Source organism: Amblyomma maculatum, chromosome 1 (assembly GCF_055883805.1).
Source record: "Amblyomma maculatum isolate TAMU_Amacu chromosome 1, ASM5588380v1, whole genome shotgun sequence".
In the NCBI taxonomy this organism is placed as follows: domain Eukaryota; kingdom Metazoa; phylum Arthropoda; class Arachnida; order Ixodida; family Ixodidae; genus Amblyomma; species Amblyomma maculatum.
In genome coordinates, this window is record NC_139344.1 from 6,463,785 (window position 1) to 6,524,000 (window position 60,216).

Here is a 60,216-nt window from a genome sequence, read left to right on the forward strand (position 1 = left end):
TTTCTCTTTGTTCTTCAATCGGTGGCAAAGTATTCGACAAAAATAAGAAATAAAATTTACATAGAGATGGATATCCGGGCGTTCACATACGTGCTAGTTTATTAGAACAATGTCAGTAGCAATTTAAGCAGTTTGTTAAAAGACGGTGCGAGCTTTATTGAAGCCTGATACCAATGGGACATAATTATATTGTAGCGCGCATTCTAGAATAATTTAGAAATCCTCCGACTGCGTGCGGGGCGTGAGTAATGGGGCTTTGTCGTGCTCAAAGCGTAATATTTGTCACCAGGCCCACATTCATTACGAACGTAGCGAACCGCAGTCGTCTTGGCGAGTGGTTTCATGCCCGGAATACGCGAAAATCTCAATATGTAAAAGCAGTGTGCGTTCAAAAGCTCGTTGCATTCAACATTAGACAGAAAATACCGTGATATGTATGACACCACATAACAGCCTTGCTTCGTTGCAGGCTCTAGGAGCACTGTTCGTGCTTCTGGCCGCTAGTCATCCTTTACCTGAGGACCCCGAGTCCGAGCCTGTCGCCGAAACATCCCAGGATGACATAGCTCAAGCAGTGAAACAGGTGTCCGGCGACGGCGTAGCTTCGCCCGGCGCATCCGTTGAAGCAGCCGCCGTTGAAACCACAGTGGACGCAGTGCCTGGTGAGGCTGCTGTCGAAGACGCCCGGTCAGCAGAGGGTAAAGCTTTTTATGTTTGTTTTATTTTATGAAAGTGATGATGGTTTTCTGCGCGAAAAGGCTAAATGTATTATTTTCACTTTTATTACATATAGTAACAGAAAATAACCAACATGGCAACCAAAATTGCTATTGGCAAACCGAAAAAATGGCGAAAAAAAAGCACGCTACGCATTATTGTAATAAAAAAAAAAGTAGAAAAAAGTGTTCTTTAAGCGCATATTTAGGTTTCCTAACGTCATTCTGCTTTTTGTTTTTATATCTAACTTTGCTACAGTGTTAATGCATCTACTTATAGTAGAGCACCTATAACTTCGGTTTACTCAGCGAGGCACCCACACTCTTTTTGCAATATATCTGCGTCTTTTTTACTGTGCCATCAAAAGCGAATACAGCCGGCACCGTGACTGAGAGACGATCTCCAGTAAACACCACGTTTCCTCCCAATATCTTCATCAGTTTTTCTAATAACGTGGTAAGCTGTAGCACTACAACTTGTCTTCAGAACTACTCCGGAAGGCGGCCTTCGCAGTGCAAAAGTTGATGTTTCCCCTAGCGGCAATCACAAGTGCGCACTGCTTTCTCGATTTGTCCCAGGAGCGTCGGAAGTGGCTGCGGTAGCCAGCGGCGCTGACGGGCCTCTCGAAGTGCCGCTGGAGGCCGGAGCTGCCGCTGTCCCTCATGTTTCGGGAACCGTGTCAGGGCCACGCTACGAGCATGAGTCGCACCAGCAGGCAGAGCGGAAGGAGGCATTCAACGAGGCGGCCCAGGCAGCCCAACAGGGCAGCCATGCGGCAGAGTCCGGCGAGGCCTTCAAGAAGTCCGAAGGTTTTGAGAACCAAGGCGGGTTCCGCAAGCAGGACGGCTTCTCTGAGAGCAGCAGCAACCGCTACGGGTCCGGGTTCTTCCAGGGAAACGAGGGCCAGCATGAATTCGACCGCGGAGATCAGCAGTCATTTGGCGTCGCTGGCTACGGCGTCCACAAATCGCAGGCCGGCGTAGCCGGAGGCCCGAACTACCTGGAGCTGTTGAAGGTTGGCTTCGTCCCGTGATCAGGTACGAGATATTTAAGCTTGCGCGGAAAAAGAGGGAGCATCGTAATATGGCTCGAACGAGGTTAGCATTCACTCCGGGAGCACATTTCACTATTTTTTCGTGTTGAAGCGAATAACTCCACCCCCTATACCATGCAGTTTTATAACCTGTTCGGCCGGTTTTCTTGCAGACATATTTCCCTCGTTCATTGATCCGCACATTCTTTTCGAATCGGCCATCTTTCATTTCGGAGGAGAAGGCTATACTTTATAATCTACATATAAGCGCTGCTTATGCTACCCATGCATGCAAACGATTCGGTTTACTAGTGTTAGTGCGTGATTGGCAATCTGATGAGATAAATTGTATGCTTACTTAATGCATTCTTTCCGAATGCAGTAGCTAATCTAAACCTTCAGGCACTTAATGTCTAAGATAATGTTGTCCATAGATCTGTTGATCTCAGGACATTGTCTTACATACGATTGCATTCAGCAGCTTCAACACAGGAAGTGTCCAACACATAGAAGGAAAACACTTATCCTCATTTTACTTTGGTTATTTGTCTGTGCATCTCGTGACCCAATAACAGCAACCAGGATGCCTCCAAAAGCAGTGAGCTAAACCAATAGCAATCCAAAATTCTGCTTGTGCATCAGCTAGTCCGGAAAAATCAGCTCTATATTCGATAACGATAAGTCAAGCTCAAAAGAACAAAACTGTACTGAGGGCGTCCTTGAAAGCAGCGTGTAAGTTTATCGGCCAATGTATTTCGTATGAGTTGGAACGACCTTTGGGTGAGCGACGCTTGTGGCGCTTGTGGCACCTCAAGACCGATACGACAGAGCGCTCACTTTTATCTTACTTGTTAGGTTAGCTTACTTGCTAACCTTTATCTTTTTTCTCGTTCCCAAAATTCGAGACTCAAATGATCAGAGCAGAGCCGCTTTGGTATGTTCTTAATGTGAGGAGGGAAAGAAAATGAAAAATAAAATTGAAAAGCACGAAAAGCGCCATCACCTTTAACTCGTCAAAATTATCGTTAAACGCATAAATAAACGCAAAATTGGCCTCTCCTGTTGCTCCTTTAATGTTAATGCTAAAACAGTAACATCGACAGCCGACTAAAATGCCGGAATAGTCTGCATGACCGCCTTCGACGAGTGTAACTATACCCCTCTCTAAAAGTAACTTCTAAGGGTAAATCCAACTGATCGCAGAATCATCGCATCTGGTTTCGTGAACAACCTGTCACCTAAAGAAACAACATGATGCACGGACGAAACACGCAGGAGAAAAGAATGCACGCACCAAAAACACAAGCTTTAACTTGGAGAGAAACGTAAGGTAACACGAAGGTGGGCGATCCCCGAAACACAGAATAGTCAGTGTAAAGATAAAAATGGCTCAAAAAGGAGACGCAGAATTGAAATTAAAAACGATAAAAAGCAATGTCATGTGAAAACGGTAATTTTTTCTATTTCCACAATGGGTGGGTACAGCGTTAAAGCAAAAAGACGCAAGTGGAGAAAAAACAAAGTTAGAAAGGTGATTAGGAAAGATTAAAAACGAGAGCAGAAAGAGCAAATGGAAAGCAGTAAGCATTTGCCGTGACCTTCAGGAATTTCAGCTCGTACTTCGACAAACGCAGGGAAGGTCGGCTTACACATTGTGTATTTGCATTATGGATGTCAAGTGGGGGGTTCCTGTAATATTCTGGACAACGCACCTCGTCCTCTGCCGACAACCATGAAACGATTGTAAATGGGAATACAGTTGTCATCAGTGGTGTAATTCTGCTTTATTTTTATTTCTTTTTTATTTGGGGGAGGGGGAGGGCGGTATTTTTTACAACGCTAAGCGCGGTGCCTGAAAATACTAATATTACTGTGCGTTACGGTCGCACACATCCCCTGTGTTTCTCGAAGAATGGACTGGAATTCTTGAGGGCCAAAACAAATGCTTGGTGTTCTCTGCCGGCTCTTCGTGTTCTCGCTTTTAATAGCTTGAGCTCACCTTTGTTGGCATTGTTTTTACTCGGCCCTCGTCTATTTTTCTTCAACGCTTTCACTCACCCTTTCTCTCTGCGTATTTATTGTTTTCACGTCTTGTTTTCTTCTGACAAAAACCATTCACTCCATCGATGAATTTTACTTTTAGCAACTACTCTGTTTTTTGGTGATCGCGCAGAAACGCCTCCGCTCCACACCTTCATACTACCGCATACACGTTTCGCTCTTAAAACAAGCTTCAATCCTCGGTCAGCGCTTGTAACCGTTTTTTTCTTCCTTTGTATTTCGTCCGCATTTTCTGCGCTGTCTCTTTAGGCCCAAAGCCTTGCTCTTGCGTCCTTTCAATTTTATTTTTAATCTGGTTCATGTGTAGCTTCACTAGCGCTCAGAGCACCCTTTTTATTTTTGTCCAACTAATTTCGTCCAGCTTGGCCAATAAAAATCCTTTCACATGATACCGAAACTGGTCAACAACCTCTCATCGCAAGGCACAAAAGCTGGGGACACGTGAGCCTTCCATTAAGGGTGTAACGTGAAAGCTTCGATGGATCCCTTTCAGCGGCCTGTGGTCCTCTTTGCATGTCACTTCGTAAACACGGACACTGTTGTTTTTTCTTCTTCGTTTTGTGTTTATTTCTATTTCCTTATTTACTGCGAGACACACAAGGCCTCGCATTAACTGAGCCGAACGAATGTGCCCCAGGAGCAGCGTGTCCGACTCACGACCCGCTGGTCATTTGTTTTATTCTCATTTAAAGAAACCATTTCTTTTATTGTACTTTATTTTCTTTACATTCGTACATCTCATAATGGCGTTTGTGTCATATTTCCACCTTTTAATCGCAATTTATTTGATGTTTTAGCCGCTTTCAGTTCTGTGTAACGTCACCAGCCTTTCGACCAATTCAGATTTTACCCGCCGGGGTGGCGCAGTGTTTACGGCGCTCGACCACTGTTCCCAAGGATGAGGGATCGAATCCCGGCCTCGGTGACCGCTTCTCGGTGGAGGCGAAAGGCAAGGCGCCTGTGTGCTGTGCGATGTCAGTGCGCGTTAAAGAACCCCAGGTAGTCTAAATTTGCGGAGTCCTCCACTACGGCATCTCTCATAGCCTGAGTCGCTTTGGGACGTTAAACCCCACAAACCAAACCAAACCAATTCAGATTTTGTCGACAGCCAAAAACTACTGCACCGAGTTATCCGATGCTATCAATTAAAGCCACTGCAATAAATGGAGCTCAGCAAGAAGTGTTTCCATCGGGTTGTTTACACAGTGTCCCGGGGCTGACGCTTCAATATTTCAAGTCGTCAATTTACTACAATGGCTAAAGTTGTAACAATTAGTGTGTAACCATGATCGGGCTCCTAAGTAAAGTTCATCAAAATCCGCACGAATGATAAATAACAAATATTTGCTCAATTATATCTTAATGTGATAAGGCGTTATTAAGAAGTGGCTGGAATAATTGTCACTTATTGATTCTCGATGGCGCCAAAAAATCGCAAAAAGAAGGTAAAGAACAATAAAAATTAAACAAGAATGCTTGTACTTAGCGCTTCTTTCAGCCGTTGATAGTAAAGAAATTTTTGTGTAAGTTAATAACTGTACTAATTAAATATGCATGTTTCTGCAGGTGGTACAAGATCTCCCAGGCAACGAGTGAACTTTCTCTTGTACAGTAAAACGAAGTAATGTCGTTCTATAATCAGATTTGTTTCTTAATAAATTCTCACAGACTTTCCAGTGGTTTTCCTTTTTTTTTTTTTCAGCGTCAACTGCATGCCGCTTATCGAATTTCCGTCAGGTGTAGCTATTGTTAACATCCGGTGCTCATAAACTTTCAGCACTGGACGTGAATCAACGCATCCGAATGTAAGGTTTGGCACATTCCGAAAAGTTTTGCTGAAAAAATTAAAGGGTCATATATTGCAGTGCTAACTCTTCTCTCGTAAGCAAGGTGCAAATTTTCGTATTTAAAAGAATAGTTGTTACTATATTACCCTCCTAACCACGCAGAGCTCCGCCGAAATGCCACGTTCCAATGCTAGCTATCCATTCATTTTCTTTCTTTTTCTTTAAGAACTAGTTAATACGTGGAAGTACTGAATTCAGCTGACAGCTGATCAAAACACAGAACCCCGCGCGTGTTGGTGCAGTGCTTAGGGCGCTCGAATATCGCGCCCAAGGATGCTGGATCGAATCCCGGCCTCGGTGGCCGCTTTTCGATGGAGGAGAAAAGCAAGGCGCCCGTGCGCTGTGCGATGTCAGTGCACGTTAAAGAACCCCAGGTGGTCTAAATTCCCGGAGCCCTCCACTACGCCGTCTCTCATAGCCAGAGTCGCTTTGGGACGTTAAAACCCCACTAATTTATCTATTTATCTATTTATTTACATATACCTTACAGGCCTCCAGAGAGGCATTGTAGTATAACGTAATTAAACCAAACCAAACCAAAGCGCAGAAGAGCTTTACTGCTGAAGCACTGCAAATGGATACATCCGGATGGCCGGGTGCCATCTGGATCCCTGAAGGCCACCGGTGCATGCGTAGAGTCCATCAACGAACTAAATGTACCGCCATCTCCTCTCTCCTCCTCCAGCGCCGCCGCTCCTCCTCTCGCTTTTCGACCATGGCTCCCTCAGCGCGGGTTACAGCTAAACAGACGCTCTCCAGTAAAGGGCTGGCGCTATAGATTTCGTTCGAGGTTTTTCGTACATATTTTTACCCTACTCTGTTCACGTTATATTATGATAGACTGCAGCAACAATAAGAGGCAATGTATTTAAGGCGCTGCACTTGAATTTTTCCGCTTTTAGCTATCAGACGCTGTGCCACGCAGCACGCAACCTCGGCACACGTTCACTTTAAACCACCTCTTCCGCCTGGCTGCCGCTCATCGGCCACCAGCCGAATTGCACAAAAAGGCCTTCAACTAGGCTGCGAAAGCGAATCATCCACCCGCAGTCCCTACTTTGTTTTTGTTTTCTAAAATTGGCGGCTCTGGGAAAGCATTGTGCATGTATTCCTCACAGCCAGTGCTGTGACTTTCAACGTGACCATTTTTAGTTTCCGCACATCAAGCTGCTATTTCAACGTCAGTGAGAACTTTAGCAATGAGACGTCAAAAGCACTAAAAACGTTTTGGGTTGCCCCCCCGTATATGCAGAAAACAACTTTGTCTCTTTGTGTGTTTTGAAGTCGTGCGTTGCGTGTTAGGAATAGTTCATGCAAAGGAAAGATGTCTCTCAACTTAAAATTTTAAGCGAAATGGCCTCGGTGTTTCCAGGACTTGGTGAGGTCTCCCAACCCTGAAACAACTTCTGAAATGAGGCCCACACAAACACATCTTCCCACACATAGGCGCGCGCGCTGATGTGCATTTGCATCAAAGAAAAACTTTACGATTCTAAAAAAAGGGCTGTAACAAAAGACACAATGATACGCTTTTTGCTTGGCATGCTTCAAAAATTTTCATTCAAGCTGTTTGCTGGGGGATCCATCGAAACATCAGCAAGTGCAAGAATTTGAATAACAAATAACCTGGCAAAATAAAGCGAGCTAACTTACTGTCATGTTATCAATATATGCGTAAATCTTTAAAGATTGTACTTTAAAATTTCCAGTGCCTCAATATAAGCGCAAATTGTCACTTTAGAGTTTAAGAGGCCAATGAAGTTAACGAAAATACAGGCTTACATAATGTGTGCATTTTCTTGCAAAATGACAAGGTACACAAGCTACGGGTGATTTTATATGAAATTGAGAGCACATTACACGTCAGATTGCCTCTACAACGGCATAATAAATAAAACAAATTTCCTCCTAGCATTGAATTTTGTCTCAGTGTGCTTCAGCATAAATATGAGAGAAGAATAGCGCAACTTCCGCATCATCTGTTCTCTTGAAGGCCACTTAGTATGTAGTTTGAATCTGCTACCCAGTTCCACTGTATTTATAATGCGCTGTCTGTTTTATAACGCTCGCTGAAGTTTGGGAAGGATTTTATTATAATTTATCTGTCACCTTAAACAACCATGTAGAGTTATTTTGCTATCATCTAACAAAAAATGACATGTCGCCTTTGTCGAGAGCCAAGTTTTTGGTTTCTGGAAGCGCTCTATGCCAATCGTCTTCCTAGCAGTGAAGGACACCTCCTACTCAGGCGTTGGTGGCAAACGCACCAAGAACGGACACTGGATATTTGTAACTTTTTAGGCAGTTTGTCATTTGTTGGTTGCCTTTGTTTTTATCATTTTGCAAGCGACGTGGGAGGAAAATATGACGCCGGAGAGGGTAAGTTTTGCATCTATGCAAATATGTCCCCCTTCAGCGTTGTTTTTTTCTTTTTATTTACTGCTTTTACTACTTTCGCTTCGGTATGAAATCTGTTTGTTAACCTTGCCCAGTTTTTGCCGAAAATCGCAGTGACCTCTGCTATGCACGTTATTCTCGTTCTCTAGTGTAGCTATGTTCAACTTCGCAACATTTCGTTGTCGTTCCATAATGCGTAACCACCTCAGAGTCTTGACAGCGTACCGTTCGGACAATCTGTTGGCTTTAAAAAAAAAATATAGTAACGAACGCACGAACAGGCATATGACAGCTGTTCCACCTGAAAACCACTCTATACGCGCATAGGCTATTCACTGATTTGCGTGTTTCGTCTCCAGTTTGAGCTTTTATTTTCTGCTTGGGGTTTTACTTATGTAGACTGTGACAGTGTCATTTATGACGGCATCGTTCGCAAACCATGCTTTAGATGCTCTATCAGTATTTAATAATGCCGCGACTATAACATTCGCAATTTTTAAGGCACATGAATACTGTTCTTGAGTGCCAATATGCGCCTAAAACATTATTTTTTGTTACTTTATTGATAGAAAATGTTCGAAGATAATTCAACCATGTGTAGAGCAATTATTATGCGATATATATATTTTTTTTCACGAATGAGGATGCTTATTTTCAGAAACTGCATAAATTTAGCAACATCTAGCGTATTTATGTAGAAAATAACAAAGTCAGGAATGATGCCAGTACTACAGTGAAGAGTCACCTTCCTGACAATTGTTCATGAACCCAAATGTCATTACAGTCTCGTCATTTAAACAAGGCCACAAATTTCGCCATCAAATTAGCAGTTTTCAAAAATAACATTTCTTTGGCAATAACAGCTAGGCAGTTCTTCCAGTTGTATTACGTTTTCCTGACCTCGGGAAGCTAAAAAGCTCTGTGGATGAAAAAAAGGATTGCTTTAATAAAATGGCAATCAGGGCCCGCACACTGGCGTCTTAAATTGCAGTCTTTGTGGGCGCTCGTAAAAGAGAATTGATAATGAGAGCACAGAGGGCTACGCAAAAACATCGGAATGGCGTCTACTTGCCCGTAAGGAGTTGAATGCTGGCAGTGCGCCCATGCTGAACTTGTCGACCAGAAGCTCGAGTTGTCTCCAGGCTCCAGATCATGCGGCGGCAAAATTCTTGGTTCACACAAAGACGCTCATTGAGTGGGTGTCGCTATCTCAGATAGTTTTCTTGCTTTTTTATTTTACTCCACTTCGGCTCTCTGCATACCACCACTCGGCCAGGACGCGCCGCTGATTTTTATCGGTACATAACCACGCAGCATCGAATGCCGCGTCGCCAGTACGTGGGTGTTTCGACGAGAAACTGGCTCTGGCAATGGCTCGCGGAAACAGGTATACGTAGGCCACTGAGGTGGCGAACACAGCGTTAAGCGCCCCACACCCTTCGCTGCGATCCAATGTTTAAACTTCAAGGCCGACACACTGCAGGAAGCACAGGGCTCCTTGGTCTTCGAGAAAGGCTACGAGCCTCCAGCCTGGCCGCGTCGTTCAGTAGACGGCATTCTTCCCACAGGCGTCGCGCTGTCTAAACGCGAAAACAACGTTTGCCGCTGTAGCAGCAGCATCCTACACCAACAAGAAAATAAACAAATACACGAAGCACGCAGCAAGCAAACTTCTCCAGTCACGACCGCTTCGAAAAGGAAGCGGCAATTTACGACGACGCGGCCTGCTCGAAAAATCATTGTCGCTCGCGTTCGGGCATCGCTATGTCATTGTTCGTTACCGTACTCACGCTAATTAGCCGCGGTGGCGGCGGCCCGCGGCCCCTTCGAGTAAGCCCCCTTTCGCTGAGACAACAAACGGCCAGAAGGCCCGAACGGTGGGGCTAAGTTGCGTGCAGGATGAGAAAGCCACTGGAAGCTGGACCAAACTAGGCGCCTCAACGGGGCCCTTTCATCCGCAGAAGCAAGATCATGGGTTCATTGTAGTTCTCATTATTCAACGAATCAAGGTAAGGAAAGAGACAAACGAAGCATAAATTTTATGTGTGCTAAAAAGTCTGTTCATCCGAAGCGATACATTTCTAGTTTCAATTCAGCGCCTCCCTCGTTTCAGAATCTTTTTTCAAGGTGAGTAAGTAGGCCCGGTGGTCTGGCTCCCGCAATCGATTTTTTTTTTAACCATACGAGATCACTTCTTGTACGCCTACGCTTACCCTGGCATGCCTATGGGAAATCGAGTGTTCTGCATTGAAGGGATTGTGCGCATAGGCTTATGTATCCTAGCGGTAATAAATCAGTGTCGCGAACAACACACTCCGGAATCTTTAACACCTGCTAAACAAAACCGGTCGTAATAGTTTTTCTAGTCACCCGCTTCTAACGCCCCAAATTCTCGAACTTGAAGTGAGAGAGGGAAGGTCTGGATGCTCGCCTCTCGGTGCTGTAGCGCGCGATCTTCTCACGGCATGCTGCGTCGCAGAAGCAGACATTAACTCTATCACGGAAAAACGGGCCCGCTAGCAGTGCACGTAACTATACAAAAAACGAGGACGTTAGGTGCGTTGGCAGGAAGGTTATCCCCAGGGCTGGGGACAGGCGGGCAATCGGCGCGAGTCGATATCTCTGCATAGTAACGAATGTGGCTGGCAAAGAGGCAAGCGCGACTCGAAGGACACGGACACCGCATAAAAAGCGCCAGCCAAACGCTGATCGGGCCTGTTGTCACTTCGGACGCACCCGCGAAGCTGTACGATTCCGCTCGCGTCAGGACACAAACAACCAAAATGGGCAGCCAGGTAAGAGTTTTCGAACGCTCTCGTGTCTGCCTTTGGAGACGCATACAGAGCGATGCGTGTCCAAAATTTCCCTGATTCAGTAACTTTTACCACTTTTTTAAACTGAACTTAACTTGAGTCTTGAACCTCGCGAATTATCTCAACGGAAGTCATGACCCAGATGTTTCCCTTGATCTGCACTGAGCCCCGTGATGCTTTGTGGACATATGCACTAGGGAAAGAAACAGGTTGGCGCAATACACGGAGCAGCCTCTAAAAAAAAACAAAAAACAAATATATCTACTCTTAGCTTTGTTGCAAAATGAGCAAACTTTAGGAATGAGAACTGCAGGAGGTGAGTGCCTTGACGTTAAACCCCTGCATTAGGGCACTGATTCTAAACTCTTTCGTAAGCTATATTTTAACATTCTGCTAACAAATCTTTATCTAACTGATGGCGAAAGATCCTGCGGCACAAACTGCCGATAGTTTAGCTGTGTGCATGGTAGAAAGGTTTTGTGCATCGACTATAAAAGCTTAAAGCGAAAGTATGCGATCAGAATAGTGAAATATCTGGCGATCAGAAACGCTTCTGCAACTACGAAATTGCACTTGAAATAAAATAACAGATAATTAAAACCTTCAACTATAAAATTGATGACGTTGCGGAGTGAAATGCATGCAATGCAGAAGAGTAAATTGTTGAAAATGAACTTAACGGCAGGAGTTTTGTTCGCAGCCTTTTAGAGCTACCTGAGCCGCAGATGTACCAAAGGCAAGTTTTCATTTATTTCCGCAATTATCATTCAGCTATTGGTATTGTATTAACGTTCGCCTTTTCTTTATTTTTCATTGGACCCAAGACTATTTTACTGGGTTTACTCAGCGTTCTGTCATGACTCATGAGCAAATCAGAAATGGTGAACTCCCTATTAACCATCGCTGACCATTGGATGCGATCAGGTTGATGTTCCATCCAATGGCAATGCAGTACAATGATAATGTGCTAGCTATGCCTGTGTGCTTCAGCTGACCCAGACCGTGGAGACTATAGATGAATTTCACCACTTAAAGAAAAAATGTGTGCGCGTCTGTGGGGGTGGACGTCTGGCGTAGGACTGCTCTTAGGGTGAGAAGAATCGGCTTGTTTTAAAAGGGCACGACAGGCTAACGCTTGTTTTTCAGTGGGGATGTGAGCCAAACTATCTCTTGTCAAGGTATTAAAGAAATTAACGATAGAAGAAGAAGAAAAAACATTGCTTTCTTGTTTGAATATAGCCGGCCTAAATGCCGGAGTAAAAGGGTTCGAAGCGCGCTTTAAAAGCATTGCCGATTCGTGACATCGGCGTGGAGGCGATTGTACAATAGGTGAATAGATTAACCAGAAGGGCTTTTTTTCTTTTTCGCACTCAAGAATTTTATTTATTATGTCTTCTCGGAGCAATGTATCCGGCCTTGTGCGCTCAGTTTGTTAGTAGGAATTGCTGCAAGGCATGCCATGTGTATATGACGACTACAACGTAATTCTTTTCTTCCGATTCAATTCTATTCTTGCTGTTCACCTGTCTGTCTCACTGACTGGAACGACAACGAGGGCACTGGGAAAAAGAAGCGAAAAGGGATCAGAATGAGCTATAGTTCAAATGGTATCATTATATAACCCGTTCCTTTGTATTATTGGCTTAAAAAGCACCGTACAAAGACTCGCAATTGACCTGCAAACATTCCACTGCAGTACGAAAACTTCCTGTTTATGTGCTCTCTCTGCAGTGATGCTTAATGGCTCTTTAATCTTGCTTGCTTGTAAACATCCATCTCTTAACTCAACCAGGGTATGTATGTATATATATATATATATATATATATATATATATATATATATATATATATATATATATATATATATATATATATATATATATATATATATATTTTGCAAATCTCTGGCACAAGCACCTCGACATGCCGGCGAACCAAATGGGGAGTAAACCGAACGACGCTAGTCCACCCGAGCCGATCCCACCGATTATAGCCCGCGGCGTCTCCACAGTGCCTCCGTAACGAGGCGTCAATTTCGTGCAAATCGACACTACTTGACCCTGGAAGCAATTCCTCTCCCGCAGAGTGCAGTAAAGGTAGCGATATGCCACTTCCTCGCCTTGGCAGAGGCTGCAATAACCTGAAAGTTTTCTTCTCTTTTTCTACCAGGACGTTACCTTCGCAAAAATGCTGGGAAAATATGGGAACGTTTCCTTCGATGTACCTCAGTGCAACCTTGAATGTGATTGTTATTTATTTGTTTTTATTGATTTATTTTGATCATACTGCTAGCCTCTTTTAGAGGCTGTTACAGGAATGGGCAAAACTGAACATAGAGATATACAGAACACTAAAAACAGGCACAAGAATTTCATGCTAAATACAAGTCACTTCGGCCGCAAAACAGTACAACATTTATGGTGTCCGTGTGGCAGTCTATTTAAGGAAAGAGTAATGTATACAAAAGAATATGTAATTACCCGATTACACAAGGCAAATATTCAAAAGTAAAAAAATTCACTCAGGAAGATTGTAAGAGAGATATGCACGAGAATCAAAACGCATGATCAGTTTTCAGTTCCTATAGAAATACAAGAAGTGACGGGCTGGTTCTGTATTATTTGATAATGCGTTCCACTCCCGAATTGACTGTGGAAAGAAACGTGTCACAATGAAATCTAATATCTGTTAAATGTTTAGAGTGTTTTGAAAGCGTGTTTCTTGTTGATGAAGGGGACAGGTAATGATCAACGTCCACTTTCAGATCTTGACTCTATAGTTGGTAGAGGAACTTCAGGCGTAAGAAATGGGCTCGGGTACTTAGGGTGGGAAGACAAGCTTTATTAAGGAGGCCCGTAGGAGAGTAACGTCTGCGATACTTGTTATAAATAAATCGAACGGCCCTTCTCTGACACCCTCTAGTTTGGCTATTAGTTGCTTCGTGTGTGGGAACCAGCAAATAATATTATTTATTTATTTATTTATTTATTTATTTATTTATTTATTTATTTATTTATTTATTTATTTATTTATTTATTTATTTATTTATTTATTTATTTATTTATTTATTTATTTATTTATTTATTTATTTATTTATTTATTTATTTATTTATTTATTTATTTATTTATTTATTTATTTATTTATTTATTTATTTATTTATTTATTTATAGGTACTGCGATCTGGTACAGATCATAGCAGGGTGCGAAAACCAAAAAGAAATACAAGCATATAAACGCACTCAAATTCATAAAATTTGCAGGCACTTTTCAAACATTAGTAAAGAACATTAGTATTCAAGTATAGAGCGAACCAAGGATATGTAAGCCAGTAACTTTGTAGCTTGGGAAGCCGGCGGAATTGATCGTTTGAGGGAGAAAAGTGCACTGAGAGATTGTATCTTCGCCATTACTTCTTCTTTTTTTTTTTTTTTTTTTTGCACTGCGCAAGCACTACTACTCGATGTATAACCGGCTCGCCATTCTCTGCATCGAGATACTGACAGGCGCTTTAAGACTCACTGTTTTCTAAGCAGGTATTTGGGTGAGATCAGAATTCTAGGAGTTACACGCGCTCCCCTAGGCCGTGCAGCCACGTTACGTCATGGTTAAAGTAGAACTTTGTATTTGTCTTTCTAGCAACTCGGGCAACATACATGCTCCTCCTCACTAACGTGTCTCTGGTAGATGAAGGCGAGATAACAGCGACAATCTCATTTACATCAGCCATCTATCAAGGTAAACTACGCCAAGCTAGTGCTTTCCAAGTTATACTAGGCTTAGCGACACGTTAAAACTGCCTTTTTTATTTTTTTTTGTCATGCCTTAGGAGTAAACTATTGGCCAAGATAAGCGGGAGAAAAATGGTTCAGCCTTGCGAATTTCTAATAGTATTCCGCGGGAGGCGATCGCAGACTGTTTCAATGCCAAAAGACGAAGAAGATTAGAAAGCTTAGCGAGGGTAAGCGCATGCCCACAATGCCTGCTGCTAATGGTAACATCATGAGGTCTGATTTTGTGGTTAATTGGAAGCAACCTCCGTCGACCATCGGCTGTTATGCATCGGAGCTCCAAGAAACTGCGATTAATTGCACATCTGTGGAAAGCAACCTAGCATACCTAAGATATCACGTGCAATCGAGGACCCTAGGCAATGTATGAATTTAGTTGTAATGGAGTGACCGCTGATTTACGTGCACCCAAACTCAACCATACGGCTACAACGTTACGCTATACCGCTTTCAAAGAAACTTCGTAGTTGAAGAATAGCCCGTCCTGATGCCAGATTTGAACCCGAAACCACCGCCTATACGGGGAGTCGCTCTCGCTCCACCAACCGAGCTAGCACGCAAGGCTAACACATCACGTAGTATTGCGAGAGCGAACTGACCCACACATCAAAACATTACGTCAAACACGCAGCAGATGCAATGCATGAGCTAAGCTATCTGAACTCTGAGGTACCACTTGCTTCCCGGAGATGTCTCGGCACTCAGTCGAACAGCCAAGCCGTAAAAACTGAGATCGTGGTAAGGCCAGCGCACTCCAACAGCCTACGTCACGACTACGGAATGGGTGAAAAAGAGCCAGCAAATGAAGCTGCGAGAGCAGATCTCAGTCCAGTCACGTGGTTTACCCTCACCACTTTTCTTATACGCGTGTGCGCAGCCTAAAGTTTCCAAACCGTAAGGGAAGCACTCACTTGATAACATGAAGGATCAATTCCCTTAACTTTCAAGGGCTTGGTAGCATCTATAAAACTGAAAAGGAAAAATAAATAGCTGTTTTAACCCAATAGTATAAACATTGCTAAATTAATTAATTACCACATTATAAGCACTGGAGCTTATAGGCACGTAGGTATGCAAGCAAGCTGGAGCCTATAAGCGCGCAATATAAACACGTAAGCAATGCTACACGGAGTCTCTGAGACTTCATAACCTTGCTTCTATTGCAGGATGCACGTGAAGTCTGCTTCCCAGGGTATAGGATGAAAAACCTGATATAGGATGAAGTGAAAAAATTACAAAGCTCGTGTGTTCCCAGCGGAGGTGTAAACATCCAATCGGACAAACCGAAGCAAATTTCTTAGCAGCTGTATTTTTATTTCCCTAGACTTTTCGCCAATAGACCATGGAGTTTGACGGGAAGGGCGGTGTACCGAAACAGGAGATGAACTGTGAAAGTATTAGTAATAACTTAACTTTTAGGATTTACATATTAAAAAAAAAAAAAAAAAAAGAAAAGCCATTAAACGCATTTACTACCGCGTTGGTGTCCAGCTCTAGAAATAAAATGCTTGCTGATACGGAACACAGTAAAATGTTAAAAAAGACTTGCAAATGTCGTTTTTCCCCCTCCCTCCCGTTTGTTAAAGTGCGATAGTGCATGGGTAAAGTGAGACGCCCTTCCAAAATTAGAAGCTTACTCATCCTTGGATTAAATTGATACGAACCTTGCTCCACGGACCAGGCACACAATGTTTGTGAGGCGACTGACATGACAAAGGTAGACGCAGGCCGGCATTGTTCTCTCATGACGACACTCTACTGTGCAGGCCCACAGCCAGTCTGTTCTCGTTATCTTTTGCATTTATTTCGTACCCTTGCCTTTCTTCACTATTGTTTTTTCTTTTCCTTGTTAGTATCCAAGCTCTTCCTTTTTCGCCCAGTCCTGTCGAATAGACTTGCGATTTGCTTGGATAGCACGCAAGGTAAAACGAGGTTCTGAACATGATTGTAGGCCAGAGCGATGGCTTCCTTCACTGAGAGAATGGGTCGTACAAACAATAACAGCTTTTTCCCGTGCAAAAGAGGGCAGCGCTCGCGTTTCCAATCAATTTTACGCTGTTCCTGCCTATTATACTCTTCCTTTTTCCTTACTCTTCTGTAATGGGCGCCTCTTGAGAGCTACTAAATGCTTGAGTGCACCGGCCCTACTTGGCGCTCTCCAGAGTTTTTCTCGCATTTTCAGCAATTTGAAGGTAGAGGATTGTTTTTTTTTTTTTTTTTTTTTTTGCATTAGGATTATTCTAAAATGATATAATAAGAAATAAATAACACCATTATGTTTAGATGCATGTCCCCCGAGAACACGTCGGTGTCGCGTTTTGCCTCGCGTGTAGCCTGCTGGTGAACTAAGCCTCGCTTAACGTGACACGCAAGTACAGTTTACCTTACGGGAAAACTTTACAACGAATAAGGTCAATAACGAGATTTAACTAAGCGCACTTTACGCTCCAGCACTCTTTGTCGACTGGGCTACACCGTACTGAATGAAGCGGCGCGCTGAAGATTACGCCTTTTTACGACTTTCTCGTTCGCAAAGACTGATTTCATATTTTTTTTTTTTTTGTAAAAAGCAATCTCTTCAGCCTTAAATTAAGCTTTATCGAGCGCAAGGCGAGTCGTGAAAGATTGATTTTAGTTTATTTCATTTTAACATCATATTATTTAGGCTAATTTATTCTATTCTAGTCTTGAAGTTCGGGGCCCTAAGAACGAAATTCTCGCATTTTGCCATATGTGTCGCTATTTGTTTTGCTCTCCCCTAATACGTGATGAGACTACGACCAGATGCATGCGTGTTTATAAGTCCGCCCTGTTTTTTTTTTTTTTTTGTTTTTTTGTTGTCGTTTTTTTTTAAGCACCTTAAACACGGGGCCGATAAACCAGCAGTTGACCTAAATCTTGGTCGTGATAGTTTCCAATCAGAATGTCCTCACCTGTCTAACGCGGTGTTGTATGCATTTCGCTGCGCCAGCTTATGTGATACATACACAAATATGAATTGCTTTCCGTAAGTCCTTCTCCTCGGCCCCTCTAAAGCATGACCCACAATTTTTAAAGTACTTAACTGATGAAGTGGAGAGGGAGGGGCATGATTGACTCCACGAGAACAAGTGAACGCACAGTGGTGAAAGCTTGCCAGTACTACAGAGGTGCGTTTCTGCAAGCCGCCATGCACAGTCTGCTCTTAGAAATCAAGGGCTGAGGAGTTTCACTGAAGCAGCTTCCTAGCTGAAGAAAACGGTCAAGAATGGTTTCTTGCGGACTCGAAGCAATGACGCCTTTCACTATTTCTTTTTATTTCAGGTGCTCGCTTGGCTTCTGATTGCTGCCTGTGTGGGGCAAGCATTCTCGGGGTACTTGGTTAGCCGTCGCGGTTACGGCGGTGGTGGATACGGCGGTGGCGGATATGGCGGTGGTGGGTACTCCGCCCGGAGCTACTACGGCGGCGGTGGCGGTGGCGGCTACGGTGGTGGCTATGGTGGTGGCGGTGGTTACAGAGCCACTAGTGCCTACAGAGGAGGCGGAGGTGGTTATTACGGAGGTGGACACGGCTCCGGAGGCGGCTACAGGTCCTACGGAGGCAGCTATGGAGGCTACAGCGGTGGCGGTTCCGGAGGTGGCAAGACGTACACGAGCAGCGTGAGCTACGGAGGTGGCAGATACGGAGGTGGCTACGGCGGTGGTTCATATGGCCGCAGTGGGTACGGCGGAGGAGGATATGGCAGTGGCGGCTACGGAGGTGGTGGTTACGGTGGAAGTGGTTACGGGAAAGGCGGCTACGGAGCTGTGAGGTCGTACGGGGGAGGAGGTTACGGTGGCGGCTATGGAGGTGGCTATGGAGGGGGTTACGGCGGCGGATCAAGGGGCTATGGGAAGTCATATTACAAGTGGTAACGAAAACCTACTTTTCTAAACAAGCATAAGTTGTCTGTGTTGTAGCAGTTCCCACGCCAAATGGCCTTTGACCTGAATAGGTGAAAGGCCAAATGGCAACGCAGAGATCATTGTCAGAGTTCACAGGCTTTCGAATGGATTCCACGATCGCTGCGGAGCTCGCACCAACATCGCACAGGTGCATCAACAGTGGCGTGGGAACTTTTGAAACAGATGGTACATCTCGCAATACCATGGTTTAATTATTGATATAAACAGCGCGAACACGAAAACAAGGGACAAGAAACAAGAAAGCCACAGTACATGCGCTGTACTATATCAATAATGAATAAGTACCAACTCGCCCAACATAGTATCTTGGTAAACCATGGTTTAAACCTGGAAACAATGGGAGTCTTGATCGCGTCTGTTTGTTCAGAAATTTTGCAGACGAACTCTGTCGAACTTTGTGCGCACGCATACTACATTTGTGCCTGTTGTTCTGTGTGATCTTGTAATAAATGTCTACGTGCATCTCACATATGTGTGCAAGAATAAAATAAAGAACTAGCCGCACCCCATACGCCTTTGTATCTTGCTGCTATGGACATGATCCTGTCCTTGCTCAGTAAAGTTATTGTCATTTCGCGGGAAGCGTGGCGTCCTGGGCCTGAAGAAGTAGGTAATGTATCTGTGTATCTGTGCTTAGAAGTGTATCTGTGTTTGACACTCAAAAATTTCTCCTTTTCTTTGTTATTTCTTCTTTACACTGATTTTGCCCATCCTGCTTGGACCAAAGAGGTCTGCAGTATCATGTAAATAAATAAAGTAATAAAGCACCATACCTACAGTATAAGTCGTATGAAAACCAGTTTGCATGTTTACTGTGGAGTCAAAGGCCACGCTGTGTTATTATTAAATAGATTGGAATCAGTTATAGAGCTGTTGCAGACGTTTCGAGAAACAAGAAAGCTCCCTCAAAACTCTACTGCAGCAATGCTGGCTTGCAATACCAGCTTGCAAAAAGCTGCCGTACGAATCGTCTAAAAAAAGAACCTTTGCAGGATGGACGCCTGTAGAAAAAAATAATAATTTCATTAGAGTCACGCAAGAAACTTTCATGAAATGTCTGCAAATTAACAGACGTGCATACTCCATCTACTGCTATAGGTACTGAAAGCAAGAGGTAAAAGTATTGAAATAGATTTGTTCCCCAGCACACGCCTCCTTCAACCTCCTGTTGTGAACAGGAGATGGAAAACGACTGGCCTTCGCGGCCGCAAAAGTGTATATCAAAACAAAACCCATGGTAGAGACTGGAATTAACGAACAACTTTCATAATTTGCCTACATAGACATGCATATCAAATAGTTCACTTATTGCATTTGTTCACATTCCTTCCTTTTCATGGAACCCATCAAAATGCTATTTTGTTCAGACAAGCCGCATCGGGACTTATAAGAGGCGCTGGTGGAGCGGAAGGCTGATTTCCCGATAAAGACTGCGCCAGGCGCAATGCAAGAAGGTCTATTTTGCCCCTTTAACTCCATAATCATCGTATGAAGAAATAACCGCACCATCCACCAGCCACTAGACAAGCACGAAGCTGAAGATTACCAACCGAAGGTAAAATCACCAGGGTTAATGAGAAAACTCGTGTTACTGACGTAGGAGCTGATAAAGGGCACTGATAAAAATGCCACCTTGGCATAAGCGCTGTCGTAGCAGCCAATATATACAAAGTTTTAAAAGCGAGAACTTTTACTCCCCTTCGTAGGTTCTTCGCCGTGCGCGCCGTGTGCGCGTGTTTGACGCACCGAGGAGAAGCCACGTGGCAGCTATGATGTCACACAACCGCCGTTAACGGCGGCGGCACCCCCGCCCACACTGAGGTATACCGCGCGCTCGCCTCTGCCTAGTTACGTGACAACTAAGATGTCACTCAGTGCAGCTACGCTGGAGCCGTGGAGCACGATCTGTCTAGATTGCCTCCGCTGCTGCATAAAAGGAAGAGGAAGCGCTGCCTTGGCCCGAGCTAGCGCGCTCGCGCATGGGCTCGGGCAGATGCTTTCATAAGTAGCGTTGGCCAGGCGGCTTATTGCGTTCTTCTTTGATTCCGCCATATCTGTTGGTGCCGAAACCCGGGAAAGTACCAGGGACCTTTAAATACCAGTTTAAATGACGGTTAACTACTCAGCCAGTGCCAACGGATCGCAACTGCTGTCGATAATTTAACGACAGCAGTTGTCATGAATGATCCAGGCGAGACGGCTCGTGAACTGTCTGCGTCTCAGAGGCAGCGAGAATGACAGGTCGAATTCGATCATCCAATAGACGTAGCTCGCCGAGACAGTACCACGCAGAGACGAAGATAGGCGGGTATAGGGTGAAACATGCCGCCGCATTCACTTTGGTTGCTTAGGTTTAGCAGGGTTAAACCTTTGCCTAAATTTTTTCTTTTTTTTTTTAGCCCAGCTCACATTAACGGGAAACTTCATGCAGACGCTGAGCGCGAGCGGCTTCATCATCCTTCAGTTCTGCGCAGAAAAACGCAGGTTGTATCCACGCAACCTGCTTTTTCTCGCAGCGCTAATCACGTGACGTCTTCGCTAACAAACGCCCGACATCACACTACGCATGCTCCCTCGGCGTCCGCGAGCGCGAGATGAGTGCAGCGAGCGCTAAATGGCGGATCAAGCCTCACTACGTAGCGAATATTGTCGAATCCCATTGCCTATACCCTGTAGTTGGGAACAGGAGAAAATAGCTCCCGGGCCCATCGTTCTGCGATAGAAAAGCCGCTTGGTGTGGGAAGCGGCAGGATGATGCTTAGTGCACTGTCCGTGTTCCCACTGGTGAGAGCCTGCCTTTAGCTGAAATGAACGTTCCGTTCTTTTTCTAAGATCGAAATCGGACCTACCTTCTCGCGTACTTACAGCAAAAGCAGCGCAGAACAGACCTGGACTTCCAGGAATGAATGACATTTAAATATTTACTGTCACCACGAAGAGAAACAACAAGCTCGGCACACAAACTCACTGATTCCAGGTGCAAGGAACTCTCCCTGCGTATTAAAACTCCGCTTGTACTGAAGGGCTCCGATAAGGGGCCTTCACTGAAAATTTTAGAGGCAATTAGGAGGACCGCCTGTGTACGAAGGAAAAAGCTCGCTCGTGGAGTAACGCCCAGTTCGAAAACTCCCGCTGCGTAATGTCACGTGGCGTAGTGAGGCGATCAGGACATACAATTGGAGGCACATAAGTCGGTTCGCATCCGTATCGCTAAGTAGACTAATATTACAACACCCGCAACGCTGCATGAAGAACGGTTGCGTTACAATTTTGATACCACTGAAGGGAAACCTGTCGCCATATGGAGGTCAGTTATTGATGCGCTAAGAGTAAATGGCGCATCAGACAGGGTAAGGGGGAATAACAATTGCGCAGGAGTATGTCTTGTTCATGCCGTTGTTCCACCGCCGCTTCGATGGCTCAAGAGCGGCTGGCGTCACAGTTGCTATGGCAGTGACACAAGTGAGGTACTCGAACTGACGACCTTCACTCGGAAAGCCTAAGTCAAATAGTCATGACTGAAGTTCAAGTGCCAAATAAAGGTCAAGGTGAAAAGTCAACATCGACAAGCGTGATTCATGGTCATATAACACATAGTCATTGTCACAAATATCTGCTTTCACGGTGGACAGAGGCGTGGGATCCCCTTTACAATTACCCGCCGTCCCTCTAATGAGGTTTGCGGACACAGTTTAAAGTTAGGCCGGTCAACGAGTGAAGTACGTGTGTCAGTGTGTGACTGAGGAATAAGGTCACAAGAGGCACTCTTGCTGCAAACAAAAAAGATGACATTGTATAATAAACAGAACACACAAAAGCTGCAACGACAAATTGGTGATAAGAGACAACTCGGTAAATTACAGAATAGAATCCCAACAGTGAACAAATGCACTGAAAAAGGAAGGTTGCAATATATTGCAAAACAGATATTCAAAATAGAGTAAGTAGGAGCGAATAGTTAGACACAAAGTTCAGTGAACAAAATATAAAATATAATCAATGTTTAAACAAGACTGAACTCATCAGTTAACAGCCAGTTTGTGGAAAAATGTTCTCTCACAACTATGAAGTTCCGTAATCGGAGAGTCTATACATAGCGACGGCCTATGAGGTAACGAGACGAGCTGATCGTGGGCTCGAAAACCTTGACTTTACCAGAGCGGGTAAATTTATGCGAGAGTGACACCCTAGAGATTGAGTCTCTATAGAGCACACTGGCACCTGGCGCGATGGGACCTGTCTCTTATTCCCTAGGTCGGTTGCACCGCGCCACCTGTTGTTGACGTGGCCGGCCGGGCATTGCCCCGAAGAATCATGTCAGAGCATGATCAGAGAAATGGGGAGATGTTGCGTCTTCTGCTGATAAGAGGTAGCTTGTGACCGTAATACATTGTTAGTGTTGGGGGTGTGTGCTTGGTTTGACCTTGGTTGGGCCTGAAGGTCAGGCGTGCACAACGAGGCGAAACTCTGCATTGTGCGTAGAGCAGTGGATCTTTCGCTCTAAAAACTCCTTATGCTGGAACAATTTTGCCCTTGCGTTAGAAAGGCCAGAATCTAGAATGCCGGTAAGTCAGGTTGTGAGGTTGTGAGTGCTTTTGTACAAGAAGATTCGATTGAAGTTCTTTTTTCCTAACTGGCAAATTAAAAAAACCAATAACTAAGACCGTTATATAGGAGTTAATGACTTGACTGATTAGAAGTAGCTGAAGTCGTTCTTGCATTTGCGGGTCAAGAAAAAATTCTGTTTTCTCTCATGGCCACTGGCAAGACTGCCAGTGTAGTAAAAATTGGGGCAAGGGGACCCCCTTTATAGACAATAGCATTTCTCACTTCCCGAAAATTGGCAATTTCATTGCAGGAGGCACCAGAAAGGGGCAAGCTTCAAGCTTGGCAGTTTTTGCGAGAAACACGTAGCGCGTAACTTCGTGAACCTATATTTTTTAACATTTAGGAGCTGATCCAATGTGTACTGTACATGCTACATTACAAAGTATAAAAAGTGGCACATAGTGGTGTACGCGATCTCAACACTCAGGAGCAACTCTTGTTCACAAAGGCCTTAATTCTGAAGGTGCAAGTAGGACACCATGCCACAACCGGGCCTACCACGGCGACTAAGTGGTTAGCGGCCTCGAATGCTGACTCCAAATACGCGGATCCGATCTTGACCGAGGCGGCCGTTTTTTCGATGGATGCTAAACATAAAGCGTCCATGTACTCTGCGATGTCAATGCCCGTTAAAGAAAGATGCTCAGAATTATTCAGGAGCCGTCCATAAAGCGCGTCATCAAAACCCATGTTGTTTGGGGACGTAAAGCCCAATATACCACACCATATGCCATACAATACCATCTAAAACACAGACCAACTTCAGGGCAAGCCAGCGAACTAAGTACAGCAGAATAAAGACAAAAAAAAGTGCGCACAGTCGGCTGTGAACAAAATGTAAACATCCCGGATCAAGGCTGAAAAAGGACACCTATAAAATAAAAGAAGGAAAGGACTCCTTCTTGTCGTCTTGGAAAAGCCATTAGTCGTATTCGTTCCTATAGATAAGTGCTACAAACTGGTGAAGAGCACTTAGCATTTTTGGGCCAAAACAAAAATATCAATTTCCTTAATATAGGTGCATGCCCAAGACAGTTTGTGAGGATCGGAAGCTTATCTGGTGGTATTCTGCGCAGCAGCAAGCTTGGCCACATTTCCGCTAACATTCAAGGAAAGTCATTTTATTCTACCCATGTGGAAAATTAAGTTTGGCACCACATTCAGGTGTGCTAAGCTATCGACGACGAAGTAAACAGCCTCTCGTTTGCCGATGGCTTATATTCAGAGCGGGCTGAGCCCTACATAAAGCAACAAGGGTAAAGGGCTCTTTTATAAACTTAAACGCAACAAAGATAAAACTGCGCGTATTTCGCATAATCTCAGAAACTCATGCAAAATGGGGTTCATCATCATCAACTAAAAAGGCGCTACAGGATGAAGGAACCTACCATGCATCCCTCTGATTAACAAGATCATGTGCTAGTTGAGGCTAAATTATCCCCACAGATTATATATCACCACCCCGCTTTCTCCCGGCCGGCTCCTCCTACGCCAGCCTTCCTTCGGAATATTCTGTAACCGAAAGATAGCATCGGTTATCCCGCTTTCGCAGTATATTCCTTGGTCACGCCCATTTCTTCTCAATTTCAGTTAGGATACTATTAAAACGCGTTGGTTCCTCTGCCTATTGCGCTCTTTTCCGGTAGTGCTTTGTTTTTCTTTGGAATAGTACACAAGGATTGCGCTAGGATTAACGTTAGTTACAATGAACAAAACAGCTGCAATACCGCTGTTTACTTATGGCTCAGGTGACATGAGCCTGTCTGTACATACATTATACATTGCTTAAGGGTTTTTCTCTCAATCCACACGGCTTTTCATGTTTTGTAATGTGCTGCGTATCAATCTAAAAACACAAGCTACTTTGGTCCGCAGTGATACTATCAAAGGCCGATTCACACGACGGACCGTCGGGCCGCCCAACATGCGTCACGTGACGTCCTACTTGCGGTCTGCGAGGTCCACCACTGGCCCGCCTGGTGAGAAAAGCGGCGCCCCAGACTAGGTTTAGACATTGGTGCGGTCTTTCGCCTTGCTGCTTCAAAAGTTGCGGGCCAGCACCGCGCACACAACTCGCTCTCTCGCCCACACTGCCACTGTCCTTGTAACTCTCGGCCCCGTTGACAGAAACGCACTTAAAAATACCTAAAACTCACAAACTGCCAGAGGCGCGCGTATGTGCAGTGGCTTACTTTCCAAGAAATGCCGAGGGGTTCCCGGGTCCGCGCTTTGTCCGCTAGTTGAGATCGGACACCGGCTGCGGAGCCGAACAGCTTACGAACAAAAGGCGCGCCCGCCACTTTGGCTGCAAGCTGTAAAACGGAGGGGAGGCCCTCGATAAACAAACATGTAAATGAAAAAGGCGCAAGCTCACGTAGGGTATGAGAATGACTGCAAGCAGTCGTCAGTCACCTGTCTATTCTTCAATGATTCTTCGAGAAGGGCACATTAAATTTATATTTTTATGTAAGTGTTAATTTAATGTCTAGTGACTAATAATAATAATGATAATAATAATAATAATAATAATAATAATAATAATAATAATAATAATAATAATAATAATAATAATAATAATAATAATAATAATAATAATAATAATAAAAGAGTGGATTGCACTGATACAACTACGATCTACCGTCCTATTGCTTTCTTTCGTTTTAACTTGTACCATATACAATAGCAAAAGCAGATTTTATTTACTAAAATACAGTCTTCGTGGGGTGACTTCTCGTCAAGCCATTTATCTCTCGTCTCTTCTGCATCCTTGTTCTTTCCATATGCCTCTCTGAAACCTCCTCTCTCGTGCCATCCTCCCCAAGCAATTCCTTGGTTGCTGGATCTTGCGCTTCCCTCTTTTCTACTATGCTAGCTTTTTTTTTTTCCCTAGAAGTCGATATACCCACGTAGGTCTGGAAACCCTTCGAGTTTGCGCAGACTTTCTTCACTTCCCAAACTCGCTCGGAATGGTGGCGGGATCTTGTTTCACCTTCTTTCGAGTCTGCAGCCGTCGTCCAACCCCACTCGTTTGCCGCGCTGCGCTTTACGCCCCCCCCCCCCCCCTCCTTTTTTTCGTGTCGAACGCAAACGCACAGACGCAAACTGTTCGTTACGTGCGCGTTGGTAGCCAAAAGAGTGTACACAACAGGCATTATGAAAGGTGTTTTTCCGGCTATTTTATCGCTGTGGGAAACAATAATTTCGACCTCACAAGCCGACCTCACTCAACCTCAAACTCACGCATGAGGTTGAGGTCTCATTTGCTGACCTCACTCAAAAATATTTCAGGTGTGGCCGACCTCACCTCACTCCGTGAGGTTGAGTCATTTTGAGGTTGAGGTTGACCTCATGAGGTCGAAACCTCATGAGGTAGCCCACCTCTGGTCACTGCATAAGTTTAATTCCAGGTTGTACCTCTCTAGACCTTCTATGTTCTTTGTAAGTGTGAGGTCCGGAGATGTGTGCTTACTGACACTACTTCCTATCCTCGTCGGGCTGCCTGGATTGTTATTCAGTGTGAAGCCTTGCTCCTGAATATCTTCCCATAGTTACCTGCCTTTGGGGCATTGTTTGCTGTAACCCCATGCCTGATGGTGTGTATTGAAGTCATTTAATAATAGTAGCTGTTACCCTCCGCATACATTTTAGCCTTTTTGATTAATGCTCGGAATCTCATCTTTTTCTACGTTAGCGAGCTGTAGATATTGAGTACGAAAGTACTCGGCTCTGTGATGCTCCCGGCTAATACCTCCATGAACAAGTGTTCTATGTCCCTGGATCCTATCTCATGCTCCAGAGCTGCCACATTTCTTTTGACTAGCGCTGTCACCCTCGTTTTGTCTCCTTTGTTACTATGGAAAGCTTGGCATCCTGCCAATTTCGCAGAACCGCCTGTTTCTTGGAGCACTACTGCGAGAGGTTGGTTGGTATTCTAATTGTTTAAGATGCTGATGTAGCACTGGCTCCTTTTTCCTAAAACACCTGCAATTCCGCTGCTAGATTTTATTTTTAATACTCTTCGGTTTGTTCATCTTAAAACTGAAGTATCGCTTCCTCTGCTTTTTGCTGCCATCCTTTGTTGCCTGCCAACTCCACCTTTATTAGACTAAAGTTCTCTGCCTGTTTTTCCATCCCTTCATTTAGCTTCTGAATCTGTGAATTTATCTTGCGTTCATGGGTTTCATAAACTCTGTGAAGTTTGTGATCACACACTCTAGCTTCGTGAAGCCGTTTTCCAATCTTCTGACCCTAGTTTCCAGGTCTTACGAAGACCCCGTGCCATTGCTTTTGCGTTTCACAGGCAGCAGTTGAATAGGTCTTATGTCCTTATCAGTGTTAGCTCCCGCCTCGTTTCCTGCTACAGTTCCTGCTACTGCTGTGGGTTGCTGCGTCTGTGTTTGTGCCTGCGTTCGATTCTGCTGTTTTTCAAGTCTAATAATGGTTTCGTTTTGCTTTTCTACTACCTTCTACATTTCCTCGATTTGCCTCATTAATCTATCTATTTTCTCATCCTGACCATTCCCCTTACCTGGCTGCGACCCTTCCGCGAAGCTGACGCTCTTCTCTCCCGGCCTCTTGTCTCTTCCCCATGGGTTGCTCATTTCCTCGGGGTTGGCTCCGGGCTCGGTCTTTTCTTTATTTTGTTGTCGGTAACTGGAGATGCCCCCCCCCCCCCCCTTGTTTGGCTCTTGTCTCTTGACTGCCCTCTCCCTCTGGCTCGATCTCCTCCTCTTGTTTGTCCCCTCGAGTTGTGTCCTCCATTTTGCTCCCCGAGTCTTGGTAAAGAATAATCTCTGAATCTGCATTCTGATCCGTTCTTGTGGATCGCCTCTTGGCTACACTTTTTCTTGCCTCCATCGTTCTTCCATCTGCATGATTTTCTCCCAGCGCCACTTCTTGACGATGTACGGCGTGTGTTAGATGTATTTGCATTTGCTGACCCTTATGATCTGTCTCTTGCCGCATATCTGGCATACTGGTTCGCACCTGTGGTCATCCGGTGGGTTTTTCTTTCCGCATCCCCTGCATTTGATGTTCTTCGGATCCGGGCATACGTCCGCTATGTGTCCCATTCTTGCGCGTGCATAACACTGCCTCTTACGTCTTGTACAGCCATTATTTTACTGGAACTCCCCGAAAATGTTCCATCTCGGAACCTCTTTCTGGGCGAACATTATCATCACAACCTTGGATTCTTTCCCTATAGTCTTCAGACTCCGTAGATTTCCAGATTGTCTTCTTTCTTCAGTCTTATCCTAATATTGTCTTCCGTGTAGAATAGCGGGATGTCGTATATGACTCCGCTGCCGCATTTCTCCGCTGTCGCGGGATACGCCGTAGCCTCCGTGTCCTCCCCGTTGACCTTCAGTTTCTTCAGGCTCAGATATTTCAATCTTCTTCAATCTTCGGTTTTCGCATTTCGTTGCTTTTAGAATCGTCTGTTGCTTCAGGTTTGGTGAGACAAAGTCCTTGGCTCCTTCTATCGGATTTATACCCGCCGCCAGCTTGATTACGTCGCCCAACGCCAACGTTCCGTGCGCCATAAGTTTCGTCAGGCCTCCACGTGGCCTTATAATGATCTTTTCTGCTCCTACACACTAAACAACTTCTCACCCTTAAGGGTGGAAACTGGCTTGTCCCCAGACGCTCACCCTTTTTTAGTAAAAGGGTGCAACCAGTAGGGTGCAAACAATAGGGTGCAGATACTGCACCCTTAAAAAAGGGTGCCAAGCTTAAAATTTTAGAGGGTGCAATGGTTGCACCCTTGTCGAAGGGTGCAATATTTCCTTTGCACCTTTTTGCACCCTTACTAAAAGGGTACTCGAAGGGTGCACCACATGCATATGGACTGAAGCAGATGCCTCGGATTGATGCGGGGCAAGAAATGTATCCACAAATGTATATAAATACTATAGGCCTGCATTTCGAGTCTTCATGATTCTGGCCCTCGAACGATTGCTACAAGCAGAGGAACTTATTGTCAATGCTCGGTGACAACTCCACATCTCTTCCCATGTTTCCACCAATGCATGCGAGAGTGAAAACAACTTAAAAAAGGTCAGTGCATGGCAATCAATATTCAGTGAATGACAATGTAACAGAAAATGCTTCCCACAGATGTAATGTTCTAGCTAAGCAATTTTTACGATCCCGTTTTAGACTATATACTGCTTCAGTTGAGGGCCTCTCTGCACATATATCACAGAGGTGCTTGTCCACCATCCGAACATGCCTACAAAGTATACGAACATATCAAGATAGTGCAGGCTGATCCCTGAAACTGTTATTTGATTTTCCCCAGCAAAGGCAAATAGTATACACCTGCCGCATTGCGAGCATGCATATATAGAGTGACATCTATCAGTTTTGGTGGCAAAGTTTATTAACACTGTAACCAAAATACTTTGTTGGTTTACATAGTTGAACATCCCAAAATGACTTGAAATTTATTACACTGTATATCATGATTTAAATACAAACAAAACCACATCACTTAGTGAAATGCACCTCATTCACTGAAATGGCTAAGAAATACTTTATCAGGTGCGAGACAGCAAAAATAAGCTTTCGATACAAAATCTGCATTATTGAGCAGCTGTTGAGCATAAATGTAATTTTAGGGCAACTTGAATGAAGGCACTCAATGTAAATGTTCACTAAACCATCAAGGCTTCTGTTATGCCCTCCTTAGACTGCAACACAGTAGAAATACCTACTTACAAATGGCCCCAGTGGCCATAAATTAAGACAAAATATTGCCAGATTTGTAATAATGAACAATGATGGAATACACGCAAGTGCAGTGTCAATGAAATGACAGCTCAACAAAACTTGAATAGAGGCTAAATGTTGCATTGCAACTTGACGAAAGAACAAAGGAGAAAGGAACAGAGAGAGAGACAGATAAAGGAAGGAAAGGACAAAAACAGATTTTATCACCAGAAAAAAGATATGCATTGGTTCGTGCATTGCCCTGGTTCTTTGCAATCTCTTTTTAGCTTTTGTAGACCACGCCCTTCAGCAGAGTTTTCATGTTGTATCTCCACGGGCACGGAAAGGACTTTTGCCCTACCTATCAGCACATCAGAACTGTCAAGAGAGCTATCGCTAACTAATGCTTGGGGCCTGCCCTTACAAAGTTATGCCTGCATAGTCGAGTTTTAGTAAGCAATTACACAGGTCGCTGTCTGCCGGTTACCCCTGCACGGTCATTGCATCAGTAACGGAAGCCCTTCATCAGAAAATCAAGTGAGCATGCTTGGGAAAAAGATTGCGCCACAGAAAATATGGTTATACCTATTGTGGTATCGTGTATGCATAAGGTTGGCCACCACGTGAAGAAAGTAGTGAACAGACATGGCATGCTGGTGGTGTCGTTCACTCCGAAGAAGTAGGCCGAGCTGTGCTCACGCATTTCTATAGTGTTGAAAACCGAGCGTATGTAAGAAGCATGCTAACCGGTTTGTCAACTGCTGCATGGGGGCCGTTTATGAGATTTTTCACCTGGGGGAAGGCATACATAGGCCAGACCGGGTGCTGTACCAATGAACGGACAGGGGATCATTTGCAGGCTTTAAAGCACATTGTGCGAACTGTACTGCGTGCGAGCCGCAACTGAGAGACGTTAAGATCCTGGGTAGAGGCCACGAGAAGCCACAGAATATGGGGGAAATAATATCACACTTGCCTGGCTTTTTTTTGGTGCAAGTTCACACAAGTTTTGCCAAATTAATGCTTGTGGCAAAGCATAACACAGAAAACTGCATTTGTATCACAACAACACAACTGTCCTAACCCCTTGTACCTGTCTACAAATAATAAACAAGTGAACTCAATACAAAAGACCACAACATACAACTCAGCCTCTGTAAACATGCATATTTCGGTACACTTTGTTTAGAAATTTTGTAGCCACCGGTCTTGGTGCACTCAATGAAAGCCCAAAAAAGAGCCGCTCCAGCACAACAAAGGTGTTGAACAACTTGCGGTTGTACTGGATGTTGAAAAGCCAGTATGCAGACATAACAGCTGCCAGTCCCTCTTCAGCATTTTTTACGGAGAACAGTCTATCCCGGTCCACCCTCATATGCAGCAGGTTGGCATCCTCAATGTTTTCTCCAGAGTACAAGACGCAAGGGGTAGCTGGAACACTTGAGTCCTGAGGGGGCAATAAAATATTGCATCAGCACCTACTGTGCATGAGGTATTCCCTCATAACCACACTTTGATGCACTCTTTGTAAAGCTGCTTAAGGCTGTAATACAAACAATGTTAACACAAATTGCTTGTTTGATAGCTGCGCCTAAAATATTTATGCCCCATGGAATTATTTCGATGAAGGCCATTATGTCCACAATCTTAACTGGCAGGCTTTATGTTTCTCACTCCTTAAACAAAATTTACTCAGGTTAACATATGACTTAAATTGAACACTGGTGAAAGCAAACAGCACAATTATCTTCCCAACTGGAATCTGCAAGCTGTTTAGAGACTCCATTAAAAAACTTGTTATGGGGCAGTAGAGGTTGTGTTACTGTACTGCTTCTGAAAAAAATACAGTAGGTATGCGAGTATGGCATAGCCTTTACTGAAACGCAGTATTACATTTCTTTTCATGCCACAACATAGGAAAACTATTTGACTGTCATATACAGTGTGACACCATCTCCTGCAAACAGTTCTAAGGCTTTTTGCCTCTACTGATGCTGCTGCTGCTCTTTCCTTCAAGTTGTGAAAGCATTTTATTCCACCCATTCTTAAATTAGATTTACTGTTTATGTTTATGAGGCTTAATGTCCCAAAGCAAGTCAGGCTATAAGAGACACTGTAGTGGAGGGCTCAAAATATCCACCACCTAGGGTTATTTAATGTGCACTGACGTTGCACAGCACACTGGAGCCCTACTTTTCGCCTCCATCGAAAAGTGGCCGCTGAAGCCGGGATTTGATCCCGTGTTTATGGGCACCACAGTCAAATACCAAACCACTGCACCACTGCTCTGTCTGTTGCTCAATATAGGAAACATCAGGTATCAAGCAATCTTGAACTCGGAAAGAAAAAGATGTTGGCTTTCTATCAGACAGTATCTTCAAAAGAATGCAGGTCATCCAGTGGAAGGTTTTTAATGGACACATATAATGGTTCTCAGTAGAGTAACTATAAAGATAATTACCTTCACCTGCTAATGGCAGAATTATTTCTGCAAAGCATAACACATTTTTGCAAGTGTTTTGACCAAATGGCATAGTACTAAAAAGGCATTGTTGCCAAAAAACTTTTAAATGACCTTACCTCCTCGTGTAAGAAGAGAGTTGACAGAGCGTCCTGCTCCTTGACATTGCCAGACAATACGCGAAGGACTGCGATGGTCAGGATGTCTGAAAAGGAAGTCACATTGTCAACAATTGAATCCAATTTTATTTTATTGGCACCATACTAAACCCCAGTACCCTATGAAAAGGTTCCCTTTTCAGAAAAAGGATTTGGTTTTGTGAGCTTCTGTTCCTATCAGTCAAAGAATATAACGCGAGGCTATCCTCTTAATTACATCTGTCACAAGTTGAAAGCATTTCCTAGATTTTTAAATTGGCTGTTTTGTAGCTGCTATGGCATTCAATATTCTCTATCTAATCACACAGCTCTAATATTGTTCCCATTTTTTTTTTTCATCTGAGGCCAATAAACTGCAGCTCCAGACAAGATACAGGCTGTAAACCTAAAAACACTTCTCCAAACAACCAAATGTAGCAATAAGCAGCAATCGTGATGTCTAGTATCATATCTATGAAAGAAACCATTCAATAGGATAGAATAGGAAATACGTTAATTTCTCTAGGAAGGTCTTGTACTAGAAGCAGAAGCGGTCCATCTTCCGTCTTCTCACAGGGTCAGTGGCCCTATTCCAGGGCTGCGCTGAGCTTCGCTGCTCGCTGGGCGTGCTGGATCAGACCTAGTTGGCAATCCAGATCGCCGCTGGATTGCCAACTTTCAATAATATGCTATATACAGTAGGCCTGAAATGTGCTATTTAAAGTCATAACACCACTTACGTCGTGTTCGCAGCCTTTGTGGATCCATGTCGCGGGCTTGTTCCAGCAATGTCATGGCACTTGCTTCGCAGGTGATTACTTTCTGTTCAACCAGTTTAGCAATGCTCTCAATGCCACTTGCAATCGAAGCTGATGGATCAATTTTTGTAAGTATCTGGAAGTCGCTGCAGAACTGAGAGAAAAAATGCACATTTAACTGCTTTGGAACAAGAACCTAGCAAATTCTAAAAGTACAAAAATGTATCTCAATGAGACTCTTTGAACACACACACAGATATATATATATATATATATATATATATATATATATATATAGCAGACAATTGAAAGGGAAATGAGAGGCTTGCTATTAAAGAATTTAAAGGAGTGAACAGCCTAAGAGTGCAAAGCAAACGTTGGGTTTCTTCCCTTTTTTTTATGTTTATACTGTTGACATTGACACGAATTAGTCTTATGGTGATTATCGGCATAAAGAACATTAAATGCAAAGCAGAAGGAAAAACTGTGCCGATGGTGGGAGATATACACATATATCTGTATTTCTAAAATAAATGCCAGTTGCTAATCAGTGCCTGTGTAGTGTTCTCGCTTCATACTGTGTTAGCACTGCTTTCACCATGAAATAAAATAAATTGCCGAACCCTCCCAGAATGCATCTCTGCATCAAGTCACCATATTTTATCCCTGCCATTTTTTGCAACCTTTAGTTAAGTGCTTCATTTACAGAGATTGCACCATTTGCATTACAACTCACAAAACATGCACTAAGTTGCCATGAATGAAGGTGGCTCCCCAATCAAGGTGAACGATAGATTTTCCACCTCTCACTGGCATTCACAATACCTGACTTACCCTTTCGAAATTCATCACGTAAGGGTACTTCATTTTGATGTCACGCACATTGCTTGTAGCAAAATCAGAGATCCTATCTTTCGATGTCAGCTTCAGCCTTTCCTTCATCTCCTCTTCATCAGGCGCAGATTTCATATGCTCACACATAAGCCATTCAATATGCATTGCCAAGCTCTCTTCGTCTTCGCCTGGCATTTCACACATTGCAACGGCCTGAAGGAAGCAACACAAAGTAGCTAAACGTGATATACACTTGCACTATGCAAGGAAAAATTCATTATCTTCTAATTGAAATTCTTTACCTCACTTTTCATATGCAATATTCTTTAAGTTCATAGTCGCCATGAATTTCTTGATTGATAGTAAGATGTAATTAAATGTATTAACAAATGACCTAATTTGTTTTTTCCACCTGCTAGACAACCATTCAACCAACCAGCAAATGATTATGACTGAATGCCAAAAAATATGATACATATAATATAATACTCATTTATTATTCTTATTGTTTATTATAGGGTATTCTAGCTTTTTGCTGCTATATGCCCCCCCCCCCCCCAGTGGCTCAGTGGTTAAGGCACTCTACTGCTGAACCCAAGGACCTGGGATGGAATCCGGGCCGCTTTTCGATGAAGGCATAAAGCAAGGTGCCGGTGTGCTCTGCGATGCCAGCACATGTTAATGAACCCTAGTTAGTCGAAATTTGCTGGAACTCTCCACTACGGCATTTCTCATAGCCTCGGTCACATTGGTATTGTAAGCGCCATCAACCAACCCAACCTTTATGTTGCTACTTGTCTGACCTAATTTTGTTTAGTTTTGTCCAAAAAGTTTATGCATGCTCAATAATATTTGGAAGCATTAGCACATACAAATACTGCACACCTTGTTAGCTTTCTGTGCATTATGCTAGCTGAACAAATTGAAATATTGCATTATAGTGCAGAATGCTACTCACCATCTTTGGCATCTTGTGTCGCTGGAGCTCACCAGTCGTTGCCTTGCTAGATTTTCTTCGTGCTGCAAATTTACTACGGTTTTCGGCCACTCGTCCGACACGTGGCAGGGCTCGTCGTTGGTGCTTAAACCTGTACCGCAAGGCTACTTTCCAGGAGTCCTAAACATAGTAAAAAAAGGAAAATTAACTGTGTACCTGCATGCAGCAGGATTCAATGACACTGTATATTTTGTGTTTAACATCAGAAAGTGATTACTACAAAGGAAGGGGTTGAATTGAGATCTGACCATGAAATAAAATTCATAGAAAAAAGGGCAGCTACAGCTATACAAAACACAGATGACATAATGAATGGCAGAAAATATTAAGGCATTACAATTTTACTTCCTGATTATTCCAAGTCATGCATCCCGTGTAGCACTCAAATTGCCTCTGGTCTGCTCAAAACAATTCTTTAGATATTATCCCTTCATAATGAAATCGTAAAATAGTTTTGCTGAAAAAAAAAGTTAGTGAGCTGAGCAATGTGAGCTTTTTCAAAAAGAAAGATGCTTGGAATCACGAAATAGTTAAAAAGAATTCAAATGTTTGAAAACCACTGCAGAATTGTTTAATGGCAATTGAACAGGATTATGCTTTTAATTAAATATGAGGCATTAAGCTTTGTACTGAAAAATAATTTTATCATATTGAGAGAAAATGTCAAAATATACAATTTTTTTCATTCCTTTAGAGATATCAACTTGCTCTCAAGAATTTAGAAATAACCATAATGCTTCCAAAAGTCTATTAACAACATTGTCACAGCTCCATAACTATAAATAGCAGCAAAAACTGCCAAGCCTGCAAAAGATTGCATTTTGAGCCTTAAGCACCCTTCACATTTACCTTCAGGTTGGCCAAGTAAAAATGCTAATAGCAGATTAAATGCAAAGTTTTGTTTCCTTTCATTTCTGAAATTGTCATCCAGTCAACTTTTGTTTAAAGCGATAAAATAATTTTTGATGTTAGCTCTCGTGCCACAAGTTGTGCCGTCCTTTAAGGTCCATACAAGTTATATATGTGGTTATTTTATTAAATCTTCCATTTTTTCCACTGTTTGGTTCCTTATATTTTTAACTACGAAGCTAAAGAAGATATAATGTGACACTGGGCAGTTAGACTTCCATAGATTGTTTTTGCTTATAAAACTGAAATGAACCTACTTTGGCATTAGGGAGCCAAGAGCAGAAAAACGCGTGTATTCAGCATGCTGCCTCACAAGGACGAAGAGGGACGACCAGCCACAATGGCAGGCGTACACACACAAGTACTTTATATCTGAATATTACGAAAGCATTGCACGCCTCAGAGTGCAACGTGACCGAGCGAAGTGCACACCGGTGTGGTGAGAAACTCAAAATGGGCACAGGCGTTGAGCGCGGCCCGCTTGCACAGATGTGCCTCAATCACATGAGCAGGCTCCTCGCATGATTACCTGGTTGACTACTTATCTTTCCAATGCCTGCCTACAGTGGTAACTTCATTTAAGCACAGTAACTATGCATTTCATTTGCTAACGGTGTCGACGGTTTTGTGCTCAGTGGTGAAGATGTGTTAGGAGATGACGCAACTTATGGTGCGAGAACTGCACTTCAAAAATTTTTTTTTTCTTGCTTTATACAAAAAGTACTTCAATGAAAAAAAAAAGCAACATGACTGGCAATAAACTGTTGTACTCAGTATACTATTGCATTGTTACCTGAGCACTCAGGATAAAAGTAACAAGCTTTTTATTGCCAAAAACACTGTCTTCAATTCTAGAATTTGTTTACCTTGATGTACACTGTTTCGTCCCCTGTAACAGTACTTATATTTAATAGCCATGTAGGAAACGAAGCTGGTTATTAACAAACTGCCGAGTAGCTTGATCCTTAAAAAATCAATGAAAATGGTACTTCTAACTTTTATAGTCTTTTAAAGAACATTTTTACCATGCAAAACTGCATGCCCACCCATCTAAAAAGATAACTATGAAAACGCAATTTTACATATACGTAAAATGTTTTCTCAAAATTTATTTTTTTAGCCTAGGACTCTTGGCATGGAAAGACCAGTCGGCTGCCTTCACTGCAAAATGAAGTCTTTTCACTGTGTTTGAAGATGAATCATAACCAGCAAATGTAGGTTGTAATTTCATGCACTGCTCCGCTCAAGGCATCAACTTTTACACTGTTACTGCATCTGCTAAATGTGCTATCATAAAGGATGCGCCCATTATAGGTAGGTGTCACCAGCAAAAAAGGGATATTTACTTACAGCTCCACTTCCTACAACATCCTTTAGCTGAGGGTATTTCTCGATCAGAAGTGAGGTGACTTTTGCATAAAAATTGCGGGTAGGGAACCTGAAAAACATTACCAAAATTAACCTTGTCTTAATTTGCCATCAGCTACAAATTACACAATTGCCACAATGAGCTGTGATTAGTTTGCTCTCACCAATATTGCAATTTTCCTCAGAAATGCATGCAAGTAAATATTCAAAACTCGAGCCTGAACACTTTTAAAGTAATTTCAAATTTAAGGGTCTTCCCCTAAGGTCACTCAAATGATGGTCTGTTGACCTTTTTCATCACAAAATTGTCCTCAGTTTCGTCGATACCTTTTCTGTGCTGCTGGGCCTTCATTTTATATAGAATTCATTTTATACCCTTAGCAGGGAAGAAGTCAGACTTACAAATGCAACTTCTTGCATAAGGATCTTACTGGACTGGTGGTAAGTGCATCAAAATTATGCAATGGTTTTAATGATATTGAAATCTGAAGTAGAGGACAAGAGGTGGAAAAAGTTTAAAGAACATCCAAAACATTTTTTTTATTGTCCACAGACATTTTCTTTGCTCACCATTTTCTTGAAATTAGCATGACTGTATCTCTGTATTGAGACATAATATAAATATAAGCTTTAGCAGTTTGATAGATAAGTGTGTTGACAACATAGTGTGAAATTGTTGCTGCTCTACCAAAAGCATTTTTTGAGATAAAGGCTTGCAAAGTAGGTAATATTTCATTTCCTAGCCCGATTTTGAGATTTTATAAAAGCCCCTATACTACCGAAAAAAAGCAAAACTTAAGTGAATACAAATGAAACATGCACATATTTAGTGAGACAATTTTCAGCTACCTAACTTCTACATTTTGTGTAATTCATAACCAAAGTTGGACAAAACAGCAGAGAAGATAGCCGTGGCACTCCACTTTTTTGTCCCTGTGCCCTGTGCCTCGAAAAGCGTTTTGGCAGCAAAACCAATTAAGGTCTTTTTTGCAGTCATCAGGCAACAATATATAAAATTTTGATGTAATTATACAAGGTAGACCGACCATGCTTTGATCTTTCGTGGAAATACCCTACATGAGACCAGAGCTTAATATACGAAGCTCATTAATAAACAACATATTTGATTAACGTCTGAATTGAAACTCTTGAGGAAACCAATGAATGGTTTTGCCAAACCGTTACACGATTCCAGATCAAATTAGAAAAAAGATTTCAGTATTGTTTACAACATTACAGAAATTCAGCAATCGTCAAGGTTTTTAAATTAACCAAAACTGGAATTATCAAGCATTCATTCGGCAATGCTCTCTAAGCTTTGAAATATAGAAAACCTGGGAATAAAACCTTCATATACTATTAATGGTATCAAGATTTTTTGCGCAATATATCATGCCCTGTGACTGATTTAGCAGGCATGCTTATGCTCACAGCTACCAAAATAATTCGGAGGATAATTTACTCACAGAGTAATCTTCATCATTTCAGTGAAGAGCGTGTTGACGATTTTTTTGAACGCTGCCGAAGAAAGCGGTTTGCCACTGACTATGTCACCATGTAGGGCTCCCAGGCTTGGTAACACAAAAGTATGGCCATCATCATCTGAGTGTGACGGCCTGCAAGAAAGCTGTAGCTTAGAGCTCAGTTCTGAACACACTACCTGAGACTCATAGACTATAGTACTCCAATCAGACACACTTACAAATCAAAATAACCGCCCATTCCGATTTCTTGTTCTTGCTCACCACTGGGAGTCACATTTTCCGACGTTGTATCCTGTAAGTGAAAAAAAAAAAAAAAATCACGAAAGCTTAAATATAAATTCATGTCTGTGCTGCGGCTTTCCTTGATATGCATTTCTTAAAGATAAATACCTGTGACGAAGTTGAAGCAATCTGCTCCTTACTGACATGTGAGTGCAGCTGAATTTTTGACATATCAGCAATTGTGTCTTCATCAGAGAGGTCAACATATTCTTCGAACGCCTTGTCCAGTATCTGTGAACAACGAAGTAAAAGTGAGTTTTTTTTCCTCCTAAACCAAAGTTTTTGCCGAAGAAAGTTATCAGTCCACAACGACGTGGCGACGTGGGACAGACAACTTAAGCGACTTAATCAAGCGCCGAAGGCAGCTCAAGCCGTCACTCGTTTGAACGCGCTGAGGACCGGCCAGCGCAGCCACCAGCCCCTTTCATACTTCCCGCGCATTGCACTTGAGAGAGTTTATAAGAGGGAAAGTTTATAAGAGACAGTTTTCTAGCCTCTCACAGTAGAAAAAAGAACGAAAACAAAAAATTTCGAACCCACAAAATCTGCGCTCACTCTACATTCTCGAGAGCATGGCGCCTTTTGACAACACCGCGCCTCTCAAAATTGACCAAAGCGCACTGCCATATTGGAGACTGAGCTGTGCTCATAGCACAGGAAAAAGCTGCGGATTCCCCCCCCCCCCCCCCCCCCCCAACTGCTTCACTGCCCAGTCAAACCGGTTTCTCACAGAGTCGTGAAAGGTCTCACGTACGGCTGTACACAAGGTTGTTCCGGCACCCGTGTGTCACGTGATTGCGCATCCTGGAAGATTTCGTGCTTGCAGAGCAACATTTATTCCCTGTCGTTTTGAAGAACATGCAGCCCGCAATTAATGCTTTAAGCTTTTGTCACTGACGAGAATGACATTCTCATATCTGGGCTGTGACGAATAGGCGATTTGTAGAGCATGGTATGGCAGCGGCTACGACAGGTTGGCGCGCGCTTCTGGAAAACGTGCTTTGTCAAAAGCCTCATTTAGCGACTCAACACTCAACGAAGCTTCCTTTCGTATAAATAAGTTTCGGGCAAAGTTTTCAACACATGCGCGAGCCTTTTTGAGCGCCATTGAAAACAAAGAAACAAAGATACACTTGCCTGAAACGAGCTCGATGACAGGTCCACCTTGCCGCCGAGAACCGGGCAAGCGCGAATGGCTTCTTTGAGCGCGTTGAGCGTGTTTCCCTCAATTGAATATGTCCTGGCCGCACCAAGGTGTGGCACAGCAACTAAACACCGCATCGTAACTGAAAATGCTTAGAAAGACACCTACACAAGCTTTCCGACGCGCTAGTTGCCGAGGAAATCAAAAGAATGCGAGCACGCAGCGAGCACCACATTAAACGCATCGAAGAAAGAAAGCATGGAGGGAGCGCGCGGCAGAACCTAGTAATAAAAAATAAAAAGGAGCGAGTCGTCCCACGTGATTAGAGCACGTCATGGCTTGATATCCACAACCAGCGCCTCCTCGGCGTTGCTACAACCGTTGCGTCTGCGCCTGCGAGAATCGGCGCCCGCGTGCTGCCCGGGAATCGGCGCGGTAACCATGGTAACCAATGCGCGCCATAGCAGAGAGCCGCGCGCCCGCGTCTCGTCGGTGCCGGCGGTACGTGAAATGCACGGCTTTGGTTGTGCCGCGCGTGCGAATGTGCTTTGCGTTTGGTTCTTGTTGGCGTTCTAGGTAGCATTTGTTAAGAAGAGCAGCCACTTCATCTTGAAGTAGACTTGACAAGGTAACAAGATGTGAGCGCTGCCTTTGAAGGGACACAAAGAGGTAAGTTTTATGAAACTATGAACACGTACGATTTTTGCGTTGCGGCGCTGTGTATTTACTCGCATAGCCTTCGGCGTAGTAGTAGTCTGCACTGCGTGTTGGAAATAATCAGGTACTGTATAAAAAATACAAACTCCGTTAATCACGGAATATCGTACAGGAGCAGGGCGTTTTGACAAGGTTGTGTTTGCTATCTCAATTGTTAAGCGTTATTTTTCTCTGTTAGTCAGGCGGCCATGCTTCCAGACCACACACACTGCATGCGTGCTGCAGCACCAAAAGTTCCAAAAGCAGCTCAGAATGTGCAGCGGAGAAATGTGAACGCCTGAGCGTTACCACTGCAGATAGGGCAATTTTTTACCTACACCAGCTGCACTAGTGTAAAAAAATACCATTTTAAGTATTGTTTTGCTACACAGGTGTAGGTGGTGTAGGTTAAAAAAGAATGGCTGTATGGTACATCGCGCGCCCCTTGTCGAACACAACCAGCGTTCCGTTGATCGCATCAACGTTCACCAGATTTTTATAATTGGTGTATAGGAAAGGGAAGGCGCAATATATGCCGCACTTGTTTCTGTCAGACGTCGGAATTTTGCAGGAATGCTGGTAGAAGGGCTGCAGCACTAAAAAATCGCATCATGGCAATTTGTGGTTCTGGTGATCGATGCTCGATTGGCATATGTGATGGGCGATTGTTTCATGAAATCATTGTGTTCATTATTGATGATATAAAAAAAAAATAAAGACGAAAACATCGTCAAAGGTGGTTGAAAGATATCAATATGCTCAGAATGAAACAGAATTGTTTTTTAAAAAAAAATTGGAATGTAATTGATCAAAACAAATAATAAAAATGAGTAATTGAAAAAGGGGGTTCAAATGTGCCAAAATACTCAGAATCAATAGCCAGTGCGTGATGACGCTAATTAGGAAAATTTAGAGGTCGTAATCGGTAAATAATTGAAACATTTGAAGAAAAAAAAAATGAAAAATTGCGAAAGGAGGTTTTAAAGGTGTCAATATGCTCAATGAAAAACCAATGCTTAACGAAGCTATTGACGAAAATAGGTTAATTTAATTTTTGAACTGAAACGCCTGAAATGAAGCCATACCAAAAAGAAATATAATTGTTTTTATTTCAACATTTATTTCCTGACAGTTGTATATGAAATTAATATGCAGGTTACTATGGATTTGACGTGCTGAAGAACTGGCAAAGTTGGGCACTGTGGCTCTGATAACCATCTGCTAAAATAAAGACGGTAAGGAGTTACCTACTTATAGCCTTATTGTGTATCTTGAAGCTTTTCATTTGTGTTTTTCATTTTTTTTATTATTGCAGAGGATTTCTCAGGAAATTCTCACCACTCTGTGGTGCTGTGAACCAGAATACTAATGCACGGCACTAAAAACAAAACTTGCTTTCCTTGAGAACTCCCATCTTTCTCAATACTATTCTTCATGTTACTCTGATTTAGTTGTTTCTGCGCATTTAAACACACCATGCTAGGTGAACTGCAAGTTTTCAGAAAAACTTTTATTTTTTCACTACTCATGGCTGGGTGGAATATATTGTATGGACTCGTCACAGTAGCTTGGTAGTTAGGTGCTTGACAGTTGTCATATATTTGATCCCAGTAATGGTATAGCACCTTTTAAATGAAGGTAAAATGAGAAGCTTGCTCACTATATGATTTGAGTGATCATTACGGAGTCCCATATGGTCAATATATATCCGTCCTTCATAGCCCAAGTCATGGACATTAAATGCCATGAGCTAAACTTATATTCATTCATGACTCTACAAGGGGCGCAGTAAGTTTGAATTTTGTTGCTAATATCTTTTGAAGTTTTATTGCTGTCTTGTCAGTTTAAAGGTAAGCAAATGGCATATGATTTAGTGCCTAAAATGAAGAGCTTGGCATCACATTTGTTCTTGTACACATGCTAATATGCAGTGCAAATTTTTGTTATGGTGAATATATGTACAATGCTTGAAGACTGACTGAAGCTCATGATGAACAGAATTTTTTAGTTATACTAATATTTATTTAATACTGAAAATAATTACATTCTTTTAGGGTTGCTGATCTTTTCTATGATGCGAATTGTATTATACACCGATAAGTCATAATAGTGGTAGACTATGAAATCCATGTAGGAAAATTTTTAATAGTAAAATTTCTTTTTCACTTCAGATGCCAGGGGTACGATTCTTTCGGTGCCCACGATGTGCCTCCCACCACTTCTCCCTACGTGCTCTCTTCAGACACCTGCGAACTACCCATGGCCATGAAACAAATTGGGTGTGTGGTTTGAGTGGCTGCATGCAAACATTTCGTCAGTTTTTTTCATTTAAAAAGCATGTATATCGGAAGCATTGTGCACTCATAGAAGAAATGCATCCCTGTTACTTTGTGAGAATGGGAACTACAAGAAGAAATACCAGTGTATATGATGTGCCAACAGATGATGAACAACCTTTAGACACCCAGGATGAGCAGCATGAATCAATGAACAAGTCAGATGACTATGCTTATGCACTGGCAATGCTACTGCTAAAGTGGAAGGAAGGAAGGCGGCTACCAGAGTCCACTGTACATGAATTAGCCAATGATATTATCGATTTTATGGAGATCATTGGAGATCATCAGCAACTTCATGGTGAGCCAGCCATCAACATAAAGGAAGTATGCAAACAAAAACTTCACCAGCTGCGGACAAGATCTGGGCGGACTGAATATTGGAAGGCACATTTTCCTGTTGTTCAGTCCCGCACGATAGTACTGCAAGGAAATGACACCATGGAATATGTTCCTCTATGCGATGTGCTCAAGTGCATTCTTGAATACTCCCAACATTCAGAAGAGTGCAGAAGTTACCCCAGCACGGATGCTTACCTGGTTTCGGTGTTTGATGGCAGTGCGTTTCAAAACCATGAGTACTTTGCAGGTGACACCAGTAAAGTTTGCCTGCAGTTGTACAGTGATGAGTTTGAAGTGTCTAACCCCCTTGGTAGCAAGAGGGGAACATATAAAATGACAGCTGTGTACTTCTCAGTGTTAAATTTTGATGCAAAGTTGCGGTCAGCACTCTCTGGTATTCACTTGGCACTCCTTGTCAAAGATAAACACATTGCCACCTATGGACTCTCTAAGATTCTTGAGCCTTTCATTGCAGATGTCAGGATATTGGCAAATCATGGCATAACTGTGAATGGTAATTTGGTGAAAGGGTCAGTCTTTATTTTCACAGGAGACAATTTATCTAGTCACAGAATGGGTGGCTTCAAATGCTCATTCAACCAAGGAAGAATTTGTAGGCATTGCATGGCTTTGCGGACTGAAATCAACTACAAATATTTGGAAAGTGATTTTGTACTTCGCTCAGCAGAAGGGCACAAACACCATATGAATATGTTGAGTGCAGGGCTGCCAACTCTTTCACTGTATGGGGTCAAGGAGCCATGCGCTCTTTTATGCCCTGGCTTTGACCCGACACAACACTTTCCACCGGATATTATGCATGACCTCCATGAAGGAGTCATACCATTTGCACTGCGCCATATATTATTTTTGTTAATTGAACAACAGTTTTTCTCTCTCAGTGCTTTAAACAGGACTATTTCAGAATGGGTTTATGATGCATATGATATCTGCAACAAACCAGAGCAAATTACTAAGGAATACCTTCAAGGGAGAGTGCCTTTGAAGGGCTCAGCAACACAAGTATTTTGCCTGTTTCGCACCCTAACCTTTTTTGTTGGGGATAATGTTCCTTCAGACAGTGCAGCATGGCAGGTTTATCTGCTTCTCCGAGAAATTGTTGACATTGTCATGAGCCATAAAATTCCAGTGTCGCACATTGCCTACTTGCAAAGAAAAATACATTTTTTTTGTCTTGAATTCAGAGCATTGTTTCCTGCAGCATCGCTTCCATGTAAGCTGCACTATCTCATACACTATCCTTCATACATACAAAAGTTTGGACCATTGAGCTTGCTATGGGCAATGCGATTTGAGGCAAAGCACCAGTACTTCAAAGATATTGCTCGGAAAATACGGAACCGAAAAAATCTTTCCCACAGTCTTGCAATGAGGCACCAGTTCCTCCAGAGTTATTTACTTTCTGCAGGTGACAGACCAATTTCCAGTAATACAGGCATGAAGTGCATATTGTATGAGCATCTTCCAGACTGTATTAAAGAATTCATCACAGAGAATAACACTGAGTCAACAAACACATTTGTTGTACAATCTGTGACCATTGATGGGAGGACATACAGGACAGGATGTTGCCTGGTCAAACATGCACCTGAAGATAGTCTTCCAGAATTTTTCCTTGTCTCTCAACTATTCTATGCAAACAAGGTGCTCCTGGTTATGGTAAAAATGCTCGAAACTGTTTGTTTTGATGAGCATTTTCATGTATATGTTGTCAATACAATTGAAAAGTACAGTGTCCTGACTTCATTTGCAGAGTTTGAAGTAGAACCTTTGTACATGCGTGCACACAAGGGTCGGAATGTTATAAGCACTCGCCATTCATTGTTCTGAATCTTTATATGAAATATTTAGCCTGTCTAACTAAAAAAATAAAATTGTACAGCTACACAGTGAACTGTCCTATCTTCAGGTATTGTGCACAATTGTATTAGTCTTGTTATTCCCTTGCACTCCTCCAGATGAGGACAAGTCCATTTATTGAAACATATATACTAGTGGACTAAGCCTCCCCCTTCTCTTGCTCAAATTTTTTTTTTACTTTGTATGCTCAGTTTCACCTTGTTCTATATGGTATTGTAAGATTTTTTTATTAATTTATCATGCATGAGCTATTCATGTTGGAGGCTCGCTTGGAATTCAAACCAATAACCTTTTTTACTGCAAGTTGTATGCCCTCAAACCATGATTTCAGTGATTATGGCTCGCAACCACATAAAGCATGGCAGTCAATGTCCACTACACAAGTAGGCACCAAATACAATACCAGCCGAAGATATTAAAACGTCATATACCTCACCATGAAAACATTTCACCAGTGAGACTAAGACACGTGTAAACAGTTTCAAGTGCGTATAGACTATTTTTACTTTGGTGAATCATCATTTTTTATACAAGCTGTGAAACAATGGCTCTATGTTAAGTCAGATTTCTTGGATGTCTCGAGTCTGAAAATAAACTATCATGCTCTGTGTAAACATTTATTGATTGTATTTTGCCACTGCAAATGTCTATGTGCGTGATATGTGCATGCTATAAATTCCAATACATTTGAAAACAATGAACTTTCTAAGAGAATAAATATCCTGTTCAAATGCTGAATACTTCTTCCTCTCACTGTGCCAATTCATTTCTGCTTAGTTATTGTTATACATGCTAACAAAGATGCTTTCTTAATGCATATACTTGCAGCATGTGCACCCATTTTTTTTCGCACCTTTCCTACAGTGTCCTTTGCACCCTTCTTGTAAATGCACCCTTACCATAGGGTGTGCCTGCCCAAATAGGGTGCAATACAGTGCCTCACCCTTTTTTCCACCCTTTAGGGTGAGATACTGCCAAATAGGGTGCTCTAAGGGAGCGCTATGGGGTGGAAACCCATGCCGCACCCTTTTTTGCACCCCTAAAGGTGAGATTCTGTTTAGTGTGTATTGGCATCCGGACATACTGTTTTTCCACCGAATTCACGGCCATCTTCATCCCTTCTGCTTGGCTAGCGCACTTTCTCTTCTTCCTCTTGTCGACGCGCTTCCTCCGAGCGCATCTTACAAGCCTTGTAGTTGACGAAACACATGGTTCGGCACCTTGAGTTCCTTGAGTTTTATACTTTCTCCTTCTACTACGATTTCCATTTTTATTTGTTGCCGCAGGTGTTGCGCTGGCTCCTGCCGGCTCACTATGCCTCGTTAGGCTTAGCCTCACCCCCGTAGTTGGAAACTATAATATTTCCAAAAAAGGCGGAAAAAGGTTTACTTGCCCAGAAATTTGATGTCTTCGTGATCCTCGTGACTTCCTGCAGTTCGATACATCAACGATTCGAGATCGATGGCACAAATTATCGCTGATATCGGTGTCGAAACACGGAGCTCATGCCAGTGCGTCCGTTCACCTCAAGTGCTGAGAGCGCCCCCCGCCAGGCGCGAACCTCACGGAGCGCAAGTGGGATATCACGTGGCGAGGGTTCGCGGGTGTTCGTGTTGAGAGTACCTAAAGAATGAGATTTACAACACACTTCTTTTTTCTCTTGTGGTCCGGGTGAACAGTTCTGCCTGCCTAAATTAGATGTAAGATATTACCTGACAACTTCCAACGTTTTTCTGCCTTTAGTAAACTGTTCAGCCTTTCAACACTACTTTATGTTTCCTCATACTAATTTTAAGCAAACCGTCCTGCTCTGACCAGGTTCCTCTGCAAATCGTACCTTGACTTCCTTTGCAAGGCCTGTGAGCTGCAATCAAAAATTACTGTGTCATTATCCATTACCTGGTTACATCACTAACCCTTTACAATCCGGAATTTTGAATTCTTCCTGCCTTGCGCCCTTCCTGACTGGAATTTTATAACTATCCATATGATATGGGGTACTACGGCGGCCTGGACCATGTAGAAACTCACATCACCTAAGTCACTTCCAGCGTTTCACAGACCAGCAACACGAAACAAAATCTGCACAATTAGGTTTTCGCCAACTACTTCATTTTCAAAAATTTTCTCCTAGCCTATAAGGAGAATTCGCTCCTTTCGGAAACATAATTTTCTCGTAATATAAACGAACGTATTTGCGCGCAGAAATATTTTTTTCTTTTTTGTTTTGCATTTTTCGCGAATTGCCTAGAACTCTTAGAAAAGTGCACCGCGAATTATTTAGGTAAACCTTTGGAGGACGTTTAAGCTTCACCTAGACGCGAAACGCCTTTAACACCGCCTTTTCATTCCACAAATGTTCGACATTGAGAGAAAGATGCAGAGTTTGGAAAAATAAAATCCTCAGCTGGTTTGGTTTCTGGGGAAATGGAGGCGCAGTATTCGTCTCACTTCATGGCAGGTACCTGTGCCAGGGGATGAGATTATGGGGCTTCAGCCCCCCACGAAATTTGTTCGTACTGTCATCCGCCGCCGACCAAAAACAACCACCGGCGCAGGAAATTAATCAGGATTTTATCTACAATATCTTTTTCACGCTCAAAAAAGACATAACAGCGCGAGCATAAACATATATATATATATATATATATATATATATATATATATATATATATATATATATATATATATATATATATATATATATATATATATTGTGAAAGAAGGCTAGGTTGAGACGGCAAGGTCGTGACGGTAATGCCAGCGATGCCTTGTCTAGCGTTTTAATCTGATGACAAGGCGCGTGCCGGATCCGGCGCCGCGGGACGATGATGATGGTATGTACAAATGAAAGAGGAAGATCATAGAATGTACAAAATAAATAACATCCACGGAAGGCTCACACAATCTGCCCGGGGGGTCGGAAGCGGCCAGCCTGGCCGCTCCTACCTAACCGATGCATCGCGGCGCACAAACGGTTTCAGGCGAGACACATGAACAATTTAAGTTCCACGGTGGCGTCGATAAGCTGGGGGATCAACAGGCGTCACTTTGTAGTTCATTGGGGAAGTTTGGCTTATGACCTCATAGGGACCTACGTAGTGGTGGTGGAATTTGTCACTAAGGCCAGGGGTGCGCAATGGTGTGTAAAGCAGTACTTAGTCACCAGGACGAAAAGAGGCCACTCGATGAGTAGAATCATAGCGAGTCTTGCGGACTTCCTGGCACGCTGCCGTGTTGAGGCGGGCAAGATGACGGCATCTGGCCACACGAGATAAAAAATGGGTAGGTACTTATGTGGAGTAGTGGGGCGTAGAGAAGAAGGAAGCGTCGAGAATTGTAGTGGGAGGACGGCCATAAACAAGGAAAAATGGAGAGCAACCGGTAGTTCGCTGTCCTGCTGTATTATAGGCGAATGTGACGAATGGTAGAATAGTGTCCCAATTTCGATGATCTGGTGTGATGTACATTGATATCATGTGCGACAAGGTGCGATGAAATCGCTCAGTCAGACCGTTAGTCTGGGGATGGTAGCTTTAAGTTGTCTTATGAAGGGTGGATGAGGCGTGAAGAACTTCGGCAACGACTTTCGATAAGAAGGCTGTACCGCGGTCACTTAGGAGCACCCGAGGAGCGCCATGACGCAATACAATTGATCGCAAAAAGAAATTTGCTACTTCTTCAGCGGAACCAGTCGGTACAGGTGCTGTCTCAGCGTAGCGTGTGAGGTGGTCGACAGCTGTTATAATCCAATGGTTAACCCCATAGGAGAGAGGTAGGGGACCATATAAGTCGATGCCGACTACGTCGAATGGCGTGGTGGAACAAGGAAGAGGTTGTAGAAGGCCAGCGGGCGAAGAAGTCAGCCGTTTGCGACGTTGGCACAGAGGGCGGGATGCGACGTGTTTGGCAACGGTGGAAGATAATCCAGGCCAAAAGAATCGTTTTCTCACGCGGTCGTAGGTTTTTTCAAAACCAAGGTGACCTGCAGTAGCGTCATCGTGGAGAGCCGCCTGTATACGTGGGCGAAGCACACGCGGCGCGACTGGGATCCAGCGAATTCCATCAGGGCAATACACGTAGCGGAGTAGGATGCCTTCTTCGAACTTGAAATTGCGAAGCTGTCGGCGAAGCCTAGCATTGGGCGGGTCCGAAGCGCCGATAAGGCGGTCGATGATAGGACGGCAGTAGGTATCGGCTAATTGCTGTGAGCGGAGAGCGTGCTTGTTCTCAGAGTCGTCAAAACAAACGGTTGTGATATACGTCAGGCAAAGAGATGGTCGGCTCTTGTCAGAGGTGGAAATGAATTGGGAAGAAAAGCAGCAAGTGGATTCCGAAAGGGGACAGCGAGGGGACAGCGAGAGAGAGCGTCGGCGTCTTGGTGTTGGCGACCAGATTTATAAGTGACGTCGAAATGGTATTCTTGCAGGCGTAGAATCCAGCGGCCAAGTCGGCCTGTCAAATTTTTGAGTGAAGACAACCAGCAAAGAGCATGGTGGTCGGTCACAACTGTGAAGTGCCGACCGTATAGGTAAGGGCGAAATTTTTGGACAGCCCAGACGACAGCAAGACACTCCTGCTCGGTAATGGTGTAGTTTTTCTCAGCTGGAGCGAGAGTCCGTCTGGCAAAGGCAATCACTTTCTCACGCGATGTTGCATCACGCTGTAGAAGTACAGCGCCAAGACCGTGACCACTGGCATCGGTGTGCAGGATAGTTGGAGCGCTGTCACTGAAGTGGCCAAGAACAGGATCTGATGTGAGGGCGTGCTTGAGGTCATTAAAAGCAGTTTCGCGCTGCTCAGTCCACACGAAAGGGCTGCGTGCTTTAAGTAGCTCATGAAGTGGTGCAGCAATAGTTGCAAAATGCCTTATAAAACACCGGAAATAGGACGCGAGGCCGAGGAAACTGCGCAAATCTGTAGTCCGTTGTGGACGAGCAAAGTTCAAGACCGCGATTATTTTTTCAGGATCTGGGCGAATGCCGTCACGGCTGATCAGATGTCCCAATATTCTGATTTCCTTCTGTGCAGAGTGGCACTTCTTGGGGTTGAGCTGAAGGCCTGCCGAAGCGAGACAGGTGAGGACTTCATTCAGGCGCGTGAGATGGTCAATAAAGGTTGCCGAAAAGATAACAATGTCGTCCAAGTAGCACAAACAGGTTCTCCATTTTAGGCCACGAAGTACAGTGTCGATCATTCTTTCAAATGTCGCTGGTGCGTTACAAAGTCCGAAAGGCATAACATTAAATTCGTAAAGGCCATCAAGTGTTGCGAAAGCGGTTTTTTCTTTATCGTCCTCGTGCATAGGTATTTGCCAATAACCTGAGCGAATGTCCAAGGTCGAGAAATATTCGGAGCCTTGGAGGGAGTCAAGGGCGTCATCAATTCGCGGCATCGGATATACATAATCGGATATACATAAGTGCGCGGTAATCAACACAAAAGTGTACCGAGTCGTCATTTTTTTTAACTAGCACTACTGGGGAGGACCATGGGCGTGTTGAAGGACAAATTATATTGCGATGGAGCATGTCATTTACATTTTCTTCAATTACTTTTCGTTCAGAGAGGGAAACCCGATAAGGCCGTCGGCGAACGATAGAGTTACCTTCAGTATTGATGCGATGGTGCGCAACACTAGTCCGTCCCAGTGGTGTGGAAGTGGCATCAAAAATGGCTTGGTGGTGTCGAAGCAATGTCAGCAGTTCTTGGCGTTGGTTCGGCGTGAGTTTAGGATTAATAGTCTTTGCGAGAATAGAAAGAGAGACGTCTGACGAAACACGTTGCTGAGGCGGAGGGGCGGTGAGCACCATCAGGGAAAAAGGTTGAACATCCACCATACAATTCAGAGAAGTTCCTTTTGGGAGCACGAGGGATTCACGTGAAGTGTTAGTGGCCACTACTGTCGCTGAGCCGTTGTGGAATCGGACAAGACTTGACGGGAAGGCGATGCCGCGTGCAAGATGACTATACTATGGTGCTATGAGTACGTCCCCGTCAGTGATGTGGTCAGAAATAAGCAGTTTTTCGCACTGAGGAGGCAAAACAGTATCAGCGGCGGCAACGAGGGGATGATGTCGTTCAGAAAAGTCAGATGAAAAATCGCTGTCTGTCATATGGATAACACGGTCACCACAAGAAATTAGCGCTGAAGCGGTTGACAAAAAATCCCATCCGAAAATCATGAGATGCGCACAAGGTGAGAGCACAGCAAACTGCACATGATGGCGGATGCCGTCGATAACAACTCGTACGGTGCACTTCGCTGAAGGGCGCAAAGGGACGTCATTGGCTCAACGGAGTTCAGGCCCATCATATGGGGTTGTCACTTTTCGCAAACGGTAGCACAAATCAGCGTGAATGACAGAAATTGCAGCCCCTGTATCAATTAAAGCTTCAACCGGTAAACCTTCAGCGATAACAGCAATCACGTTATACGGGCGATCAGGAGGACTTTTAGTAAGTTCGCAGAGTGCAGTTTGACCTCCGGAGACTGCAACACTTAGTTTTCTGGATGGCGGACAGGGAGAGCGGTTGCGGGGCGGAGAAGGGAAACTGAGCGGCGGTATGGGGATGTGGACCGGCGTCGGGATACATGGTTCCCACGAGGCTCAGAGGAAGATACTGGAGGTGGGGACGATCGTCGAGGTGGGCTTGGAATAGACCGGCGTTGATAATATGAGGTTGAAGGCATGTCGCATTCGAAGGTGTCGTAACCACGGCGCTCGTTCTGAAGGCGGCGACGACAGAAGCGGGATATATGTCCTCTAATACCATAGTAATAGCAGACTGGTCGGGGGGGACGCCAAGGTGCGTAATTGGGTTGTGTAGGTTGAGCCATCGCCATTGCATTGACGTGATTGTATGTTGGTGCCGGTTGGGGCGGGGGAACCAACGAAGGGGGGGATGCAGCGACGTGCGCGTAGGTCGGCGCTGGGCGGATTGCAGAAGGTTCGGATGTCATAGGGCGGCTGATGGTAGCTAACTCTTCTTTAATCATGTTGCGGAGAACGGCGTCATTAGGAGGTGCGGAAGAATGATCGCACCCATGTCGACAAAAAGGATTGAGGGCTTGAAGCTCCTCGCGGATGACTGCTCGAATCATTGCTCGCAGATCAAGGTCAGCAGAGGTCGGACCAGTTGCGAAGCCGGGCTGTAATCGAGAGGACTGCAGCTGGTCGAGGCGTTGACAGGTCGTAATAATTGAATCAACACTTGAAGTATTCTGGGCAACTAAGGTGTGATATACCATAGCATTGATCCCTTTTAAGACGTGGTGCACACGTTCAGGTTCCGTCATGGTGGGACTAATGCGCCGACAAAGTGCAAGAACAGCCTCTATGTAAGACGCATATGATTCATCGGGGAAGGCGAGAAACGAGCTTGTTTCTCGCGATCTCAGTCCGAATTGCCGGGTCGGCGAAGTATTGTCGGAATTGCTGTTTGAAAGTGGTCCAGTTAGTAGTGTGGGGTTCGCGATTAATGAACCAGTTTCTGGCGACCTCAATTAGATAGAACGAAACGTTGAGGAATTTTAAAGCATCGTGCCACCGGTTATAGGCACTGCAACGTTCATATGTGTCGAGCCAGTCATCCACGTCTTCGTCACGACGACCAGCGAACAGCGGTGGGTCGCGTTGACGTGTGGGCAGAATCGGAGGCGTCGGTGCAGCTGAGGTAGAGGGTCCGGCCGTGTCGGGATTGCTCTCGGTGGACATGATTATGGTCGTAGTTGCCAAACGGCGACTGGAACGTAGCTCCAGCGAGAGGCAGCAAGGCGATCGAATTCGACCTCCACCACTTGTGAAAGAAGGCTAGGTTGAGACGGCAGGGTCATGACGGCAAGGCCAGCGATGCCTTGTCTAGCGTTTTAATCTGATGACAAAAACCCAGGCGCGTGCCGGAGCCGTCGCCGCGGGACGATGATGATGGTATGTACAAATGAAAGAGGAAGATCATAGCATGTACAAATTAAAGAACATCCTCGGAAGGCTCACAATATATATATATATATATATATATATATATATATATATATATATATATATATATATATATATATATATATATATATATATATATATATATATATATATATATATATATATATATATATATATACGTTTATGCTCGCGCTGTTGTTCTTTGCTTCTGGGATGGAATAATTTTGTCACTGGCAGTTAAAATACACATTTTGGTATTTATTTCTACTATTTTTCCTCCATTATTCTACCCACTTGGTCCTGTCGCGACCGTATATGCGTCTCAAGTACCTACATATTCCGTTTGTTGCGGTCATAGTTTTGTCCTTGCCTGGATAGGGTGTCCTTCTGGGCGTATGAAGTTTACAATTTTTGATTGTGGCACGTGTTTAATTTCCTTGTTTAACGCTTTAGGTACAGTGGCTTGGATTTATTGGAGAGGCTTTTCTGTATATGTAATGAACGTTGGTTCAAGTGACATTTTTGCTCTTTATCAAGATGTATCTTAGCATTTCCAAAGTATAACTGCTTTGCATATGTGCTGTCCGTAGCGAATATAATTTTGGACCAATTACATACCACGACCGGTGACAGCTGCTCCTGCGTAATGCACTGGAACGAAGCACAGCGCAATTGAGATATTTCCCTGGTCGTTCGTTAGTAGAAAAATGTAAACAAGGTTCTTGAATGACAAAGATTCCTTAAAATATTTGTCAACCTGTTCATTTCATGTCCTTAACGTTTCTCATATTAGCGGCATGCACTGCCTTGCTTGTTTTGAAATTATATAGTTCTAAAGTTTGCGTGATATTTTCTTATCAAATAGCAAGACAACAAGAAATCACGACAGCATCGATATCAGCTATTACACCCACAATGTTCGGAACAAACTAAAATATATTTTCTAAATAAATGCATATTTTGCTTGCTTTGACCGTGTGCAGCGCTAAAGAATTCATTTGCAGCGTCTAATACGCAATGACAATTCAGTTATTATTCATGTATTTGGTTCCTCCCCAAGTTCTACGCGGAGGAGACCGCACCGCAACGTCAACACCCCTCGGAAAAAATTTCGGGCCACGAGACACACTTAAACTGAACCGCATACAATTGTATAAACTTATGTCACCGGTTCGAGTCCTTATGCAAACAGCCCTACATGTACAAACTGTGGATGCGACGAGTCTATAAGCCACATTCTTTGTGAGTGCCCGATATACAGTGAGGAAAGGCAGTGTCTGTGCCGTTCGCTGGAGCATCTAGATGGACGCCCATTGAGTGAAACTAAGATTTTAGGTCCCTGGCCACGGCGATCGTCTGCGGTGAAGGCCTCCCAGGTACTGCTCCGCTTTATGAGAAGCACAGGCCTAATCGAGACTATGAGTTTGCTATGACATGACTGTAACGTGGTGTGATGAACTATCCCTCTCTCATAACTTTTATATCCACTCATCCCCTTCTCCCAGTGCAGGGTAGCAAACCGGTTGCTTTTACTGGTTAACCTCCCTGCCTTATATCTTCCTCCTCCTCCTCCTCCTCCTCCTCCTCCTCCTCCTCCTCCTCCTCCTCCTCCTCCTCCTCCTCCTCGAGTCCTTATTGCAATGTAGCCTGCAGCTTGACTAACAGATAGGAAGCGAAATGGTATATGATAACACCTTGATACGCTGCAGGAAGAACGCTTACGTCACAATTTTGATCCTAAATCACGTGCTTTTTCTCCTAGATGTTTTTGCTCTATCATTGGTATCATCATCATTTATTGTCCCTTAAGGGCCCCGAGTTGGGCATTACATAAGTGGGGGGGGGGGGGGGGGGGGGGAGGGGGGTAATGGGTAAAGTGTGTACGTGGTCATATGATTATACAGCAAAATAAACAGCAAAGAGACAAGGTAACGTTATACATTTCTATGAAACCGTAAGTAATGAAAGGACAACACGAATAAAGACGGAAAAAAAAAAACCCGTATGATTCATTGGACGTTCAATACACAGTTCTAGATGCACAATTATTACAAAGAAAGAGGAAAAACATACAAGGCAAAGCAGAAATATAGGACATATGCATGGGCTTAGGGGAGAGCTACAAGGCAAAATTCGTGTTTCCTATATGAGTCAAGAAGGAAATGTTTACTGATAAAAAGATTATTTGTCACGGCGACGTCTTTCGACCGAACGAACTATATGCGCTTCGCGCAAAATGAATTTATTAGCAACATCATTGTGTTCCTGCCTCATATTGCTTAATCTAACATACGTATACCACAAGCTGAAATCCGCCCACACTCAAATATATTTATTTTGCTGTAACTGTCAGAGCATGTTCATTCCGCGGAGCACTTCTGCGTACTACAAGTTTACAACGCAGTTCATTCAGACATGCCGCTTCAATGAGCTTTGTTACAATTGCTTTTAAGTTTCAACTTTCCGTGCACTGTCCCTTGTCCCAGCTCCACTGCTTGTTTTACGGGCGCAGAATGTCACCGAGAAAAAGGGCCTTGTCGAACAGGGAAGCAGAAATAGTCCTGCCGATGTTCCTTCGCAAAATGTACTGCCCATGAAGTATTTACAATTGAAATTAAACGGCATTTACGGAATATTCCGCTCACTGTAAATGAGTCGCTTAAGGTGATTTATTTGAATTTCTTTCTCCTGTGAGAAGTTTCTGAATTTCACCATTCCTGGTTGAATTTTTTTGCTTTCTTGTATTTTCCTATAAATCTGAATTTACTGTCCATCTATTGAGTACTTCTCCCGGATGTATAATGTCGACAATGCAACGGTGTACGGACACGGGGGCTGTTGCCGCCGGTTACTGCATTTGCAATCGATGTGCGCTCCCTCTGAACGGAGCTGCGTGAACCTTAAGTAGAAGCTGCCATGAGACGCCGCCGGTAGATGGCAGCAGAACATCCAGTTTGGTTAAGCGACTTGATGTGCGCAATCATTTAGCGGGAATTTAAAGCGTCCAGCTAAGACCTCCAGATTCAAGCATTTTCTGGTGTATTTTACTGATTATCCGTACTTAGTATGGGCTATGATATTGTGTTCTGCTTTAGAATAGTACCGCCGAGGCTAAAGTGGCAGGGGCAGCTAGAAATACGAATTCATTTGTTTGAACCACAGCATAGCAACGAAGGGTCAGTTCCTTTTTAGCCTAAATATAGTCAAGACCATATACAGTAATGGTTCTCAGAAATATGTATCTGAAAACCAGCAATGCTGACCTGAGTTAGTAGATATTTCTCTATGTATTGCGCTGACCGTTTAGTAATTAATTGGGGCAAACGTTAGGCCTCTCTCTGCTTACCAAAGCTATAAACAGAATTTTAAGAATATTTGTACAGTATTTACTTGGCCCTCAGGAAGAGAGATAGACAAAGCAAGATGAAAGGCGTGATGTTTTTCACCTCTTCTGAATGCTACGCGCCTAAAATGGTCGAGGTTAGGAACCATAAATGTCTTGATATTTTGCATAGTTATTGTAGACGTAATTTTTGTTCCACTGCTAGGCGCTACGTTACCAATACGACATGAGTTTCTTTTTTTTTTTGAAGCTTTTTTTTAGGCGTGATGTCAGAGGGGACTACCCAAACCACTTCGCACTTTGGCCGGCGTGATTGGCAGGCATGATGGCCACCTGACCATCAAACCCCCCCCCCCCCCCCCCCTCCTTCCGCTACTTTATGTCGGCCTGCTATTATAAATGTGCGATGGCGATGAAATTTTCTAGCACCTAGCGCAAGCGCTGAGCTCACTCAGGCCAGACGGATCTTTCAGGATGCCAAGGTGTCTTCGGAACATGCTCCAGCCCTGAGTTAGAGGGAGAATATGCTCTCTGTACTGGGGCATAAGATTACGAAAAGAGCCAGAATAAATTTCCTGTAGCTCTGTAGTTCTTGAGTCTAAGGTCCCCGTCAAATACGAAGCAGTTTTTATCATCAGGAAGCGTCTGCAGCGAAAACGAAGACACCATCTCCAAAGTCGCATCGAGTTGTAGAAAAAAAAATTGCTGTGGTAGCTTCAGTGAAATCTAGTGTGAAGCTAAAGCTGAAGCGTGGTTACACATTTAAAAGCTCTTTACTCAGCAGAAAGGTTTTCTTTGGTTATGGCTAGGAAGATACTTCGGTGATTCGTAAAGAAGTTCGTCTTGGTTTGAACTTGGCGTACTCCGAGTCTATGGTGGCTACGCCCTCGATATTGACGTCAGCAATCATGTGTCTCGTCCCGCAGCTGCTCACGCGTTAAGCTACTTTCCACATCAGTTGACATTTGACCTTGACCATGACTTTAACCTTGACCTTTGGTGGGAACAGCTACCCAAAGTGGTTGTGGCTTAAGTTACAACTTGACCGCTAAGATGTTTGAAAGTCATCGGAAGAACACGGTGACCTTGGATTTGCTTAGCTTAGTGAAGCTATCGCTTCCAAATTGGGGAAGGGGAGTGTGGTTAAGCATGGCTCGAACCTAACTATAGAGCGAATGCTGTGAGTGTTGCAGCGATAGCCTCTGTAAAATCGCCTTTTCAATCCGCAATTCTTTCATAATTTTTCTTATAGTTGGTTCACAGGAAAGGAAAGGCGCAGTATCTGTCACACATTTTCAGTGAACATTTGGTGAAGAAGTTACAGGCTCTGCGCTTTTCCAATGGAACGCAAAAGGCCTGCAGTCACGAATCTCAAGTTTTCGGCAATACGTCTTCACTAACTACTCCTCGACATTGGACATCTGCGAGTCTAACTTTAGTAATCCGCCTCTCCGGGTAAGAATCTTTTTTCTCTCATATATATACGTGCGGGGAGCGCAGCAAAGTCTTGGTGTACATCCGCGCTGACATGACGTACGTTTGCTGCCCAATCCGACCTCACAGTGAAAATCAGTACGCATGTTTCATAGTGAAGACAAAAACGTTACAATTCACACTGTTTGCAGCATATGTGCCTCTCCCCACCCAGTTGGACTCCGAAAAGGCTGAAGGCCATCATCATGGAGGTAACCCAGGCTTCTTGAATCATTACTGGCGATTTTAACGCCGACCACTTACTATGGAGAAGTATACCAGAATCAACGCCAAAGGAAGGAATCTGGCCTTGATTGCTTCCAATAATGACCTCTATATAGTGAATGACGGCATCCGACTTACCTACGCGGCTGTTCCTACAGCAGTTGCCAAGACCTGAGATTAGTTTCTCGGTCTTTGCACCGGTTTTTCATTGGTTCTGGAATGTGGAGACCCATGAGAGTGACCACATTCCTATACTTACCTCAAAATAAATGGACTTGGTGCATCCGTCCCAGCTAAGCTGGGGCACGTCGTCTGGACGGTATTTCAAAAACATATAGAGGAGGCGTGCAAACAAGCTTTCTCTGGCAGTTTAGGGGACACTATAGCAAATGATATGACTGTTGCTAGTAATCACATCTCATCATCTAAAACACGCAGTGACTTTGACATCGAATTAGAACGCTTATATGCTCTTCGCCGGCGAGCAGAAAGAGATACAGACGAACCAAGTGCTTAACTGAGGAGAGAGCGGCTGGACGTATGCAGAAATAAAAATAAAAACAAGTGAAGAATGAATAGACTGGCGGACGAGCGCTGGAAATATTTCTGCAAGCAACTGGATCCTCGAAGGCCCATGTCCCTCATCTGGCGCACTGTGCGGGGCCTTCGTATGTCTCCACAGCAAAGACAGCCATTATGTGATTTGGCTGCATATCAAGATCGTAAACCGATTGAAATAGCAACAATCTTCTGTAAGAAAATTGCGGGTGCATTGGCTACCTCGGATTTCCAGCTTGTTCCTCCTGCCTGATGAGAACCAGAGACGGATGTATTTTTATCTCGTGAGGAACTCGACTCTGCTCTTGCAAGCTGTAGGCGTTCGTCTTCACCAGGGCCAGATGGAATCACATGCGCTGCACTGTCCCATCTTGGCAACGACGCGCGAGAAGAGCTCCCGAAACATTATAACCATTCTTGGCTCGACGGTGTTTTTCCTCAGGAATGGAAATCTGGTAGGCTGATAACCCTACTAAGATCAGATAAATCTCCGCTCAAGCTCACATCCTACAGGGCAATAGTTTTGGCCAGTTACGCGGAAAAGGTGATGGAAAGAATGGCTTTGATGCGCATTGAGTGGTACCTCGAGCACTACAAAATATACCCAAAAGCAATGGCCGCCTCTCGGCGGGGTCTCTCCTCTATTGACAGCGTCGTTGACCTCGTGTGGACGGTTCAACAACTGAAACATATGGAATGTCTATCCGTGGCACTCTTTCTTGATGTGAAAGGCGCCTACGACAACGTGGCCCATGAAGCCATATTTGATGCGCTGGAAACTGTAGGCATCGGTGATCGGATGTTTGCATGGATAGAGAGCTATCTGACAGGAAGATCATTTTTTATTCAGTGTGAAGGTGGCTCGACTCCAGCGTATTATACCCACCGTGGCGTGCCCCGAGGGTGGTGTGTTCATCCCTATCTTGTTTAATCTAACACTAATCGCCCTCCCCCCCTTCATGGATCACTGCCTTGTCGTGGCGGAGGGGCTTGCGAAACTCGATGAAGTCGTGAGCTCTGCTGTGTAGGGCCACCCAAGATAGACAGGTCACGGCAGAGAGTTCTGACAAAATGTGATTCACTGGAGAAGGTAATGGCAACCCACTCCAGTATTTCCTGCCAAG

General features: G+C 43.8%; 4 protein-coding genes and 1 long non-coding RNA gene across 6 annotated transcripts in view; 3 read left to right on the plus strand and 2 right to left on the minus strand.

Annotated features, from left to right (window-relative positions):
- LOC146201564 (uncharacterized) overlaps nt 1-5,487 on the plus strand; it is a 6,479-nt gene extending 992 nt beyond the window's left edge. The window contains exons 2-4 of the mRNA XM_084587647.1: nt 470-698; nt 1,296-1,754; nt 5,378-5,487. Of these exons, the coding sequence (XP_084443773.1) occupies nt 470-698; nt 1,296-1,750 (684 nt within the window). The 3' untranslated portion in view covers nt 1,751-1,754; nt 5,378-5,487. The remainder of the gene's footprint in view (nt 1-469; nt 699-1,295; nt 1,755-5,377) is intronic.
- Nucleotides 5,488-7,670: 2,183 nt separating this feature from the next.
- LOC146201565 (uncharacterized) lies at nt 7,671-19,375 on the plus strand. Its single transcript, XM_084587646.1, has 2 exons — nt 7,671-10,850; nt 17,961-19,375. Exons 1-2 carry the CDS (start codon nt 10,692-10,694, stop codon nt 18,549-18,551), a joined length of 750 nt encoding a protein of 249 aa, XP_084443772.1. The 5' UTR covers nt 7,671-10,691; the 3' UTR covers nt 18,552-19,375.
- A 9,431-nt stretch (nt 19,376-28,806) lies between these two features.
- On the minus strand, nt 28,807-40,622 carry LOC146201566 (sterile alpha motif domain-containing protein 3-like). 2 transcript variants are annotated; one of them, XM_084587649.1, is made up of 10 exons: nt 40,289-40,622; nt 39,260-39,382; nt 39,088-39,161; nt 38,852-39,001; nt 37,368-37,455; nt 35,070-35,228; nt 34,112-34,324; nt 33,260-33,431; nt 32,502-32,587; nt 28,808-31,368 (listed from the first exon to the last, which is right to left on the minus strand). In XM_084587649.1, exons 1-10 carry the CDS (start codon nt 40,430-40,432, stop codon nt 31,069-31,071), a joined length of 1,509 nt encoding a protein of 502 aa, XP_084443775.1. In that variant the 5' UTR covers nt 40,433-40,622; the 3' UTR covers nt 28,808-31,068. The 2 variants fall into 2 exon arrangements, with proteins under 2 accessions (XP_084443776.1, XP_084443775.1); XM_084587650.1 differs by lacking the exon at nt 34,112-34,324 and having other exon boundaries at nt 28,807-31,368.
- Nucleotides 40,623-40,689: 67 nt separating this feature from the next.
- LOC146201567 (uncharacterized) lies at nt 40,690-46,224 on the plus strand. The gene is made up of 3 exons (XM_084587648.1): nt 40,690-40,964; nt 42,147-42,226; nt 43,163-46,224. The coding sequence occupies exon 3, from the start codon at nt 43,163-43,165 to the stop codon at nt 45,518-45,520; it is 2,358 nt and encodes a 785-aa protein (XP_084443774.1). The 5' UTR covers nt 40,690-40,964; nt 42,147-42,226; the 3' UTR covers nt 45,521-46,224.
- Nucleotides 42,992-43,938, minus strand: LOC146201568 (uncharacterized). The gene is made up of 2 exons (XR_014703561.1): nt 43,865-43,938; nt 42,992-43,244 (listed from the first exon to the last, which is right to left on the minus strand). It is a non-coding gene; the product is annotated as an uncharacterized LOC146201568 (long non-coding RNA).
- Nucleotides 46,225-60,216: the final 13,992 nt, after the last annotated feature.

What these genes read in the sequence shown, in the direction of transcription:
- LOC146201565 (XM_084587646.1), top strand. Translation starts at nt 10,692, where the DNA reads ATGTGGCTGGCAAAGAGGCAAGCGCGACTCGAAGGACACGGACACCGC. An exon ending in CAACCAAAATGGGCAGCCAG is followed by an intron (nt 10,851 to 17,960) that starts GTAAGAGTTTTC and finishes TTTTTATTTCAG; the next exon opens with GTGCTCGCTTGGCTTCTGAT.
- LOC146201566 (XM_084587649.1), bottom strand. Translation starts at nt 40,432, where the DNA reads ATGCGGTGTTTAGTTGCTGTGCCACACCTTGGTGCGGCCAGGACATAT. An exon ending in ATGGGCGGTTATTTTGATTT is followed by an intron (nt 39,002 to 39,087) that starts GTAAGTGTGTCT and finishes GCTTTCTTGCAG; the next exon opens with GCCGTCACACTCAGATGATG. An exon ending in ACAAAGGCTGCGAACACGAC is followed by an intron (nt 32,588 to 33,259) that starts GTAAGTGGTGTT and finishes CTTCCTTTTCAG; the next exon opens with ACATCCTGACCATCGCAGTC.
- LOC146201567 (XM_084587648.1), top strand. Translation starts at nt 43,163, where the DNA reads ATGCCAGGGGTACGATTCTTTCGGTGCCCACGATGTGCCTCCCACCAC.